The following is a 71,633-nucleotide window of genomic DNA, read 5'->3' as shown; positions in this document are numbered from 1 at the left end:
CATTAATTGTGAGTGTAAAGGAGGTTCTTCTATATCTGTTTGTGTTGGGAAATTTGGTCCTTCTTCTTCAAAATTTTCTTGATTAGCTGTATAACATGGGGAGCTTATTATAGATTCTACTTTTATACCTTTTAACTTTAAATTTTTATCTCTTCTTAAAGGTTCAATATTAACGGAGGAAGAGGCAGAATTTCTATGGCTTGTATCTTGTGGATTTCTATGGCTTGTTGGTGTATCATGGAAAGCTGTTTCTTTTATCATGAAGGGTGGTTTGCTGAGTCTTGGTCTATCAAAACTTAACCTAACAATACCATCTAAGTATTGTTGTAAACAATTTAGATCAAATGCGGTATTTTCTATTTTTGTTGGAATGTTTTCATTTTCTAATAACCATTCTAATGGAAGTTCTACTTCAGACAAAACTACTGATTTTGGTACTCTAACGTTTACATCACAAGAATGTGTCTGTATAAGTAAAGTTTTATCTTTGAGACTTTTAACAAGAGCATGCACATTAAGATTTGTTTTCATTGACTTATAATAAAATATGTAAATTAATGCTAAAGGTTGGCTTCCTTCTAACATATCGTAACCTGCTGTTTTAATGTTCAAAGTTAAAGCTTTTAAAATCTGTGGATCACTTAAACTTACAGTGAAGTCAGGGAAATAGTCAAAATGAATTGGTCCTTTATGAAGACTAGATTCAACGACTCCTAACATGCTAGTGCTATAATCTTTATGTCTTGCATCACTTAAACACAAAAGTACAGAGGCATTAATTCCTAGATGGACTAAGGGTTTTACTGCAACTTGGATTAATCCTACGTGAAGGAAATTCATTTTCTTTTCTCTAAGTTTTTTAATTACTTCTTTAGAAAGTAATTGACATGTATCATGATGTTTATTTAAAGCATAGACTTGTTCAACTGTTTTTACGCTGTAATCATTGCTAAAAGACAAGGGTGAAAAACTTGATTTATAAATTTCTTTGGTTGGGAGCTTGGGTATGTTCCAATCATGTGAATCTATATTTGCTTCAGGAATGTTATATTCTTCTTCATTAACTATATTAGGTAAAGAAGGCAAACTAGATGTAGAGCTCATAGAAGATGTGGATCTAAACAACCTAGACATAATTCAAAATATTTGTTAAGGACAAGACAACAAAATTGAAGACTTTCTACTCCCAAATGGTTCTCTTTAACGGGTCTTTAAGTGTTTTAGAATAGCTATTTGTGTGTCCTACTGTGTGTCCTCTCGACTTACAAGCCTACCCAGCCTAACTGTGCTGACGGCACAAAGCGTACATCCCATAGAACTTAAAGGTTTTGCTAAAGATAACATCTAAAAATATACTTGTTTTACAATTATGTTTTATGGAGTTAACAAATATATGAATAGACATCAAGATGAACAGATCTACACTAGGCTCTGATACCAAGAGGGGACTCGCAATTCTCCACCTTGGACAACCCTCCACCTTGGACAGATCTTCATACTTCAATTGTCCAAGAAGTCAAAAAATATGTCAAGACTTTGCCTTGTCTTGGCATTCCTGACGTAAAAGCTTTCAAAATTGTAGAAACAGACCTCCAACATTGGATATGGGGGTATTCTCAAATAGAAAATCTCTCCAGATTCTCCTGAACAAATTGTTTGTTTCCATTCAGGAATTTGGAATTCAGCACAAAGTAATTATAGTACTATTAAAAAAGAAATTTTGTCTATAGTATTATGCATCTCAAAGTTTCAAAGTGATTTGTTAAACCAAAAATTTTTAATTCGAGTCAATTGCAAAAAGTGCAAAACATGTTTTAGAAAAAGATGTTCAAAATATAGCAAGTAAACAGATTTTTGCCAAATAGCAATCAATTTTAAGTATCTTTGATTTTGATATTGAATACATCAAAGAAGATCAAAATTCTACACCTGATTTCCTCACTCATGAATTTTTGCAGGGAAAAGATGGTTGAAAAGCCACAATCTAGTAAAAACAAAAATAAAACACCTTCCATTAAGTCACAACCAAGTCACCATATAGTCCTGAGCCCAGGAAATATAAACCCCTATGACACATGTTCACCCATTAACATGTTAAACAAGTTTCAGGTTCTTGGTTCCCCAAGACCTACTTTTTCATCCACTTTAGCATCCCCAAGTCATCCGGACCCTCACCAGTTGGTAGAATGTCCTACAGCAACCGTTATCCCAACCCAACAGAACTCTTCAAAACTCATACAGCAACAAAAATTATATACCAACCAGCCAATTACCCATACCAATAAATCTAGGTTTGTCCAAAAAACCTATATAGAAAACCTGTTTTTTATAGAACATGACCAGCGTCATCTCAAGGATCCTTTGAATCTTGTAAAAAATTATTTCCCTCCTAAATGGAATTTCATTCCATTTCACCCATCTAAATCCATCAATTTCTACAGAGACATTTTACTCCAAACAGCATCAATTACCAAAGACTCTGTCCCAAACAAATTATATCCAGAACATAAAAGAATAATCTTTAGTAAAATGTATATCACAGAGATCATTTCAGCAAAAGAATAGGGTCATTCATCTAATCTCAAAGTTCTGCAGGGCCACCAAGTTCAATATAGCTACTATGATTACATTGAAGCATGGTCAAAAGTACTTATTTATCAAAACAATAATAACAGTCATTCTTGGTATCTTTGTTTTGATAACAACTTCAGCAGTCAGCTCCCTATTTGGTTCAACAGATGGTGGCAAAGTTATGGGATTATTCCTGAGATTTTACCCCCAGAACTTGCAAATGCATTACAGCAGTTCTGTGCAGCTTACAAAGTTAATGAAACAGAAAGTCAATTTCCTTCCTTACTCCATATGGCAAAGAAATATAAAATCCCATGGCTTTTCAAATGGGATTATGCCATTGATCAAGGAATTAACAGAAGAAACAAATATGTCCGCTGGTGAGACAAATTCAACATTCAGAAAATACTTTCATCAATACATAGAGAATTCCCTTCCTTCATCACTCAAAGCAAATTCTTGGCAAGTAAATCACATCTACAATGCCTAACAATTCCTACTATGAGCTCAAGAAAACAAATGACGAAAATATGATGCTGTAAAATTAGCTTGAAAAAGCTCATTGAATGAAACATTCTGTAATACATAAATGAAACTCTAACATACATATTGTGAGATGATTGCTTAGTTTGTTCTGTAACTATTTTCCTAACGTGGGTTTGCCCCATTGGCAGACCAAAAACGAAGGTGGCTCCAATGCTGGACATGAAAGCATTCAGTGTAGCAATAAATCTAACAAGAAGGTTGGCAACAAACTAAATTTGAAGTTATGGGTCATTCCTAGTGAAACACATTCTATCTTTCGTCTAACCTGTGCATGAATCGATGCTCATTTCATTGTAGAGCAGGTTGTCAATCATGGCTCCAGTTGGTTACCTAACGAACGAGAAAAAACTCCCTCTAGCCATTTAGAATCCTCCCCATCAGGTGAGGTTTCTTACCTTGCCAGACATATGCAGTCCTCATTGCTAGAACTATCAGCATTTATGTTGAATACGATTCATTCTAACTTGGTAACAATGTAAAGACTAGTCACAGTTTGTGGTTCCTCATATGCTGATCACAGTGAGCAACTATGTTCATCTCTTCCTTTCAGAATATGCTCATCACAGACATATTTCTGCCACTAATATGACTGGAACTGGCCTTTGGGCACAACCCACAGGTGTGTTATCCGACTCCCACCACAGTGGAAGGCCGCGTGGTAGTGTTTGGGATAGACTGGGCAAGCCATGCGATGGCACACCTGAAGGGAGCAAGACTGTTGATGTGAGTGGTGTTGGTCTTATGAAGCAAGATGAGCAAGTAATTACTCAGCGACCATCAGTGCTTCCTGTGCCAAATGGTGAACGTAGTAGGACTGTGACAGGGGAAGTTCCTGGGCTTGGTAACAACAACCTTGCTGAGAGTAGAAAGTTCGATCATGTCATGGGTACAATTTGTGAACCTCATGCTGTGAGTAACATCGGACGAAAGAGACACTTTGGTGAAGTTGGTGCTGGCCTTGGTTCCGGTCTAGTTCCTTTGGTGGTTAAGAGAAATGTGGGTCTTCCATGCGAAGAAAATTCTCAGGATTTCAAGAAATCCAACTTGACCAAGGATTCCAAAACTACTACTCCAAATCTGGCTTTGGTATGTTTTCTGCCTGCCAAACCATGGTCATTTAACAAGAATAAAAGCATGGTTGCTAATTGTAGCAAGCACAAATTGTGGGAAGTACCATGATATGAGGGTTAACTTGTAAAAGGAATTTATTTGTTGTTTTCCTGACGTATATGTCCTTTATTTGCATATTGGGAGAAGGTTTTACCTTATTCAATGTTTTCATGCATACAGGAAGTTTTAGATGTGAAACAAAGACTGCATCAAATTGAGATGGAAATGTCTACGCTGCGATCAAGACAGGTGACGATTGAAAAAGATGGAAAGCCCAACTTATTGTTGAATTCTAGTAAGTCCATTCCAATAAATGCATCAAGTTTCTAAAGCATTGGATTTATTTGTGGTTTTATAGTTTTTCAGTTTTCTTCAGAATTTGGAGCGGTTGTGGGAACGGGGAGGATGAAGTTACAGTCAGAGGTTCACACTTGTGACCTCTGCAGGGGAAATTTTGTTGGGGGTGTATTTTCTAATTTCTCTTGTTCTTTAACTCCTGGGCCTGGACGTAATACTTTGTTTTACTTGTAAGCTCTGTGCTGACAATGAAGCGTTTCTATAAATTGATAGTGTGTTCACATGTTGGTCTCCCTTGGGCTTTGGGTACCTGTTTGTAGGATGAGAGAATGGAATTGTATGTTTTGAGTGTAGTACCAAAATACAGCTGTTTATGTAGTGAGCTTAACTAGTTGACGGTTGAAAATCAGTGAGTTTATTGTATTGTACCAAATGGTCAAGATCATGCGGGATTTTTTTTCACTTGTCTGTTTGCAGGTCCATCGAAGCTTCCAGAAGAAGATAGTGAATCAAGAACTGTGCTTGTGACAAATGTAAACGCAGAGAAACTTTTTATATGCCCTTTTTCAGTATTAAATCCTCTTAATTGCTTCCTAGATGGTTATACATCGTAGTCTGGTTTAGCTGTCCATTTCAGTCAGACTTATTGATGCATGTTCTTTGGTAACTGTTATTTAGGCCTATCCCTGGCCTTTCGTTCCTAAGTTCAGTCTAGAAAAAACATCATGAAACTATTTGTCAAATGGAGTGGCCGAAATGTTGTTTGAGGATTTGTTGCATAACACTTTTTCTTAAATGGCTACTAAAAATCAATTGAAAACTAGCTATCTTATCCTTTACTATCCAGAGCAAGATCATATTGATTACATTCCCACACATTTAGGCCTATTTGGTGCAAATGATCAGGTAGAAGAAAGAAATAAGGCCCCTACTATGGTTTTTGTGGACAACTGCTTAACTCTTTTGTATCATAATCTGAACCAAAATTAATGATATTAATTGGAAAGGCATATTATGATTGTAGGGAAAGATCCGAAAATATTGAAACTTTCAACCATTGCCATATGAGATGTCAAGAAAGTAATTAACATTTAAGCATTGAGGAGACTAACAGGAAATCAAGAGGCCAAGTTTATAGGCTTTTCAGCTATGCTGATAAACAATGCAACAGTGTAGCCAGCTTGGCACAAAATAATTTGTTAGTAATGTTTTTGTTTTGGTCCAGTACCAGATCGGCATTGGATGGATGCTTGTTGTCTGGAGATGGCGCCAGAGTGACATAGGGCAGCAAAGGAAAATATCTGGCAGCAGCAAAATGAGAGGTTTCTTTATTTAATTTGTAAAAGAGATTAGGAAAACATTGGGGTCAAAACTTTCTGAAGGTTGGGAAAGGGAAATAGAGGAGGGTTTCATGGGTTGTAAGTTGGAAGCGAGAAGGGTTGCAGGATTTTCTTGCAGCAGGTTATTTAAGGGATCTTAGGGTGGCTAGGGATTGAAATTAATTGTTGGGAAAGGATTTGGGTTGTGGGAGAATGGTTATGAAATTCTAAAGAAATTTGTAGCTGGTCTCGAAGCCCTGTACTTTTAAGGTGGGGCAGGTAGCAAAGGCTGCCAGTTAATGGGGAGCAGGACAGAAGGAAATATTCTCTTTGATATCGCTTGATTAACAATAGGTGGAAAAGAGAAAGCTTTAGCAATTGTAGAAGTTACTACTTACACGAGCACCTAACAAGCTTCATCAACTCATAATTCAAGTCGAGTGGATCTTGTTGTTTCATAAAATTCTTAATTCATGGGGGGGGGGGGGGGGTGAAAGTCATGAGAGATAAATGACGCTATTATGCCTATTCCACTGAAGACAGTCTTCAGAGATTCCATGTGAAGATGATAGACTGGAATTTAGGTTTATGACTATTGGAGTATCGTATAGTAGGTGGGCAAATAGGTATTTCTTTCCTTGAGCATAGAACTTCAACTTGTGAGGCGTTTTCACTACACAGGGAAAAACTTGAATTAGATATTTGAAATAATTGTTATAAATGAACGGTATCAAACCTAGACTTCCTTAAGTATTATCTAGGGTTTTGTCATTATCGCACCCCATGTTCGGAATGAAAGCATTACATCAATGTAGACAGAATTTTAGAAAAATATTTTTTGGCATCATGGGTATATTTTCTAAGCATCATGCCTAAGGTTTCTTGTTATCACATCTGGTGTTAGGGGTGAAAGCAGCATTACATCAATGTAGACAGCATTCTAGTAATCCTATTTCTTTTAGGACATAAGCTCCAAGAGATTAGCCTATGGAGGATCCAGATTAGGCCTTAAATTTTTAAGTTTTATTTGTTGAGTGCATTTCAAACTAAGTGACAAGGAATTGTTTCCTTAAAATTTCAATATGAGCTGTTATTAGAAATGGGGACTTCCCAATTCCATATTTATGTTTTGCACAAGTCCCCTTCCTTGTGCATGGCTTTGTGCTTGAGCCTTTGTACAAAGGTTGTACCTGTAATCCAACTCCCTAAGGCGAAAAGGAACAGGGAAAGAGCAATAGACTGCACCAACCTACAAAAATGAAACGGTCCCTTTGAAGTAGTCATCCACAATATCAAATGAACCATCATCTTTGGTAAATTTACCAAGGGCTATAGTTATAGCAATCTGATCCTTTTGTTTCTTTTGTGCCGCTGTCATTGTCTAATAAAAAATCGACTTATTAAACATGGCTTGTTTTGGAATATCAGGTACATTTTGCAGGAGCCAATAAAAAAGCGTTATCATTGTACTTTGCCAAATGTGGGGCAGTGGTCAATGTGGTGACTTTGACTGACAAATCAACTGCACTGCAAAGAGGGTAAATGAAATTCCTTCATCTCTACTTTGATGGTCACTAAGTCGGTACATGTTCTGTTTATATATTGTATCTTTTACTGACAGGTTAATGAATTTAATTCTCTTTTAGGTCTGCTTATGTTATATTTGCCAGTAAGGAATCTGTTGACAAAGCATTGGAATTGAGTGGAGCTCGATTTTTTTCAAGGCGCATAAAGGTAAACAAGTCCTGATACCTCCTATAATCTCTATTTGGTTGATCATTGATGTGCTGAGATATGAGTAGATCAGAATTATGAACTGAGAAAAAGGCTGAACTGGAGCAGTCTTATATAGATTGACTCTTTTGTTATATAATTTTTTCTGATGACTTAATTGAGGTTGAGACATAGAAAACTAGATAGTTGTAACAAATCAAATGATGGAGGTTACTCCCAATGTCCTCTCAACTTTCTCCCATTCCTTGACCTGCATATTAAGATTTTCAAATAAAGGGACACACTGCAGCTAGCTTAAATCCCTCGTGGACCCAACGATCTACATGGATTTATGAGAAATTAAGATGCATATTTTCTTTTTCAATTATCCTTGTACTTGGTGTGTAGGTGGTAAGGAAGGCAGAACTAGCTGGTGCAACATTAGGACCAAGCCAGCTTGCTGGGAGTCCATGCAAAGCACCTTTAACTCACAACAATAGAAATTTTACACCCAACAAACTACAATGGCGAAGGGCATCCACCTCTGATCCATCAGAATCATCAGTGCCATCAACTGTTAAAGTGAATGTAGCTGCATCTTCTGCAACCCAACAACAGCTTCCTAGTTCACCTGCATCACTTGGAACCAGAGAAGTGAATTCTTTGTCTGGAGAGCACCCTGTCACTTCCTAATTTTTTAAATAATCACATTTACTAATTGGTTGCAAAGCCTTGAATCGAACAAATCTCGTCAATGGGGAAGGGATACTATTGATCTTAGTAGATGTTGCCCATAATGTGGTGGTAGTTGGATGTATGGAGTTTGATCAGCAGTAGCTTGATTTGAAAAATCTACTTATCCTTTGAAATGATTAGATTAATGAATCAGGATGCAAAATTCTTTTCTTTCATATGCACTATGTTTTGTTGACTTTGTTGGTAGTTGGGTTGGAGCAACAATTCTCTTTTTAATTTTGATGGTTTGAAGATGATTTGATAGATTTTGATTGATTCGTAAATCGTAACAGTTGCTGCCCTGTGTGCTTCATTTGAAGACAATATTATTGATAATCGGTTGATTTCTCTATCTCTCAATTGGTGGCGTTGCCTTTGTGTAGAAACCCTGTCACAATTTTTTTGGTAAGCTATCCAGTCACACTTGTAACCTTCAATCTTGACTCTGTGAAATCCCACCATGTCGGGGCTTTGCCCCACTTGTACTTCAAATCGAATATCTTTGTTGGGTGGAAACGAAAAGGCAACAATTCAACCGCACAAACTCATTTGAACATCCAAACACCTCATTAACTTCCAAGGAAGATATTTTCCTCCTTTCACTGATTTTGGATAAGATGGTGATCGTACGTACAACATGCACAAGTTGGTCTCCTTGACTTCAATAGAATACAACATCAAATTAAATACACGAAAATGGCAGTCCCTCTACACACCAATTCTCAGCCATAGCAATCATGGATTGTCCATGGACAGCTTCATGACATTAATTTCATCTAATTACCCATCTCTCTATCTCTCTCTTCCTTAGTCCAAACCATGGCTTTGCTCTCTGTTTGGTAGCTGAGAAAGTCCTTTATGTGGCCCTAGGAATCCTACAGGAAAAAACATTTATTTGACACATGCTGAAAGTTGAAGGTAAATGATGAAACTTAAAGCATAAGAAAGAGATTAAGGTCAGCAAGTGTGATAAAAAGCCAACGTTCCTGTCTTCCTAATTAAACTTTTCTGCATTCCATACACATCAAACATTTCTTTATGTATAATATATATTTTTTTTTTGATAAGTAAATATGATATAAAAGAGCCCAGAGGGGCGCAACCCACATACACGGGAAGTATACAAGAGAGCGCCTAAGAGGGAGAAAAATGAACAAGAAAATCAGAGAAGCTAATTCCTATAGGAGCTAGCCAAGCGGCCGTCCAGGAATACAAAGTAAAGAAGAAAAAATGAGTCAATTCCTCTATAGTCCTAGTGGAGTTTTCAAAGCATCTAGCATTCCTTTCATTCCAAATACACCACATAAGACACAAAGGGATCATCTTCCACACTACCGCGCTTCGAGAACTTCCTCCCGACCACCAACAATCGAACAAGCCCCTCACCTTGCAAGGCATGACCCAAAACAGCCCAAACCGATCAAAAATAGTATGCCAAAGAACACTTGCGATCTCGTAATGGAGAAGAAGATGATCAACCGACTCTCCATTCTTCTTGCACATACAACACCATTCCACTACCACTATGTTCCTCTTCCGCAGGGTGTCATGAGTCAAAATTTTGCCTAAGGCCGCGGTCCACCCGAAAAAAGCCACTCGCAATGGCACCTTTGTCCGCCAAATGCTCTTCCAAGGAAACAATTCATGATCACATTTGGACAAGGCCTTGAAGAGAGACTTAACCTCGAAATTGCCTTTCTTAGACGAAGACCATCGAATACAATCCATAGAACCTAAGGATATCTTGTACGAATACAACGGGTCAAAGAAGGAGGAAATCAAATCCATCTCCCAATCCTGAACCGACCTCACAAAAATGACATTCCATTCGACAACCCCATTCCTCCAAATAAAGTTATCCTTCACCCAAGCTTCTTTATGTCTGGCTATGCTGTACAAAGACGGGAAAGCATGCTTCAAAGAGGAGTCCCCACACCAAATATCATGCCAAAAACGAACTTTTGAACCCACCCCCACCTCATAATGAATACCTTTGGCAAAAAAACTCCAACCTTGCCTAATGTGCTTCCATAAGCCCACACCATGGGAACCCAAAACCTCCTTTGTGCACCAACCGCCCTCCTGATCTTCATATTTAGCTTTGATAACCTTATACCATAGAGCCTCACTCTCATTAGCATATCTCCAAAGCCATTTACCAAGAAGAGCTTGATTAAAATGATGCAACTTACGAATGCCAAGCCCACCATACCGAAGGGGACGACAGACTTGATCCCAATTTACAAGATGTAACTTATGCTCTTCTCCCATCCCTCCCCATAGGAAGTCTCTTTGTACTTTCTCAAGTCTTTTAGCTACACTTATAGGAATCGGAAACAGAGACAAAAAGTAAGTCGGAAGATTAGAGAGCGTACTCTTAATAAGAGTTAAACGGCCTCCTTTAGAGAGATACATTCTCTTCCAACCTGCCATCTGACGCTCCATTTTTTCGATCACATCATTCCACATAACCTTATCCTTATGCCCCGCCCCAAGAGGGAGACCCAAATACTTCATCGGCAAGTCGGCAACACTACACCCAAGAATATTAGCTAAAACCCCTATGTTCTCCACCTCACCAATAGCCACAATTTTAGATTTACCAAGATTCACTCTCAAACCCGACACAGCTTCAAAACATAAAAGAATGAGACGCACATACCGGATTTGCTCGATTGAATCTTCACAGAAAATCAAAGTGTCATCAGCAAACAAAGAGTGAGAGACCACTAACTCCGATAACCCCCTATTTCCCACCGAGAAACCAGTCAAAAAGCCTTGGTCAACCGACACATTCACCATCTTACTCAAGGCCTCCATAACCAGCACAAAAAGTAACGGAGAAAAAGGGGATCCCCTTGCCGAATTCCCCTTGAGCTATTAAAGAAGCCTTCCGGAGAACCATTCACAAGAATGGAAAATCTTACCGAAGTAATACACCACTCCATCCACGCCCTCCACCTCTCACCAAACCCACACCTACGCAGCAAATACAACACAAAGTCCCAATTCACATGATCGTAGGCCTTCTCCAAATCTAATTTGCAAAGAACACCAGGCACCCCTGACTTCATGCGACTATCCACACTTTCATTTGCAATAAGGACAGAATCTAGGATTTGGCGTCCCCCAATAAAAGCATTTTGAGAGTATGATATGATCTTACCCAACACAGTTCTCATCCTGATTGCAAGAACCTTAGAAACAATTTTGTACACCCCTCCCACCAAACTAATAGGCCGAAAGTCCTTCATCTCCACCGCATCTGCCTTTTTTGGGATCAAGGAAATAAAAGTTGCATTCAAGCTCCTCACCAACTGCCGTCTACGATGGAACTCGGCAAAAACCGCCATGACATCATGTTTGACAACACCCCAGCAGGCTTGAAAAAAAGCCATGGAGAAACCATCTGGACCCGGAGCCTTATCACCATCCATGCCTTTAACCACCTCCCAAACTTCCTTTTCCTCAAAATCTCTTTCCAACCACCTATTATCCTCCTCATCTATGGACAAAAAAGGCTGGTTGTCCATTCTAGGTCGCCACGTGCTTTGTTCCGAGTATAAGCTTTGATAATAACTCACAATGTGAGCTTTTACCTCAGCTGGATCATCGGAAAGAACACCCTTAATACGCAACTCTTCCACTCGATTGAACCTGCGGTGAGAGTTTGCCATCTTGTGAAAGAAACGAGTATTGCGGTCCCCCTCCTTGAGCCACAAAGTTCTCGATTTTTGACGCCAATGGATTTCTTCACAAAGCAAGGTGTTCTCCAATTCTTTCACCATATCCACCTTTCGGACCTTTTCCTCCTGAGCTAACCCTCTTTCCTCTGCCAAATCATCCAACTCCTGGATACCTCCCAACAACTCCTTTTTCTTTCTCCCAATGTCCCCAAACTCCTCCTCATTCCACTTTTTCAAATCCAATTTGAGAGATTTCAGTTTCTTAGCAAGCACAAAACTAGGTAAACCCTCAAATGAATAAGTTCCCCACCAAGAACTAACCTTATCAACAAAGCCTTCAGCTTTAAGCACACATATTTTGAAATTTAAAGCTCTTATTACCTCCACAAGGGGCCCCACAATCCAATAATAAAGGGAAGTGATCGGATATCAAGCGCTGAAGTCTTCTTTGTGACACTGCAGGGTAGTGATCTTCCCAATCCGAGGAAATCAAGAAGCGGTCAATTCTAGACCAGCTCTCATTTTCTTGATTATTAGACCACGTAAATTGACCCCCCATCAAGGGCATGTCCACCAAATTGTTCTCTGAGATGAAATCCGAGAAATCCATCATGCCAGTGGAATAGTAAGAAACACTGGAGCGCTCACTAGGGAACCGAACGATATTAAAATCCCCTCCAAAGCACCAAGGAACCTCCCACACATTCATCAAATCAGCCAACTCTTCCCAAAGAGCCCTTCTCTCCCCATCCTCATTCGGACCATAAACCCCCCCAAAAGCCCACTCCCAATTATCCTCCACATTTTGAAAAGAGCAAGCCAAGGAGAAATGCCCCACACACTCCTCCTTACACTCCACCACCCTCCTATCCCACATCAATAACATCCCCCCCGACAAACCATTCGATCCTTTAAACTTCCATCCTACATGTTGGCCTCCCCAAAGACTATGAACCACCTCTCGGGAAATATCCTCCATCTTCGTCTCAATCAAACATACTACATCTACTTTCCACTCTTTCAATAAACCCCTAATACGCAACCTTTTTTTGAGGGCATTCAACCCTCTCACATTCCATGCTACAATATTAAGCTTCATGATCCACCAACGTGCCCCTCTCACCATCCTTGAGCTCCTTTAATCCTGTTGGGGCTGGAACATAGGCAAAGAGGCCTCCCAAATCAGCATCGCCCTGAATCCTAGAAGCTTCAATAGAGTTGAACAACAGCTCCAACTCCCCTGTCTTCCCTTCATCTGAAATACCAATTTTAGGGCAGAATTTGAGGCAATTTTTAACTACCCAACTTGAAGACATCAAACCTGGCCCTAACTCCTCCAACCCAACAGAATCTGAGATACTTTCCTCTTCCAAGCTATAGCTAGTCCCTAAAGGCTCCATTGCCGGCATACACTCCACTCCTTTTTTTCCCCCAAATAACTGCGGACTCGTACTGCTTGCCTCCCCCCGACAGAATTCCTGGGAACAGCTCCCCTCTACTTTCCCTTTATTCCGACAAGAGGGTATCTCCACCAGGAACTGATCACTACCCACACCCGTACTTGCCCCCCCATCTCTTGTCTCCACAATACACATCGGCATGTTCTGAGTGTTTTCCCGCCGGAATTGCATCTCCGGCATCCTCTGGGCTGAAACCGGCTTCGACCCCAGTCTCCCTTGCCCCTGCCCATACGTCGCAACACTTTCCCCAGCTTCTCTGGCACTCTCTGGACAGATTCCGGTCTCCAGCAAACATATCGGCGAGCTCTGGGCATTTTCCGGCGAAAACTGCGTTTCCGGCACCCTCTGGATTGATTCCGGCCTCGACCCCAGAAGCCCTTTCCCCTGCCCATGCGTCCCAACACTTTCCCCAGTTTCTCCGGCACCCTCTGGACAGATTCCGGTCTCCACCAAACATATCGGCGAGCTCTGGGCATTTTCCGGCGAAACTTGCGTCTCCGGCACCCTCTGGGTTGATTCCGGCCTCGACCCCAGAAGCCCTTTCCCCTGCCCAGAAACCGCAATCGTGCCTACCGACACATCATTCCATGTTTTCTGCCCAAAAAGCCTTCTCCTATAAGTCAACAAACCCTTTCCCTTTCCGGTAGACTGACCCTGCACCGGCGAGGTGGAGACTCTGTTGCTTGGGTTCTCACCGACCATAAACCCAATGCCATCCCGAGCAGAGGTGCCGGCAACCTCTGTAAAGATACCCCTTTCCGCTGATCCAGCCCTTCCACCCACAGGTAGAAACTTCTCGGCCAGCAGCGACGAGTTCTCCAATTGTACCACGTGAGGTCTTAGCTCCAACGATTTCTTCTCAATCTCCTCCCTGAGTGCCATCTCAGCTGAGAGACATAAATTCAGTCCATCTCTACTGGAGCAGCCCACTCCTGATCCCAGCAGTCCTTTGGGCTTAAAAACAACTCTTTTTTTCACCTTCATCTTGCTATTGGGCTTTGAGCTCAGCCCACACTTTCCCTTTTCTTTCCAAACTGAATTTTGCTGGCCTACACCTTTCTTATCTCCCTGCCCAAGCCCACTACCCTCCAGCTGCTTGAATACTCTATCAAGTTTAAGCAATCCCACGTCACATTCTCGTTTCAGACAACTCAAAGTCTCCCTGACGTTGAGGAGCTCGAGATGTACAGCAGAGTAGGTCTGCCCAGCATGGTTCACCACTCCCTCCCGTCCCTTCAATTGCCCAGAGGCTGACGTCGACACCTTCTGCCCTGCCGGCAAAGAATTGCGACTCGCCGGAGCTCCTATCGGCGCTCCCATGCATCCTCCATTCTTCACGCTGTGCCTACCAAACCCAACCGGACCTGTATCAGACCTCGCCGGCAAAAGCAACTTCGTCGGACCCACCCCAGAAGCACCAAAGGCCGACGTCGAACCATGGGTCTCCGACAGAACCACCCCTTTGCTGCCATAAACTTGAGCTTGCTGTTTCCTGTGGTCAGAACCATCTTTCTGCCTCCTAGTCACTCTGTTCTTCGGTTCTTGGAAAGAATCGCAGCAATCCTTGGTTGACTTCAATGACATTTTCAGTGTTTCCGCATAGCTCCTTCTTTCCTTCACCTCCTTATCTCTCTTGTTTTCCCTAAACACTCGTTTCTCACTTACACCTTGAGAGTCACAGAGGGTCGAGTTTGCCACTCGTATTTCCTCGACGAAACGATCCCACCCAAAACCACGACGTCCTTCAGGGATGATGATTGAGCCGCACCTCCTTCTTCCATCAAATTCCTCCACTGTCAGAAAACATCCATGCCTGTTTGAACATTTCTGAGCTATTATCCTAGGATACCCAGCTCTAGACTGATCCCAAAAAACTTCTGAATTGTCCACAGCCACCAGCGCCTCTCCTATTCTCACCATCCACGCTAATTCGTCCTTTTTCAAGAAAATGGACCTCTTGAACCTATTACTCCTCTCTAAAATCCTTACCCCAGCTGCCCCCACCTTAATCAAAACCTCAAACTCCTTTGACTCCACGGACCACCTCCTCGAACCAGCCATGATACAACCTAAACTAGCACAAACCAACTCTCACGCGCCCCTCACGCGCCGACACAGGCAAGAGAGAGAAGAGAGCATAAAAGTGAATTAATTTCATATATCAATATAAAACAAAAGCAATTAAACAGCAATTAATGTATAATATATTCTGTATATTATATCAATAGACACATCCTAAAAAGCAATTAAACAGGAAAAACAAAATGTAGAAGATAGAGAGTATATATATGCTTACTACTACTTGGGTTCGACTTTTGCCGAAATTGTGTATCCACCACTGTAATCAAACGTATCGCTGTCATTGACATCCTTTCTTGGCAAAGAGTCATTGTAAGGATGCTTAAAAGCAGCCTTTGAAGCTCCAAAGTCTGTGGCAGATGATGATGCAGAAGTAGTAGAGTCTGTAGCCAAGCCGTCATTCTGTAAGATAGTCTCAATGGCCTTTACCACTTCACTCATTGTAGGACGGTCTGCAGCTGTATCTTCAAGGCATTGCATGGCCAGCTCCAAGAACGTTCCAAACCCTATAAGATTAGGTGTGTTTCTGATGGATGAATCCATCATGTCCTTCAAGCCGTAGTGTACTTCATTGTTCTTATCCATCGCCATTCGCACCTCCCGGACGATGTACTTTCCCTTCTCGATCGGTTGCTTTGCCGTTACCAGTTCAAGCATAACCACTCCAAAACTGTACACATCACTCTTCTCAGTTAATTGTTGAGTCAGGTAGTATTCTGGATCCAGGTAACCCTGCAAGCACAAGCCATTTTGCAAATGAAATTCAATAGAGATTCCTGTTAATGGAGAATTTACTTTGAATTTTAATAAAAGCATGCATGAAAATGAAAAATGAAAAATGAAGCTGTTGTTAATATGTGTTGGATTTGGGCCGACGAGGCTACATGGCCGACAAAACACACCTAGGCCCAAACTGGTTAGTAAGTAAAAAGCGGCTTCAAAGGCCCGGTTCCACTATGCCATGAGCAACAGGGGATCCGCTCTGATAGTAATGAAGTGCACACAAAGCCAAGTAACCACATTCAAACCCATTATGCAAAATACAATCCTAAATAAGGGATGTAGGTTGCTTAAGCCTAAGCCATCGTGGAGGAAAATCCCACGACCAGGCTCGAACATGGCATGGAAGCAGTCATACTCATAATACTATAAATGATAAGCTCCAACAAAGTAAGACGGACTTTTGGCCCTAAGCTCAAAAATCAGACTTGAGTGCATTTATATTTCTTTTTAAACACCATACTGACTTATGCATCAAAGCTATACCCGCTAGCACCAACCAGTGGGCTCTCATGCTTACATTCTCTCTTTTTACAAATGTGAATTAATCGAGCGTCTGGCACTAGGAAACTGTTCTAGTAATATGAAAATTAATCTTTGCTTGAATAGCTAGATTAATTTTGTTTGTCTCCTCTACATTTTTTAAATGCAGGAAGACAAGGTAGCTGCTCTATGAAACATATCTGATTGAAGAACTGTATAAAGCAAGAGATTCTGTGGTATTATTACTTACCAGTGTGCCTTTAACTTGAGTGGAAACATGCCCTTTGGAAGTGTCCGATACCAGTTTAGACAAGCCAAAATCTGAAACTTTTGCTGTTAAATTTTCATCCAATAGAATATTGGTGGACTTAACATCTCTGTGGATTATGGGAGGATTAGCAAGCTCATGTAGGTAAGCTAGTCCTCTAGCTGAGCCAAGTGCAACGCGGAGTCTTCTCTTCCAATCAAGATGAATGTTAGATCTCCCTACAACTCATATTTATGCAAATAGTTTCCTATTAGACTTTGAAAAGAAGTATTTGACTGTTACCAAAGAACTAAGCTCTCATAGATTGTGGATATACAGTGTAGATTATTCAAATAACCTTTTGGTTGATTGAAATAAAGTGAATTGTACCTGCCAAGCTCTGCCTAAGCGTCCCATTAGGCATATATTCATAGACTAGCATCTGCTCTCCTTGTTCAAAACAAAAGCCCACAAGGGCAACAAGATTCTTGTGATGAACTCGCGAAAGCAACTCAATTTCAGTCTTGAACTCGAGTCCACCCTGCATTGATCCTTGCTGAGCTCTTTTGATTGCCAAAACTTGTCCATCAGAGAGTATCCCTCTATAAACCTAGGTAGAACCATAAAAACATCAGCAAGCAGTGACTGGTGTTGATTAAATACTAGGATGGTCAGAAAAAATAGAAAAGAACAGATTAAATACTGGGAAATTTACCTTGCCATACCCTCCATAGCCTATCTCATTACTGTCAGAGAAATTGTTGGTGCACTTTTTGAGTTCATCATAAGAGAACCATCTTGCTCCCTTTAATTGTGGTGCACCGCCACTGTCATTGCCACTTGGTACCCAGGAAGCTGGAAGAGAGTGAAGATTAGCCACACAAGCCAACAATTTGTCTGATGTTTAATCTCCCTACAACATATAGATGCCTGAATCTTGGACTACACAACAAGAAATATTTTATGGAGTAATTACCGAATGGTCTACTCATTCCAATGGCTTTTTCTGCACGTTTCTTTTGCCGAACAGCGTATGTCCCTACCCCCAGAAGGACCAGAACCAAAATGGCACTGCCAACTGCTATCCCAACAATCAAACCAGTGCTAATGGAAGTTCCTCTGTCTGAGTCTGAAGAAAAATATAACTTTGTCAGAGAAGAAAAGAGAGAGAGAGAGAGAGAGATGAGAGTATAAGGAGATGTGATTTGAACAACCTTGAAAAACATAAGGAGATGCTATAAAATTGTAGGGTCCGAACTCTGCAGGCAGTCTGTAAGTTTGCTTACTCAGATCAAACCCAATTCTCTGAATCTCAGATCTTTTAAAATATTTTCCTTCTGCTGGAAAGAGAGCCAGCTGCACTTGAAGATAGTCAGCTTCATTGAAAAAGGGGTTTTGAAGAGAAACAGAACCGGGAGTGAGGCCCAGTTTAGTCCACATGGTCATTTCAAGTGAACGAAACCTAGTTATAGTTATAGTTACATTGGACAATTCCCTGAAATGGGGTCCTTTGAAGTATAATGTTCCTTCATATGGATAAGCACATTCACAACTCTGAGGGCTGAGCTTCTGATCAAGTGGGCAGAATTTGCTTCCACAATGAGCAAGGCTGGTAGAATATGGCTTTGTAGTTTGTTCCCGAAGCTGGCAGTATTTGCTATTCGAGATAATAGGGGAAGAACACGCTGGATTTCCAATCAATCTGAAGTATGTAAAATTTACAAATAAGGTTGATGACTAGGAGAAAATACAAATATCATTCAAGCTGAAGATTAAAGGCCATAAGCTCTCTCACTTTAATATCTTTGTGTAACCAGCGCCGCCAAACGTTACTGCGGTTATTTTGTTGTTTTGCAAATCAACAAGCTGCAATTGTGGGCTGATGTCCTTATCCATGTTCAATGTCTCATTAAATTCATTGTTCCTCAATTTCCTGAGAATGTAAAGGAATTGAATTGTCAAACTTACAGTTTCTCTTTATTGTCAAATTCTAATGCTCCCTCCTGTACAAATCAGAACTTACACTTGCTGTATATGTGGAAAGCTGAAGAGTTTTTGCGGGACAGGCCCTTGAAGTTTTACATATTCCATAACCCTGTGCCACAAATCACACATTAGCATATGCTATAAGTCAAGAAAGTTATTAGATCTTTTATTTGCATGATCTTTTTGACGGATGCAGGGAGAGTTTCGGGGCTTGTTCGCTAACGCTTTTTAGAATGTCTTTTTAGCTTTTTCATTGTGTGACATAAATATAAAAGTAGCTTTTAGTATTTTGTGCGTTGAATTGTTTGTTATGCTTTTGCTTTTTTCCTAAAAAGCAAAAAGCATTCTTAAAAAGCATTAGCAAATGAGCTCGGATCTTCGACCTACTAAAGACTTACAGAGTGGTGAGTGATGGTAAGGTTGAGAACCAAGCTGGAGCTTCGGATGGGTCAAAGGAGTTGTTACTAAGGTCCCTGTAAAAATAAGCCATCGAGTAAGGTTCTTTAGTTCATGAAAAGAACAAGTTAGAGAAATGGAAAACCACAAATGGCAACCCCATGTCAGCCACTTACACATAATTGAGGGCGGTCATATTACTCAAGTCTGGAAAAGGGCCAGTCAGATGATTTTGGGCTAAATTCCTAGGGAAGACACAACAGCATGAACAAGAAAGCTAAGTAACCTCCAATATGATTATGCTAAAACAGCATCACTACATACTGCTAAGAAGTAAATACCCACAAGTCATTGATGTGTGTAAGGTTGTTGAGATTTGATGGGACATCTCCTGTCAGAGCATTTCTGTCGAGCCGACTGTTGCAATTTGGAACAGTTTAACTCCAATGAATGTGAGGGAATTAGGACATTTAGTAAAGAAAAGGTGTAGCTGAAAAAGGTTGAATTAAGGTGGGTTTTACTCACAGAACCTCAAGAGTCTGTACAAGTCCCAATGTTGATGGGATACTTCCAGAAAGCTGGTTACTATCAAATAATCTGCCATTCAACCACAAACATTTAGAAGGAGAAAAACATAAAAACATTGAATATAAACAGATGGGTGGTATCAGCAGCTTACACGTGTCTCAGTACCATCTTAGAGCTGAAAAGTTTGGCTGGAATGGGACCTGAAAGCTGGTTCTTGTTGAAATGGCTGCAAGTTTGTAGGAGTCAAGCTATTGTTTGTGCGAAAATCAATGTTCTAAATATATTAAAAAAAAAAAAAAAACTCACTAGTGTTGAATCTTCAGAAGGAGGTCCAAGCCTGGGGTAGTGGGGGTTGATATTGGGAGGTGGCCTGTCAACTGATTAACTGCCAGGTCCAGCCAGTTGAGTTTGGAGAGATTCCCCAAAGATGGAGGTATGTTTCCAGTGAAGTTGTTTGAATTGAGAGCCCTGGGAGGGAATGTAGTGCTGAATAAAGCAGACAAAGCAAAAAAAAAAAAAAAAAAAGCACTGCCATATTCATTCAAGAAGTACTATGAGATAACTTTGGCAGATCTTACAGGAAGGACAGCTCTGCAAGCTTCCCCAACTCATCTGGAATATCACCACTGAAGCTACAGCCAGCTAGGATTCTGAAAGATGAAAAACAAAAAAGTACATGCTTGTCTCAGTGTATTGAAATATATAAATTACTTAAAAGAGTTGGATGGAGGGACGATAGGAAAATTAGCTTGCTTATTATTGGATCTTACAAGATGTTCAAATTTTGTAGATCCCCCAGCCGTGGAGACAGGGAACCTGTGAGGTCTCGGTTAAATGACAGGTCCCTGGAAATTGAATAATATCACCACTTCAATGAACAGAACAGAACAGACATGCTAATTAAGAATGAGACATGTACAAAAAAAAAACAGAGCAGAAGAATCTGTTTTGTTGTACAACTTGTTATCTGTTGGAAACTTGATGCAGGTATTTGCAATGGTTCAAAGAAGAAGAAGAAGAAGAAGAAGAATGCTCACAAGGATCTCAGTTCAGAGAGCTCTCCAATGTCACCACTGAGTCGCCCTTTGAGGCCCATGGTTGATAATCCCCTGAGAATAATTGAAAACAAAAAAATCGACAATGGACCAAAAACAGGAAAAAAAAAAAAAAACAAAAAAAAAAAGTTCAAGAAAAACTAAGAAATGGAGGCAGTAAGTAATAGAAAGATATTTACAATGCAGTCACCCGAGAATTGTTGCAAGTAACTCCTTCCCAGGGTGTTCCACAAGGATCATATGAATTTCGCCAGCTTGGTGGTGTGTGCTCCCACGACTCCTTCAGGGATTGGAGTGCAGAGACTGCACCAATATAAATTTAATCATATGCTTGATACAAGGAAACTATATGTAGGATAAATTTGACAGTAGAAAGTATAGATGGGAGTTAGCAGTACTAGCTATAGATAATACAAAATAAACACTACCACCACCATTGCCTTACGTTACAATCTTAAGTGTCTCAAATGGTTTAAGTACAATTTTAATCATATGCATATAAAGTTTTGGACATCCACTTGTTATAAATTGGTTTTCAAGGGTGATGAGTTCTATACAACGTTTATATCATTTGGCATTAGAGCCAACCATCACGTCAAGTATGAAATCAGACGCAGTTCGTCGAGTATGAAATTGAATGACTTTTACACAAAAGTTGTATCACATTACTCTCACTACTCTCTTACACTACTACCAAGTAGCTACCCCCAAATGAAAATGTCATCACCATGTAAATTTGTCATATAAGATCGTGAATTTTGACATGTGCAAAGTTCTTCCAGTTTAGCATATTCCCATTTTTTGTCAAAAAAAAAAAAAAATCGAATAAAATATTTTATTCGATTTTTTTTTTTATTTTAATTTTTTTTATTTATGACAAGGAATCCTTCAAGGTAGGGTCACTTCATGTACCAACTTATATCAGGCAAACCTTATAACTGTGCAAAGCACTCTTTTCATACGGATCAGCTAAGACTCTAACTTCACTCTAACTTCTCAAACAGCCGTAGCCCTAAAGAATAGTTTGCACCTAAAAGAATTCGAACCTTAAACCTAATATACTTGAGCCAAGCCCTTGAGGTTTATAGTTCTTCATGTATTTTCTTAACTCATTATTGTTTTGTCATATTACCAGTTATCAAAAAACTTAAACGGATAGGAATAGGTAAATTTAATTACTTAATTATTACTTTTAACACTTTTTACGATTCTAGCTATGAGATTGTTTGTCAGTAAACTCGTTAAAAATGTTGTACACAGTATAGCTATAGCAGATCATGCAATTTCTAGTAACCTTCAGCCTCTAATCGAAGAGTACCTCAACAACAATGACAAATAATATATTTTATCTTACAGAAAACATCGTGCTGGTAAGACAATTCTACAGAGAAAGAAAGGCAAACATTTTACAAATCAGGGCGACAGATCAAAATGAAAGAACATATCTCTCTCTCTCTCTCTCTCTCTCTCTATATATATATATATATATATATATAGAGAGAGAGAGAGAGAGAGAGAGAGAGAGAGAAACATAAAAAATGGTGTGCACAAAGAATACAAAAACAACAACAAACATGGTGTGTACTTACTATCACGAGCATCTGTAAGCGAGTTAATAAGGTGCATTCCAGCAGAAAAGAAAGCAAGAAAGAGCAGCAACTGGGTGCCTCCCATGGCGGCTTCTGCAAACTAATATCTCCAGGGATTACAACAAGAAGAAACAACTACAGAAGACAAGTCTTCCTTGAAAAAGATTGCATGGCAAGCATGTGCTTGACCAGCTACCTTAGGAATGCGTGTTTAGAGGATGAGGCTGAGGACGCTGACCCTTGCTATAAGAAAACCAAAAAAGAAAATATCTCATGAGCAGAAAGGGGAATACGTGTCCTTTTCTGCATTTTTTTTCTTCTTCTTTTTCTTTTTGGAAGCAATTGATTTCCCTCGTCTTTGAAGCCAATCTAGCTATTAATTCCTTCCCACTAGTCCACTTCCCATGGAGGCATGCCATTATACCGAATTCCTCTCTCTCTCTCTCTCTCTCTCTAATAATGTAGAAGGATTTGGACGTTTTGCTGAGGCAGCACTCGGCCCCCCTCTGTTGGCAACTTGGCATGCCGCCTAACCACGACCACAAACATCATCATCATTAATTGCTTAGTTAAGTAACGTACAGTCTGGGCAGTTGAGTATTAGGTGATATGGGTCCCATTTCAACATTATAGTTAAGATATGATAGTTTGCACTCACCAGGAGACCGATTTGATTTGTACGACATTTTTGCCTTTTTTTTTTTTTTTTAATAAAAAATTGTTTGTTATCTTAAATTATTATAATATTGGACATGTCATATTATATACGTGTAGTCTAATTTACATTAAATATAATTTAGGTTTGTTAATGAGATTTATGCAGAAGATTTAAGTAACGTATAATGATGATATGTCATGATTATGGAAATTGAGACTTCTTAGTGATATGTAGATATAGTTACAATGCACTAAGTGGACCACGTGAATTGTTATTTTATGAAATACTGTTAATAAGAATAAATTGAACTCACGATTACTTATAATATTAACTATTAATTCTCAAAGGAATGTGAACTCAAAATGGGAATTGTACGTAGTAGCCACTTTGATACATTTAGGAATGAGATCTTTCGTGGTCAAAGTCTTGGTATGTTAGGTAATTACATGTAGCATTATAGAAACACTAATACTTAAAATATAATTCATAATCACTTTGAGTTTAGTCAAAGAGATTGACACATCAACCTTGAACAAGAAAAGTAAATGCACAGAAAACATGGGATCTAACCTCTAAAATTCCTCATCCACACGAATTTCATTAAAAAAACCTATCTTTAAATTTTCTCTTATCGCCACTAAGAAAACTCCACCGGCACCGCCCATGCCGGCCCACACCTGCACCGCCCAAGCTAACCCCACCGCTTGGCTGTTAAAGTTCATGTGCTATGATGAACATTAAAATGTGCTCCTGGGCAATATATGGATCTTGGAGAGACTATTGTTCTTGGTTTTGTATATCAAAGTCGCATTGATCTCCTGTGCAATCCAATTGAAATTTTTCTCTGTTGACAGAATTGGTCAATTCCACTTAACATTCAGTTATTTATAAAATAATCCCCATTTGCTTTTGCCCGTGTGCAGAAAGGAGAAAGAATTAGGAAGAACAGGCTCTCTCTACTTAGAAAAATTGTAGACCTTCCAAATTAGGAGATTGTGGACCAAAAATGAGTTCACCCAATCAGTTGAAAGAAACAAAAATCAAGGCATAAAAATATAAAAAATAAAAAATAAAAAATAAAAAAAGAAAGAGAGGTTTTTCTATGAAATTGTCGTAGATGAAGGATTTTTAGAGGAAAGATCCAGTGTTTTGAGTGTATATGCATTTCTTGTTCTAGGCTAATGTGTTAACTTCTTATTCAAGGGCACAAAAGGCTTGGTTTATGCCACAACCTTATAGAAGCTAATTTTCTTCCTTTATTATTTTATACATTTCCATAATAGGCTTAGTTTTACTTTTGCTCAAAGTTTTCATATTATTATAAATACAGCGGGGCCTAACGTGTAATAAGGAGTTGAATTTTGTTATGATCAGTTATTCAATGAGAAATAATGAGAGGTTGACTTTTCTTTCATATATTTCCCTTTAATCCTAAAAATTTTGGTTTTCTAAAACAAAATTAAAAAAAAAAAAAAAAAAGTTTTTTTTTTTTTAAATAAAAATTTCCATTTAAAAAAATATATATTTGTTTAAAAAAAAATTAAGAAAAAATCCTACTTTTTAATTTAAAATTTTTTGGTTTTTTTTTTTTTTAAAATAAATAAATAAATAAATAATAATAATATTTTTATTTTATTTTTTTAATTTATAGGGGTATTTTTGTCTTATTGAGAAATATATATGAGCATTTTTATCTTTTTGCTAGACTTAGGGGGGCCATTGACAATGTTTTGATAATTTGGGAGGACATTGTCACAATTAAAAGTTTGGGGTGACATTGCCAATTTGCTGGTAGTTTGGGGGGAGTATATGGACTTTACCCTTATATTTTATATATGAAAATCTTGTTTTCACCTTTCTAGATATAACTAAATCCATTTATCAAGGACTTTCAGTTTTCATTGTACTCTATTTAAACACACATACATAATCAAAAATTTATTCAAAATTCTCTCAATTCTGTAGTCTTACGGAATCCTACTGTTTACATAATTCAGTATGCATTTCACTTTGTTTATAAAATTGTATATGCATGCTATCCAGTGATTGCCAAGAAAAGGGTATACAATTTTATAAAATCCCACTCTATTTTATGTATACAAAATCGTATAAAATCCAACAAAAGGGCATACATAATTTCAGTCTATTTATATAATAAATTAACAAAGGTAGATATTAGCAAGAAATCTTAATTGAGATATACCATATAATCCCAAAGGAGGCTTCCAAATAATGGATTTGTTTTTCTCAAAAGATAAAAAATGCAAAAACTACTAACATATATCCTTGCTTTTCCAGATAGTGTTGGGCAAATAACAGTAGAAAAAACAAAAGAAACAGCTTCCAATAAATAAGATTCCGTTAATAACATTAGCATACCATTAAAAAATAATTGATTACAATAAATAATTAAATATGCTAACAAATGGTAGTTTCCTTACAGATTTAAGCAAATAAGAGAAGAGTACGGTAGATCGAGCAAGTTCCATATTACAACATGGGAATAAAAACATAAGTACGTTTCATAAAAACAGTGGACAACACACAACAACCTGGTAGAGCAAGTTCCAAATTACAAAATAGGAATTAAAGCATAAAAACATAACTATTGTTTCAGAAAACAGTAGACAACACACAACAATCTAGCACCTCGCCTAGAGATGTGAAATCCATGCAAGCCTCCTTTCTTTCGGCATGGATATCAATGCTCTTTGTAATTCCTTGTCCCTTAGTAGTTCAACCACTCTAAAATAACGGTCATCATCAAGATCGGGCACAAATTCAGTCAACAATTCTACACACCTGGTTATAGGATCAAATATGGCTGAGCTACCAGAGTCTTGCTTACCCCTCATAGCCTCAGCTATCATCAAGTCTTTCTTTAGACGGACTGTCTCAGTGAACTCCTTTAATGCATCATTCATGTAAGAAGATGCAGGTTCTTTATCTTTTTTTGCGGGACCTACCCTCAAATCCCTTCCCAACAACCATTGAACGCTTTTCCAAACGTCTATCTCCATCTATTACAATCCCGGCATTGGGGTAGGCATGTTGATTGCCTAAATCCCTAGCAGCAGTTCCGTCGTTGGCCGGAGTGCAGTGCTTACCTACACTCCCTCCCGAGCTTAGAAGGATACCAAACCCAAGTTCCTTGTCCAGCTTGTCCTCATCAGTATTGGGCGGATCTTGTACACATGAGTGCCACAACACACCTCTAGCAGTGGAACCATTGAATAGCACTCCCAACAACACATAATTCAAGCACCCTTTTGTTAATTGCTAAAATATTCATATTTTAGCCCTCAACTTATATTTGTTAATTCCTTAGTTTTGTTAGTTTATGCTATTTTATTTCATTTTTGTATTTTCTTTGTTTTATAGGTGTTTAGAAGAAGTATAGCATTTTTGGAAGTATAGTGCTTAAAGGACAAAATTGAGAAAAAGCGAGAAGATTTGAGTTAAGCAAAAGCATTCTGGTAGTGCGATCGATTGCAGGGGACCTGCGATCAAGCACACTTCTAGAGAGGTCTAGACAAGCGAGCAAGGCGTGTGCTCTTGCGCACATGAGGAGACTCGACCACAAACGTGCGATTGTGCGCACACGGGCTGCAATCAATCGCATTCCTGAATCTTGGACTACACAATAACAAATATTTTATGGAGTAATTACCGAATGGTCTACTCATTCCAATGGCTTTTTCTGCGCCGAATAGCGTATGTCCCTACCCCCAGAAGGACCAGAACCAAAATGGCACTGCCAACTGCTATCCCAACAATCAAACCAGTGCTAATGGAAGTTCCTCTGTCTGAGTCTGAAGAAAAATGGGTTAAATTCACTTTACCCCTGAAGTTTTATGAGTTTTTCAATTCGAGCTCTAATGTTTAAAAATTGGCAATGTACCCCTCTAATGTTTCAAAAATTTTCAATTCAGACCATCCGTTACTAATTTTTGTTAATTGGATAAAAATTAAAAAAAAAAAAAAAAAAAAAAAAAAAAAAAAAAGAAGAAAAGCATTGAGGGTAATTACGTAATTTCATAGATTTCAGTCAAATTTGACTGAAATTAATAACGAAAGGTCTGAATTGAAAATTTTTGAACATTAGGGGGATACATTTCCAATTTTTAAACATTATGGTTCAAATTGAAAAATTCCTGAAATTCCAGAGGGATAAAGTGAATTTAACCCAACTTTTTAAGATAAATTGTGATTTAATATGCTATCAAAGCAATTGTTTTGAGTACAAGAGAGTTTGAACTCACACATAAGGTGAGTGTCCAATATTAATAAAATACTTAAATTTACATTTTTTTTTTTTTATTCCTATAAACTTTTAGCATAAATGGTAATTTAACATAAACATTAGGAGAAACTTCAGAAAACCCCCCTGAACTTCCAGCCGAGGCCTCCTGAACTTTGGTTTACTCTTACTTTAAACTCTTTCAACGTTAATGTCAAAAAATTTGACTTTTTATACCCATTTTACCCTCAACCAAAACTACGTCGTTTTGGACTCCAAAACCACACCGTTTTAGGCTTCAAAACTACATCACCACCCAACCCAAAAGGACGTCGTTTTGAGCATAATATTAAAAAAAAAAAAAAAGGGGGAAACTTCACTGAAGAACCCTGAACTTCCACTCGTTTTGAAATACCCCCCTAAACTTCAAAATATCTCAATTTAGTCCCCTGAACTTTCAATTGCTCTCAATTTGGACCCATCCGTCAATTTTTGCAGTTAAAAATACAAAAAAATACCAAAATATCCTTGATTTTTGTTTTTTTTTTTAAATAAAAAAATGTTTTGGAAGTTGAAATTTTATACAAAAGTCAGGGGTATAAACGTCATGTAATATTTAAAATCTGACGGAGGGGTCCAAATTGAGAGCAATTGAAAGTTCAGAAGACTAAATTGAGAGATTTTGAAGTTTAGGGAAGTATTTCAAAATGGGTGGAAGTTCGGGGGTCTTCAGTAAAGTTTCCAAAAAAAAAAAAAAAGGAAAAGGAAAATATTAAAAAAAAACACTAAATCGGGGTGGCTGAGCCACCCCCTGGCCGGTCTGGGGGTGGCCGGACCACCCTCTTGGCCGTGGGGGTGGTCCGGCCACCCCCAAATGCACCCGATCCCCCCCTTTTTTTTTTTTTTTGGCCAAGGGGGTGGCCGGACCACCCCCTAGGCCATGGGGGTGGTTCGACCACCCCCAAATCGGCCAGGAGGTGGCTCAGCCAAAAATAGGGTGGTCCGGCCACCCCATTTTGGCCAAGGGGTGGCTGGAGCCACCCTGATTTCATTTTTTTTTTCTTTTTCTTTTTTTTTTTTAATATTTTGCTTTTCTTTTTTTTTTAAAAAAAAAAAAAAACAAAAAAATTAATGCCTAAAACGACGTTGTTTTGGGCTGGGTAGGTGTTGTAGTTTTAGGACACAAAACGGTGCAGTTTTGGGGTGAGGGTAAAATGGGTATAAAAAGTCAAACTATTTGACTTTAACGTTAAAAGGGTCAAAAGTGAGAGCAAACCAAAGTTTAGGGAGCCTAAGTGAGAGTTTTGAAAATTCATGAGGTGTTTGTAAAATCAGCTGGAACTTCGGGGGGCTTAGTGAAGTTTTCCCTAAACATTATTTGTATTGACATCACAAATCGAAGAGGGTAATTGAACATAACGAGTAAATATTGATGAAAATTGCAAGAAAAAAGGGAGAGGAAGAAAGGACTATGGGTTTAAGAGAATGATTAGGATCTCCTATTATTAGGCTCTTCGAATTTTACATAAATTCAAATAGCCTAACAGATGAGATTGCAGGCCAAACTGTCCTGAACAAGTAAATCCTGCATCTTAAATTGTTCAGAGCACATGAACTCTGCATTCTCACTTTCTTAAGTTATCCGAATTTCAATAAAATTGAGGAAATCTAATAACATGATCATCATCCTAAGGGGAATGCATGAAACTGTCTTCATTATATCAAGATCAAATGGGGCATATGTGACAAATAAGGCCATAAAAAAATAAGGAACACATCAATACAAGTTTAGAAAATCTTACAAAAATCCACTTGTTGCTGGCGGGTTAGAATTCAAGATAAAATATATAATAGACATTCAGATAACATTTTCCAATTCAAAAAATAGTGATAAAGAAAAAGTTATAAAAATGGAAAATTAACTAGCACGACTGCATCCACACGTATATATAATTCTTGTCCTGCATTGGAGTAGACTCTAGTGTCCACCAAATCCCCGTGTCATGCCAAGCACCCAATCCCTCCCCTTGTCTCGTCTGCACTGGTGTAAGCCGTACAAGAACAATTCCTCAAGCACTCCTGCCTACACTCCTCCAAACTCAGATTCATGTCCGCACGTGCTACTGAAGTATCCGGTACCTTCACACGTGCCAACTTCACAAACCCTTATCCACTGTGGCACGCGGATACTCCCTGCCTCCTCACACACCAGCCCGACCCGTCTCTCAAGTACCAATCACGGGTCGAATTGGGTTCAAACCCAGGTAAGCATGTGTACTGGAACTTGTCTGGATTGTACGGGTCGCAGTAACTATTTGGACCACACTCTTTGTACATATCGCACGACTCTTTCGGAGCAGACCAAAACACAAACCATCTAGCCTCGAGCCACGTGGACCGAACAACGATTCCTGATTCATTCAACACCAGTCTAATAAAAACTTTAGGGTCAGTTACAGTATTCACAATCGTGACCTCATCTTGATTATTCACATAACTGTCTTTGAGAGTAAAATTATGATTCATTTCAGGTACACCGTTAAATCTTTGGCCAGTCCGAGGTCTGCCCCGCCACGATGGAGTTTCGCCCTTGTTTAGGAACAATTGTGGGTACCCAATTGGGTCAATCTCGAATGAGCAGTTTCCGGTTCCCGGGTCATCTTCGGACTTCCAAGATGTTAGGTATTGGCTAAACCTGGTCCGCCAGTCCAGCTCAAGTTTCATCAACGGAAGCATAGTATTGCTGGGATAGTCGAAGCTCTGCCATGTAACCCTTTGGCTGTCTCATAGAACCAAAACAAGATTCCCAGAATCTAAGAGCTGAGCCATAGAATTGTTTGTGGTTGAGATTGAAGCATTTGTAGACTAGATTGGGGTGCTTCGGGTTTGGCTATTAAGGACGAGGTTTCCATGGCCGTTGATGGAGAGGACTCCGGAGGTGTCATTGAGAGGGATGTCTCTGTTTGCCACCCACACAACGGTATGTTGAGGAACTTTGTTATACCATATTCCGACGTAGCGGCGGCCAGAGCTTCCCAGGCTGAAAAACCCAAGTGCGAAGGTTTTTCCTTTCAAAACCAGGATGTCACCGTCTTTAACGGGCTGCTTCAAGGAAATGATGTCAAGGGAAATGCAAAATCGGAAAACAAGTAGGGAGAGAAGCAACGATGTATTCAATAACTCATTAGCCGGATTCATGGTGGTTTTTCCGATGAAGATTATAGGTTGACCAACAAGATTGCTGTGTGTCGGTGGGATTGGGCTAAGATTAACGATCAAACTGAACTTGAATAGGGGTAATTAACAGAACTCAAAAGATTCAGGAGTACTAAAGTCTGGGAAGTAGGTGAGATATTTAATAAGTAAGGTGCACAATGGAGGAAATAGAAACTACCACGAGAATGGTTTTTCAAGAAGCTACTTCAACGGTTAAGGATGGAGTAATGCCACGTCTTAGAGAGTGCGAAAGAGAAAGTGCGGAAGTGATAATGTGTGTAGCATTATTCTTGAGGTTAATAATGTTTCAGTACTTATCTTTTTGTCTTGTCAATTTTACATCTTTTAAGACAATTTGGCATATTCTCGAGTGTAGCTCAATATGTTAGAGTTCACGTATCATGAAGAAGAAGTTGTTTTTAAAAAATTATTATTTTAAATATTAATTTATAATTTTAAAGACCAAAATGCAATTTTGTCAAACATTTAATTACATTTTCAAACAAACACATTTTTAAATCGCTATTTTCAAAATTGTAAACCCAATTGTACCATAAAATTAAGAGTGACTTAATAGCCTTTAGTACAAATTTCTTTACAAAATGGCATGATAGTTTATGTATCCTTAATCAATTCATCAATTATGAATTGCTACGTCAATTTGTATGAAAATTATAGTAAAACACGTGTACAATCTCAAATATTTTCCAAAAACCAACCATATGCATGAGGGTAAATAATATGTTTCATATATTCGATTACTTGTAAGATCCTTTAATTCAATAATCAATACCGCTTTAGCAAGAAACATGGTTTTCCTAATGAAGATTAGATATATGGGTCCTGGCTAATTATATGAGGTTGCGAAAAGCATTGAAATCTAGGTGGTGGTCCAAATCTCCTAAAAGAGGAAATGTGAAAAATGTCAATGCGAGCGACTTGTGTAAATGAAACTAATTAAGAAGTCCTTAGGGGTAGTTTAGCTTAAAACCATACCTCATGAAGCGGATGTTATTAGTTTGAATCTCTTTTTTACTTTTCTTTATCATGGCGGACATGTAAAAAAAAAAAAAAAATTAATAAGAAAAGGAAGTACTTTATTTTATTACACTGGCGTGGGATATGATCGGGGAAAAACTAGAAACTTGCTTCTTAGTTGTCTAGAATTGATTAATTGGTGACCCAGGAGCAGCTTTAGCCACAAATTGGAGCTGGATATTAATTGCTTTGTATATGATATGATGTATTGATGTATCAATTTCTTGCTGGAACAGGGTGTTTTCATGACTTATCTAATATTGGCCACATTAATTATTTGAACTACTCCCGCCACTATCATAACTAAAGGTGATGGGGACTTCATATTAATGCAATTTGTTGTAATCAAGAAAATGGCTTTTTGATTCTTGTGGGATATCTTAAATTTTCTTTCAAGGAGATTTTGATGTTAAATTTAGTCGCGGTTGATACAGTTGATCGCTATGTGGCCCTCGACTTGGTCCAGGGTACTTGCAAAAGAAAAAAACAAGGGGTGACTCGCTAGAGAAATCAGCAGAGACACTTTGATGCTTAGGTCAATACAATGTTTTCTATATATATAACTAGGGCAGTAGGGCTTAAAGTAATATCGAGCATACCTTTGGCCTAGGGTTTGTGGCTCTCTTAACATGACATTGGTCATTACAAGTAAGACAAGTGTGCCCAACAAAGAAAGTACATCGAACGAGAGCTTCAATGGAAAGGAAAGACATCCTCACGAATCAACCATTAGGTAGATCGGCCAAAGCTAGAGCCATGGGCCAACGGCCCAATTCGATGCTCAAATCGTGGGGCCATTAACTGATGGTTTACTTAAGGGTTGTTTCATGGTAGAACACTCATCGGCTAGTGTGTAACTTGAGAGGTCACTCAATCTTCCCTATGGATCAAGGCTTGTGGACCGAAGGTTAAAGGGGCCCGATGGCCCATGGGCCAAGAAGGCACTTGGTCGCCTTCAAAAAAGTCGATGGTATTACCCATCACCAGTTGCTGATGCCATAAGTATGAGTTTCTTTGGACTTGATCATAGTGATTTAATGGTGCAATTCAATTTGGACTAATTTACATTAACAAAAAAAAAAAATCCCATTTGCTGAAATGTGTTGTAGTGAGAACAAAAACTTGCAAATAACTAACTTTTCTATAAATCCTAACTTTTTTTAAGAATATAATTATGGGGAATAAGGGAAAAATTCTCTCAAGAATGTTTCATATTGAATAACATCGATTGGGAGGTTACACCATTCTTATTGGGAGGCCATGCCGTTTATAAAGCTATGGGCAATCTGGTCTACATTTAGGGGTGAAACCCAAATATTAATAATTAGGTGGGAAAACTAAAGCAAAAACTTTTGAAGGGGTAAAAAAAAAATTTTAGAGGATTTATTTGATAAGAACTTGTAATTATTGAAGAGATTTTTAAAATTATGGAGTCAATAGGGTTGTAGTTCTCTCCCAGTCTACATCACCACCCAATTTCCATATCCTTTAATTTTCTTCATGAACAAATACCCATATCCTTTCATGACGATGCATTTGTATCCTCATTTGTATTGGGGATAAAACTATTTAAGTACATGGGATGGTATTAATAAGTGTGAATCATTTTTATTGTTTCTACATTTACTGAAAATAAAACTCATGGTGTCTGAAAATAAATTATGAGCTTTTAAGGAAACTGAATAGTTGACTCGTTATCGACTGCCAATGTCAGTCATTAAACCAACAAAAGAAATAAGGTTGACGTGAAAGATAAAACTCAGAAGCATCATGTTACTTAACATTCATAGTTTTACAGACCAACTTTTACAAATGTAGAGATCAAATAGTTGTACACAAGTTTAACGACCTTCAGGCATGGTGACGGTCAGCTCATTTAAGGAAGCAGGTGGTCCTTTAGAGCCTGAGGAATCCAGACCAGAATTAATGGTTTTGTAACTTCTATTGATAAATGCTGGCTTGTTCGGAGATGGAACAGTTCCTTCATTTCCAAGCATGAAGACAATTTCAAGCATGGTTGGCCGATCTGTGGCTTGTTCTTGCACACATAAGAGTCCAATTTGAATGCATCTCAAAACTTCATGAGTGGAATATTCCTGACCCAATGATGGATCGACTACGTCCAAGGCTTTGCCATCCATCCATAGGTCCCATACCTACAAGAAATTTAAGAGTTTTTATCTTTAGAGTAATTGCCACCTGGGGTGAAATTCAATCAAATTTAGGCTTTTGCTTACATATCCAATCAAATTTAGGGAAGGACTTCCGATGTGATAATAATTGTTTCTCTTGCCACTGATTATCTCTAGTGTCAAGACACCATAGCTAAAGACATCTGATTTTATAGAATATAATCCTTCCATTGCATACTCTGGAGACATGTATCCACTGCAATTACACCAAAAAACAAAAAATGATGGTCGTCTAAGTTTTGTTTTAGTAGCATTGTAGGTGCATGTGTGTGTGTGAGAGAGAGAGAGAGACATACTATGTGCCAACAACTTTTCTTGTATTTGCTTCATCTTGATCATCACCAAACATTCTAGCCAACCCAAAATCTGAAATTTTTGGATTCATTGCCGCATCCAGTAGAACGTTACTTGCTTTTAGGTCTCTGTGGATGATTTTTAGCCTTGAATCTTGGTGAAGATATAAGACTCCTCGAGCAATTCCAGAAATAATGTCAAATCGCTTTCTCCAATCTAACAATTTCCTTCTTATTTCGTCTAACCCAAAACATGAAATTAAGATTCCATCGATAATACATAGTGAAAACAATACTTACATGCCAAAAAAATATAAAATTTTACTCACACATTTATATAATTGAAAATGAGTGGTGATTGAAGAGAATGCATACCGAAGATGAAAAAGTCAAGACTTTTGTTTGGCATGTATTCATAGATCAACATCTTCTCTCCTTTGTGAATGCAACAACCAAAAAGCCTCACAAGATTCCTATGTTGGAGTTTTGCTACCAGCTTAACTTCGTTCTTAAATTCTTCAATGCCCTGTTTTGAATTTTTTGAGAGTGTTTTCACTGCTATTTCCTGTCCATTGGCTAGTTGACCCTGCAATTATAATGGGAACTTACACCAATTAATTAACATTTATTATCTGTTTTTTTTTTTTTCTTTTTTTTTTTTAACATTATATATAGTATGCATGTATGATGTAGCCATGCATGTAAACCACCATGAGAATCCCTCCATCAAATATTGCTCTAGGTGCATGTTAAAGTATTATTTAAATTCAAGTAGTGGCTTGTTCGAACCTAACTTTAGACGAGACTTCAATGGAGTGCTTCTATAAAATCCTTGTTCAAACCTACCAAACAATTGTTCGAACCGGCTTCCAAACAAGTAACTCGTTCAAACGTAACTTCAAATGAGAAACACTCTCCAAAGTTTTAATCTTCTCTTTAGATCTCGTTTTGACCCAATAAACAACATTTGAATTAGCTTTTTAATGCCACCAAGCATGCTTACATCCCATGTTAGAAACTCGAGATATGATTTTTTTATAAGGCTGGTTTGATTGAAAACCGCCCTACTTGAAATGATGATTCGACAAATTTCTTTAAAAAACGTCTGCTTTAATTGTGGTTCAAGCATTGAAATTTGTGGGTCTGAACGTCTGCAACAAGAAATCCTTTGTGGGTCTGAACAAAAAAATTGTCATAATTAAAACTTCAGGATTCATTGTCAACACATATATCCATCCTTATTCCTTCGTGGGTCTGAACAAGAAATCTTTTTTGTAAAAAATTCATTGTCATTGAACATTTGTCTCCTTGGCTCAGTTTTCTTTGTTCCTCGTTGGAGCTTCGTCCCTCTTTGACTCTGTTTTCTTCTGGTTCTTCTCTTTGCTCTTTGAAATCGTCTCTGATCAGTTTTGCTTTTTAATTCTTGAATTCAAAAGAGGGGAAAATCATTTTTCTCATAACTTTTTTAGACGTTCAAGCACCCGTCGATCACTTTCTTCAAATGGATGCTTGTCACGTTCCGTAGACATTATGAGGACGAGTTTAATAGAGGCATAATACACAATCATCTTTCAACTATCTCTTTTTGCAAATCCAATAAATTAATAACTGGATTTGTGAACTTATTATGTGGGTCTCACACAAATTAAATAGTAAATTCATCAATTCACTATATGAAGATGATCGAAAGAATAAATTTTTATTATTTCTTAATCAAATATGAGAATTTTTTTTAACCGGCGTAGCTCTTGCCACGTCAACGTGTAAGCCTCAATCCCTTTGTAATTCTATGTGTACCCATAAATATCTCATATATCTTACAAATCTATGTAAGAATTCAATATATAATTAAATGCTAATTGACAATAAAATTAACTGCGGAATGAATAATTATATAAATACCTCTAGCTATGCTTTGCTTAAGCGAATTGAAGAACAGCTTCACATAAACAAAATTTGGAAAACTAAAATATTGAGAGGTTCTTCTGACATGTGCCTACCAGTGAGTGCCAATTGATGGAATACACAGGCCTTATTTATAGGTAGGTTAGGGACCCTCAATTAGAGTTGTAACCTTAATTATTCCTCCCATCAAGGAATAAAAAATCAAATAAATAATCAATACATCAAATTGATTCCACAAAATAAAATTAGTAATGAAATCAAATACTTGTTCCACAAGAATTAAATCAGCAATTTAATTCAGAATATTTGATTTCACACAATAAGCTTTAATTGGAATAAATTACTGAACACCGTAATTACATATATTTTATAATTACAATAATATATGTGACATAAGGGACATACTTTAAATGAAATTTCTTACATTCTCCCACTTGGCCCTTATGACACATAAATTCCTTATGGTGTTCAGTTCTATGATATGGCCAATACTTTATTTATTCTAACCATTCATGGAATCCTTTCACTCACTTAAGGAATACTACACACGAATCATAGCGGTAAAGCTTTTATTATGATAAGCCGTCCCTTCCATGTATCACGATGTGTAATACATCCCTAAATGAGTACTTTATGGATAGTGTACTTTATAAATGAACTTCCTATAAGTCATTCGGGTCCAACTTTAATTTCATCCCCACGGATAAGAATAATATATATGCGCGCAAAAATCTTTATAACATTACCTTTATGTCTATAGACCAGTTAAAGAGAAACTAAGTACAAATGAATTAATGAATCTCATATATTCCACACGACTTTATACTTTCTTTACCGGTAAACCTTTAGTCATGGGATCCGCAATCATTAATTCAATACTTATATGCTCAATAGACACTTATTGTCACTTAATGTTCTCTTTCATAGTGATACTTTATGTCGATATACATACTTCTGCTTTTACTCAGTTTATTCTTATAAAAGATAACTGTAGTAGAATTAACTTAGAAGATCTTTATGGGTTTAACTATAAAATCGACAATCTTGAGACCTTTAACAAAAATGTCTCAACCATAATGCCTGTGTAATTAATTCATAGCATGTAATGACTTTTGCTTTCATGGTAGATGTAGCAACTGTAGTCTGCTTACTGCATATTCAGTACATATATACTGAAGTTGATTCTCTACTATCTACACATTTAGCAAAATCAAACCTGAATAAACACTACCAAATGGTAAGTGTATCCTTAGGTTAAACTGTAGTTCTTGGTTCATTGCATATTCCACAATACTATATTGACCCAATAGTCTAATTGCTATTTCAATGTCAGGTCTAATGTAGACCTGTGCATACATATGGAATATTTTTCATCTGCCTTTGTTCCAATACATTTTGGGACATTATCTCCTTTAATAATAGGTGCTACTGAAAATTCATAGTTCTTCATTCTGAATCTTTCCCAAAACTTTAGTGAGAGAAACTTTATGTAGCAAACCTAAATTAGTGCTTGCAAGTAAAATATTATCTATATACAGGATTAAAAGAAATGTAACTTTACTTCCACTGACCTTAAGGTATATTCAATGATTAACAAGGTTCTCAATAAACCCATGTGAGGTAATAACCTTGTAAAATTTTTGTATACCATTGATGAGAGACATATCTTAGTCCATTAATAGATTTCCTTAATTTGCAAACTTTCTGACTGTTATCAATAAAACCCTTAAGTTGTCTTATGTACACCTCCTCCTTAAGTTCTCATTCAGAAAAATTGTTTTTCACATCCTTTTGATATAGCTTTAAACCAAAATGAGCTACTCATACCATGATAATCAATGCCTTCCTTTTGAGTAAGATCATTGGCTACAAGTCTAGCTTATATCGTTCAACATTACCCGGAAGCATCCTTTTAGGTTTTGTAAACCCATTTGCAGCCTATGGCTACAACTCCCTTTGGTAAGTCAACAAGATTGCAGACTTGAATTTTAGCCAAGGATTTCATCTCCTCCTTCATGGCATTGAAACACAATGTGAAGTTATCTCCACCCAAAATGATGTGAAAACAAATTTTAGATCGTCCTTAGGTCTGACATAAAAATCAGACTCCTGGAAGTATACAACATAATCAATAGGGATTGTTGGTCACCTTATTCTAGAGAATCTTTTTAATCCTACTTCATTTACTTTTGACAAAGTCTGAGTAAGTTCATTATGAACTTGTTCCTTATGAGTTGACTGTTCTGAAACCGATTCTGGTTCAAACATCTTTCATATGAAGGGGCTTCAGTCAACTCTTGTACTTCCTTTAATTCAATCCCTTGAGGATAAGCACTCCCACTAAGTTCAGCGTCTTCTAGAAATTTTGAATATCTAGACTCAACAATTCTAGGACTAAATGAAGAACAGTAAAGCCAAAACTCCTTGGAGTTTACTTGATAATCTATAAAATTCCGCTAGTTGTCCTTGAATCTAATTACCTTAGGTGTGGATTATAAATCCTCTCTATAGCAAGACAACCCCATATGTGTAAACAATTTGAACTTGGTTCCATTCATTCCTTAATTTAGGTGTCTTATGGACAACCCTTAATGAAACCCAATTAAATGTATACACAGCGGCTTTCAAGGCTTGACTCCATTAGGAGAATAGAATATTAGTATTACCTTTCATGTCCCCCTTTCATGTACCTACCATAATACTATCTGCCTCTATCAAATCTTACGATCTTGACTTCCTTTTGTTTTGTTTCTCTACTTCTACTTTATAGGTACTTGAAGCATTTAATGCCCAAACTCTATAATTTAGAAGATAGAGACACATAAACGTTATATGGTTATTACCGAAAGAGATATGATATCTCTAACCATTTAGGCAAAAAGTATGGAAAAGGTCTACATTTGTATATGATCTCAAGAATCTCAAAAACCCTTTTGTTGGCATATTTAGTGGTATAGTTGGTCTACTTTTCCTTAATGAAGTCCACATAAATACCAAAGATATTAAATTTCAAGAGTTGTAAAAACTCTATGATTTATCAACATTTTATTCTTTATAGAGATATTTTTCAATCTCCAATGCCATAACATAGAGGATTTTCTCATTCATAAGACTCTGCTTTATGTCAACATTTATATGCATGGATTAATTTTTCAAAAATTGGGATCTAGATCAATTAATATTCCACTCAAAATTTTTTAATAATGTTCAAACTTGATTTTAACAAACTAAAATAGAAATTAAATTTCTAAAAGAATTGTGGAATATATAAAAACATTATTAAGGTCAAAATGACATAACTGAAATTTTTAAATTAATCTATAGATCCCAACAACCTCTAATTGTAAACAAATATTATTTAGAAAACCCTACATTATGTTGACAACGTGGACCGCTAAACCAAATTCAATCCACACAGTATTTAGGAGAGTTAATAAAAGAGATTCATAACTGACATTAAATTTCTAAAAGAAGTGTGGAATATATAAAAACATTATTAAGGTCAAAATGACATAACTGAAATTTTAAAATTAATCTATAGATCCCAACAACCTCCAATTGTAAACAAATATTATTTAGAAAACCCTACATTATGTTGACAACGTGGACCGCTAAACCAAATTCAATCCACACAGTATTTAGGAGAGTTAATAAAAGAGATTCATGACACAATAAATATATGAGATTACCTTTATTTCAAGTCATTTATGATACTTTATGCAATCATTCTTTATATGCCCATAATTTTCCTTAGTGTAGGAAAAACAAGTATCTTAATTGCCATAACACTTTGTTGGCAACTTGTTCTCATTCATCAACTATTGCACATGATTGCCTATCAAGGTCTTTTCTGTAACATGAGTAACTCATGTCTTAATCTCTCATCTTCTTGAACACACATGATCAGAAGTTTCTTTATTGATCAGTTATCCTTATGTGTGCCACAAGATATTTGGAAAAATACCATATTTAGATGAGAGAATTTAAAATAAAAATGACTCAAAAACTCAACCTTTAGGAACTTTATAATGAGCTGTAATGTCCTCTATTTCCATAATGTGCTCACGCACATTTTGAAACTGTAAAAGGTTTTACTTTAAAGCTTTTCTATTAGGGTGCAGGCCAAAGCCTTATTGGAACTCACTAAATGTTCCTCAATGACCTTTCTTTGGCCCCAAAACATTAAGGAATAAAACCCTAATGCTTTACTTAATATGAGATTTCATGAACGTTGAAACTTAAGCGATTTAAATCACTACAATTGTTCATGTTTAATAATCTCATGTGGCGTACTTGATTTCGTCCATACGAAATGCCAATTTAGTCTCCAAATACTCCAAAGTGAAAAGCACATTTTCTTTTCAGTCAGGAAAAATTACCACTAGGAATTATTGGAACATAAAATACTAATAATTAAAGCAGTAGGAGTACATCCAATAACCAAGAAAAATAATATACTTTAATGCCATGAAATAACCTTATTTAAATTAACCAATATTAATTTAATAGCAAATTTCAACCTATCTGTGGGCAAAGGTGCATCACGCATGAAATTTACTCTTTATTAATAAGACTAATAAATTTAGCATTAATAAATAAAATTTTCCGTACCTGTGGGCCTAAGAGAAATTTTATTTTTAATGTTAAATTTGCTATCTTATTCTAATTAAGTCATAAAAATAAAAACGTCCTTGTGGGGATTGGCAAATTAAATTTATGAATTAATTACAACACGATGTTAATTTTCTTTATGAAGTTCATATATATAATCTTGATGCAATTATCATTATAAAATCAGGATGTTGTGGCTCGCCCAAAATTATTATGACAATTATGACTTCATTAACATCTAATTTATTTAAATTAACCAATGCTAATGTAATAGTAAATTTCAACCTACCTGTGGGCAAATGTTGCGTCACGCATGAAATTTACTCTTTAATAGGACTAATAAATTTAACATTAATAAATAAAATTCTCCGTACCTGTGGGCCTAAGAGAAATTTTATTTTTAAAGTTAAATTTATTATCTTATTCTAATTAAGTCATAAAAATAATAACGTCCCTGTGGGGATTAGTAATTAAATTTATGAATTAATTCCAACAGGATGTTAATTTTCTTTATGAAGTTCACATATATGATCTTGATGCAATTATCATTATAAAATCGGGATGTTGTGGCTGTCCCAAAATTATTATGATAATCACGACTTCATTAACATCCAATAACTGTATAGATGCCAAAACTAAAGTTCCCAAGAATAAAAGACAAAACCAACATGTCAGTGGGTAAACAATATTTTTCTAAAGTACAACCAGACAGTGTCCCAGGTAAGTGAAGGGGCGCACAGCGGCACACTTAAGTCCCAAGACTTGCCTTACTAGAGCTTTCTGATTGCAATTTTGGATAGTACCATAAACATTTACCAACATATGTGGCCTGGTTAATTATTCTCAAGTCCAGGCATCAACCAATTTATATTGAAACAATTAAAAGAATAAATATATCCTTAACTTCATGCATTAAATAAACAATAATTTAATACTGAACAATTTAAATCATAAGATAAATAAAAATGTAACATTTAAGCATGATAAACTGAATAGCCTAATGGTCTCGAACTGTGATGGGTTGCCGACTTCATGCGGCAATCAATCAGGACCACCGCACAGTAGCCCAGATGACACTGACCGGCGGGGATCAGTGGCCCCGTCCAAACCCACAGGCAACCCGTGCAGGGCTGCCATTGCTTTGAGTCATATGCGGCCCGATGCAGGCTGCTGCTCACTTTATGCGGCCAACGCCGCTGCAGGTGGGAAAAAAACGGTCCTTTATGTGGCGAAACGCCGCTTGTAGAGGCCAGGGCAGTGGGCCACAGTGCATGGGCGTGGATTTCATTTTTGGGTCAACAGCTAGTTTCCTGTACTCATTAGCTTGCATTTTATTTTAGGAAAATTATATATAAACTCCTTAGGTCAACGCGCTTTTATTAAAAACTCCCTAAGTGTTTTTTTTTTTTTTTCTGAAATTAACTCCTTGGGTTAATCGAAACTACAATAAATCTCTACTGTCAAAAATTTTTAACAGTCGTTAGGCCACTCAAAACTCCCCGTTTTATCTAATTAAAATATTAATTTTTTATTAATTTAATTTCAAAAATTAAATCTTAAAAAAAAAAAAAAAATTGAAGGGTGGCCAGGGGGTGGCGGTGCCACCCCTGGCCATCCCCAACCCCTATGGGGTGGCCGTAAGCCACCTCGGGGGTGGGAAAACCACCCCTAGGATCTCCACCCATGGGGTGGCACGCGGCCACCCCATTGGTGGAAAGGGGTGGCCGCGAGCCACCCCAAACCACCCAAGGGGTGGCTTGAGCCACCCCATGGATGGTTTGGGGTGGCCCGCAGGCCACCCCAAACCACCTAGGGGTGGCCACAAGCCACCCCAAGGGTGGGCAAACCACCCCATAGGGGTTGGGGGCGGCCAAGGGTGGCACCTCCACCCCTTGGCCACCCTTCAAATTTTTATTTTTATTTTTAAGATTTAATTTTTTAAATTAAATTAATAAAAAATTAATATTTTAATTAGATAAAACGGGGAGTTTTGAGTGGCCTAACGGCTATAAAAAAAATTTTGACGGTAGGGAGGTTATTGTAGTTTCAATTAACCCAGGGAGTTAATTTCCGAAAAAAAAAACACTTAAGGAGTATTTAATAAAAACGCGTTAACCTAAGGAATTTATATATAATTTCCCTTTATTTTATGTCAACATAAACAAGTATCAACATGACCGTGCAACAAAGAAAAAAATATCTTGGGTTTCAGCTTGTTTCAAGCTAATTTTGTTTCAATAATTAATTAAACAAAATGAATATTATTGAAACAAAAATAAAAAATTTACATCAAGCATATCTAAAAATTAGACTGAGCAAATATGGCATAGAGGAGGCTCTGATACCACATGTAAGAATTCAATAAAATTAGCAGCGAAATGAATAATTATATAAATACCTCTACCCATGCTTTGCTCAAGCCAATTGAAGAACAGCTTCACAGAAACAAAATTTGGAAAACTAAAATATTGAGAGGTTCTTCTGACATATGCCTACTAGCGAGTGCCAATTGATGGAATATACATGTCTTATTTATAGATAGGTCATCAATTAGAGCTGTTATCTTAATTATTCCTCCCATCAAGGAATAAAAAATCAAATAAATAATCGATACAGCTAATTGATTCCACAAAATAAAATCAATAATGAAATCAAATACTTGTTCCACAAGAATTAAATCAGCAATTTAATTCAGAATATTTGATTTCATACAATAAGCTTTAATTGGAATAAATTACTGAAAACCGTAATTACATATATTTTATAATTACAATAATATATGTGACATAAATGACATACTTTAAATCAAATTTCTTACAATCTAATGATTGATTTTTGATTTTTTGATTTTATTTTATTTTAAATGTATGAAAAAAAATAAAAAAAGGATGGGATAGATGCTCTCAACTTGTACTGAAATAGGAATAGTAATATTTGTTAGTGTTTACATTTAATGTGTACGTGCAAGAAACTAACCTTATAGACCGGGCCAAAACCACCTTGTCCAAGCCTCTTAGACGAGGAGAAATCGTCTGTGGCAGCAACTATGTTGCTCAGATCGAAATATTGCACATCTGGTTTTCTTCTAGTTTCATCAAGGTTCACAGAATCTCGAAGAAAGGATTGTGCGCCATTTGTACCGTCATTAAACAATGGGACTTGTCTTCTGCTCCCTGTCCAATTATGCAAGCACATCGTTACAAATGATTGTTTTTGCAATTATGAATTCCAACACAAAAAGAAATACATTAAAAGAAAATAATGAAACAGAGGAACAGAGCAAGCTGCAGAATTCTACCTTATAATTTTCCATTTTATCATTGGTAGGATGAAATGTGTTTGGTTTATAGTTCTTCTGGTAATTGATTGATTATGGAAGTAAAAATTCTGACTTCCTTTCTTGCCTCCGCAGTTACCAAACTAATTATTTTTTAATATCTGATTATTGGTTTACAGCATAAAGTCACCTTGACAGCATTCATTAATTACCAGCCTTGGAAATAAAGAAATAGATGAATAGAAAAAAGAAATAAAAACTGGTTCAAATAAAGTAGTGAAAATACTTTACTTACCGCTTTTGTTCTTCATTACCAGCCAATATCCAATGGAGACCAAAAGAAGCAACATTACAGCAACAGAAACTATAAGAACTGCCAACATCTTCTTGCTCATAATACGGCCTTTTTTCTTTGAATATTGAGCTAAAATGAAAAGAAAAGAAAAGAAAGAAACTGTTAAAATATTATTAAATTTACATTTTTTTATCGATTTAAGTTTTTTTGGGTTAAATTTACTTTACCCCTGAAGTTTCAGGAGTTTTTCAATTCGAACTTCAATGTTTAAAAATTGGCAATCTACCCCCTAATTTTCAAAAATTTTCAATTCAGACCATCCATTTGTAATTTCTGTCTAATTGGACAATTTTTTTTTTTTAAAAAAAAAAAAAAGCATTGAGGGTAATTACGTAATTTCATAGATTTTCGTCCAATTTGACGGAAATTAATAACGGAAGGTCTAAATTGAAAATTTTTGAAACATTGCCAATTTTTAAACATTGGGGTTCGAATTGAAAAATTCCTGAAACTCTAGGGGATAAAGTGAATTTAACCCATGAAAAATATAATGTTGGTAGAGAAGAAGAGAGAGAGAGAGAGAGAGATTAGAGTATAAGGAGATGTGATTTGAACAACCTTGAAAAACATAAAGAGATGCTATAAAATAGTAGGGTCCGAACTCTTTAGGCGGTTTGTAAGTTTGATTACTCAGATCAAACCCAATTCTCTGAATCTCTAATCTATTAAAATATTTTCCTTCTGCTGGAAAGAGAGCCAGCTGCACTTGAAGATAGTCTTCACTATTGAAGAAGAGATTTTGAAGAGAAACAGAACCGGGAGTGAGGCCCAGTTTAATCCACATGTCCCTTTCAAGTGACTGAAACATAGTTGCATTGGACAATTCCCTGAAAAAGGGTCCTCTGAAGTATAATATTCCTTCATATGGATAAGCACATTCACAACTCTGAGGGCTAAGCTTCTGAGATGGGCATAATTTGCTCCCACAATTAGCAAGGCTGGTAGAATAGGGCTTTGTAGTTTGTTCCCGAAGCTGGCAGGATTTGGAATTCGAGATAGTAGGGGAAGAACACGCTGGATTTCCAATCAATCTGAAGTATGTAAAATTTACAAATAAGGTTGATGACTAGGAGAAAATACAAATATCATTCAAGCTGAAGATTAAAGGCCATAAGCTCTCTCACATTACTCCCTTTGTGTTTTTAGCGCTGCCAAGCGTTACTGCGGCTATTTGGTTGTTTCGCAAATCAACAAGCTGTAATTGTGGGCTGATTTCCTTATCCATGTTCAATGTGTCATTAAATTCATTGTTCCTCAATTTCCTGAGAATGTAAAGGAATTGAATTGTCAAACTTACAGTTTCTCTTTATTGTCAAATTCTAATGCTCCCTCCTGTACAAATCAGAACTTACACTTGCTGTATATGTGGAGAGCTGAAGAGTTTTTGCGGGACAGGCCCTTGAAGGTTTCCATATTCCATAACCCTGTGCCACAAATCACAAATCACACATTAGCATATGCTATAAGTCAAGAAAGTTATTGGATCTATTATTTGCATGTTCTTTTTGAGAGATGCAGGGAGAGTTTCAGGGCTTGTTCGCTAACGCTTTTTAGAATGTCTTTATAGCTTTTTCATTGTGTGACATAAATATAAAAGTAGTTTTTAGTATTTTGTGTGTTAAATTGTTTGTTATGCTTTTGCTTTTTTCCTAAAAAGCAAAAAGCAGTCTTAAAAAGCATTAGCAAACGAGCTTTGGATCTTCGACCTACTAAAGACTTACAGAGTGGTGAGTGATGGTAAGATTGAGAACCAAGCTGGAGCTTCGGATGGGTAAAAGTAGTTGTTACTAAGGTCCCTGTAAAAATAAGCCATCGAGTAAGGTTCTTCAGTTCATGAAAAGAACAAGTTAGAGAAATGGAAAACCACAAATGGCAACCCCATGTCATCCACTTACACATAATAGAGGGCGGTCATTTTACTCAAGTCTGGAAAAGGGCCAGTCAGACCATTTTGGGCTAAATTCCTAAGGAAGACACAAATGCATGAACAAGAAAGCTAAGTAACCTCCAATATGATAATGCTAAAACAGCATCACTACATACGCTAAGAAGTAAATACCCACAATTCGTTGATGTTTGTCAGGTTGTTCAGATTTGCTGGGACATCTCCTGTCAGAGCATTTCTGTCGAGCCGACTGTTGCAATTTGGAATAGTTTAACTCCAATGAATGTGAGGGAATTAGGACATTTAGTGAAGAAAAGGTGTAGCTGAAAAAGGTTGAATTAAGGTGGCTTTTACTCACAGAACCTCAAGAGTCTGTACAAGTCCCAATGTTGATGGGATACTTCCAGAAAGTTGGTTACTATCAAGTAATCTGCCATTCAACCACAAACATTTAGAAGGAGAAAAACATCAAAACATTGAATATAAACAGATGGGTGGTATCAGCAGCTTACACTTGTATCAGTACCATCTTAGAGCTGAAAAGTTCGGCTGGAATGGAACCTGAAAGCCGGTTCTTGTTGACATGGCTGCAAGTTTGTAGGAATCAAGCTATTGTTTGTGCCCAAATCAATGTTCTAAATATATTAAAAAAAAAAAAAAATACAAGTGTTTAATCTTCAGAAGGAGGTCCAAGCCTGGGGTAGTGGGGGTTGATATTGGGAGGTCTCCTGTCAACTGATTATCTGCCAGGTCCAGCCAGTAGAGTTTGGAGAGATTCCCCAAAGATGGAGGTATGTTTCCAATGAAGTTGTTTGAATTGAGAGCCCTGGGAGGGAGTGTCAGTGCTGGATAAAGCCGACAAAGGAAAAATAAAAAATAAAAAAATACTGCCATATTCATTCATGAAGTACTATGAGATAACTTTGGCAGATCTTACAGGAAGGACAGCTCTTCAAGCTTCCCCAACTCATCTGGAATATCACCACTGAAGCCACAGCCAGCTAGGATTCTGAAAGATGAAAAACAAAAAAGTACATGCTTGTCTCGGTGTATTGAAATATATAAATTACTTAAAAGAGTTGGATGGAGGGGCGATAGGAAAATTAGCTTGCTTATTATTGGATCTTACAAGATGTTCAAATTTTGTAGATCTCCCAGCCGTGGAGACAGGGAACCTGTGAGGTCTCGGTTAAATGACAGGTCCCTGGAAATTGAATAATATCACCACTTCAATGAACAGAACAGAACAGACATGCTAATTTAAGAATGAGACATGTCCAAAAAAACAGAGCAGAAGAATCTGTTTTGTTGTACAACTTGTTATCTGTTGGAAACTGATGCAGGTATTTGCAATGTTCAAAGAAGAAGAAGAAGAAGAATGCTCACAAGGATCTCAGTTCAGAGAGCTCTCCAATGTCACCACTGAGTTGCCCTTTGAGGCCCATGGTTGATAATCCCCTAAGAATAATTGAAATAAAAAAAATCGACAATGGACCCGAAAAAAAAAAAAAAAAAAAAAAAAAGGTTCAAGAAAAACTAAGAAATGGAGGCAGTAAGTAATAGAAAGATATTTACAATGCAGTCACCCGAGAATTGTTGCAAGTAACTCCTTCCCAGGGTGTTCCACAAGGATCATGTGAATTTCCCCAGCTTGATGGTGTGTCCTCCCACGACTCCTTCAGGGATTGGAGTGCAGAGGCTGCACCAATATAAATTTAATCATAAGCTTGATACAAGGAAACTATATGTAGGATAAATTTGACAGTAGAAAGTATAGATGGGAGTTAGCAGTACTAGCTATACATAATACAAAATAAACATTACCGCCACCATTGCCTTACGTTACAATCATTAAGTGTCTCAAATGGTTTAATTACAATTTTAATCATATGCATATAAAGTTTTGGACATCCACTTGTTATAAATCGGTTTTCAAGGGTGATGAGTTCTATACAACGCTTATATCATTTGGCATTAGAGCCAGCCATCACGTTATGTACGGAATCAAACGCAGTTCGTCGAGTATGAAGTTGAATGACTTTTACACAAAATTTGTATCACATTACTCTCCCTACTCTCTTACACTACTACCAAGTAGCTACCCCCAAATGAAAATATCATCACCATGTAAATTTGTCATATAAGATCGTGAATTTTGACATGTGCAAAGTTCTTCCAGTTTAGCATATTCCCATTTTTCGTCAAAAAAAAAAAAAAAAAATTCAATCTTAAAATGCATTTTATTCGATTTTTTTTTTAATTTTTTTTATGACAAGGAATCCTTCAAGGTAGGGTCACTTCATGTTCCCACTCATATTGGGCAAACCTTATACCTATGCAAAGCACTCTTTTCATATAGATCAGCTAAGACTCTAACTTCTCAAACAGGCGTAGCCCTACAGATAGTTTGCACCTAAAAGAATTCGAACCTTAAACCTAATATACTTGAGCCAACCCCTTGAGGTTTACAGTTCATCATGTATTTTCTTAACTCATTATCATTTTGTCAAATTACCAGTTATCCCAAAAACTTAAATAGATAGGAATAGGTAAATTTAGTTACTTAATCATCACTTTTAACACTTTTTACAAAAACAACAACAAACATGGTGTGTACTTACTATCACGAGGATCTGTAAGCGAGTTAATAAGGTGCATTCCAGCAGAAAAGAAAGCAAGAAAGAGCAGCAACTGGGTGCCTCCCATGGCGGCTTCTGCAAACTAATATCTCCAGGGATTACAACAAGAAGAAACAACTACAGAAGACAATTCTTCCTCGTAAAAGATGGCATGGCTAGCAAGTGCTTGACCAGCTACCTTAGGAATGCGTGATTAGCGAATGAGGCTGAGGACGCTGACACTTGCTATAAGAAAACGAAAAAGGAAAATATCTCATGAGCAGAAAGGAGAATACGTGTCCGTTTCTGTATTTTTTTTCTTCTTCTTCTTCTTTTTGGAAGCAATTGATTTCCCTTGTCTTTAATTGCTTATTTGATTTCCCAATCTAGCTATTAATTCCTTCCCACTAGTCCACTGCCCATGGAACCATGCCATTATACAGAATTCCTCTCTCTCTCTCTCTTTCTAATAATGAAGAAGAATTTGGACGTTTTGCTGAGGCAGCACTCCGCCCGCCTCTGTTGAGAACTTGGCATGCCGCCTAACCTCGACCACAAACATCATCATCATTAAGTAACGTATAGTCTGGGCAGTTGAATGTTGGGTGATATATAATGGGTCCCATTTCCACATTATAGTTAAGATATGATCGTTTGCACTCACCAGGAGACCGATTAATTGATTTGTACGACATTTTTGTGTTTTTTTTTTTTTTTTTTAATAAAAAATTGTTTGTTATCTTAAATTATTATAATATTGGACATGTCATATTATATACGTGTAGTCTGATTTACATTAAATATAATTTAGGTTTGTTAATGAGATTTATGCAGAAGATTAAAGTCACGTATAATGATGATATGTCATGGTTATGGAAATTGAGACTTCGTAGTGATATGTTGATGTAGTTACAATGCAATGAAGTGGACCACATGAATTGTTATTTTATGAAATACTGTTAATAAGAATAAATTGAACTCACGATTACTTATAATATTAACTATTAATTCTCAAAGGAATGTGAACTCAAAATGGGAATTGTACGTAGTAGCCACTTTGATACATTTAGGAATGAGATCTTTCGTGGTCAAAGTCTTGGTATGTTAGGTAATTACATGTAGCATTGTAGAAACACTAATACTTAAAATATAATTCATAATCACTTTGAGTTTAGTCAAAGAGATTGACACATCAACCTTGAACAAGAAAAGTAAATGCATTGAAAACATGCATGGGATCTAACCTCTAAAATTCCTCATCCACACGAATTTCATTAAAAAAAAAAAAACTATCTTCAAATTTTCTCTTATCGCCACTAAGAAAACTCCACCGGCAATGCCCAGGCTGGCCCACACTAGCACCGACCAGGCTAACCCTACCACTTGGCCATCAAAGTTCATGTGCTATGATGAACATTAAAATGTGCTCCTTGGCAATATGTGGATCTTGGAGAGATTATTGTCCTTGGTTTTGTATATCAAGTCACATTGTTTTCCTGTGCAATCCAATTGAAAATTTTCTCTGTTGATAGAATTGGTCAATTCCACTTAACATTCAGTTATTTATAAAATAATCCGCATTTACTTTTGCCCGTGTGCAGGAAGAAGAAAGAATTAGGAAGAACATGCTCTCTTTGCTCAGAAAAATTGCAGACCTTCCAAATTAGGAGATTGTGGACCAAAATTGAGTTCACCCAATCAGTTAAAAGAAACAAAAATCAAGGCATAAAAAAATAAAAATTAAAAAAAAAATAAAAAGAAGAAAGAGAGGTTTTTCTATGAAATTGTCGTAGATGAAGGATTTTTAGAGGAAAGATGTCTTAACTTCTTATTCAAGGGCACAAAAGGCTTAGTTTATGCCACGACCTTATAAAAGCTATTATTTTCCTTTATTATTTTATAAATTTCCATAATAGGCTTAGTCTTACTTTTGCTCAAGGTTTTCTTATTATTATAAATACAAAGGCCTAACGTGTAAAAGGAAGTTGAATTTTGTTATGATCAGTTTATCAATGAGAAATAATGAGAGGTTGACTTTTTCTTTCATGTTTTTCTCTTGAATCCTTGATAGAATCTAGGTTTTGAGAAAAAATTCTGATTTTCTTCTTGTTGTCTTTGCGACACATGACACCACGCTGCATCACTAGTTATTATAACTAGCACATAACCTGTGCTATGTGCGAGATTCTTCATTATAATTTAATTTCAAAACTTAAACGCATCTCATCTTATTTTTCATTATAAGTTAAAATAGGTGTGTGAACATACTTACTAAAGGTTATACACCAGTAAATTATTGAACATGTATTGTTTTTTTTTTTTTTTGGAAATGTACCAAACATCTACTTAAAAAAAAAAAAAGAAGAAGCAAGAATGACACTTGAATTCTGATGATCAAAATATTAATAGAAAATTAATAGGAAACTTTGATATTGTTGATGTGATACTTATTATATTGTAATACAAATAAAACTCATAAAGTTCTAATAATTTCAGAAAAAATACAGAGTAAAATAAACAAAATCTTCTCTCTTCTTTTTAATACAAAATAAAATACATAGTTCACTCAATATTTAATGCAATCAAATAAATTTCTTCAACACTTCCAAAAAAATCCTAGAAAATTCGAGTAAATCGCAAAAAAAAAAAAAAAAAAAAAATCTAATAAAATATTCAAATGAATTAAAACATAAAATCTTATTGGTGTGATACCTATTATACTTCAATACAATGAAACTTTCTAGAGAAACAAACATAAAAATAATTAATTTATAGTCGTGAAAAATTTATACATAGATACACAAAGATAAATCCAAAAATGATATGATAAGCGTTCTACAAAAATGAAGAAGTATCTATGTATCTATTTATACATAGATACCCTAGCATAAAACTCGCGCTATGCGCATGATTCTTTATTATATTTGATTTTAAAATTTAAATGCATCTTCATTTGTTTTTTTTATTAATTACAAGCTAAAACAGTCATGTTAAAAAATCAATCATCACTCTTTCAATAAAAAGACATGCTAAAGTAAAGGTTATTTAAATACAAATAAAATTCACATAATTCTGAACGTTTGAGAAAAAAAAAATTATGAATACAAAATAAAACAAAAACTTTCAATCAAGATTTAATGCAATCAAATAAATCATCTATCTTATTTTAATACAAATAAAACCTATATAATTCTGAATATTAAAAAAAAAAAAAAGCAAAATAATATTGCTTTCAAAAGTAGAGAAAAAAAAAAAAACCCTTAAAAATATGCTTGAAAACCCGAGTAAATTACAAAAAAATAAAATAAAATCCATAAACATTCAAATGAATTAAAACATAAGACCTTTAATTTTAGTTTAATTTATATAAATTAGAATATGTTAAAACATTGTTGGTTTGAAAAAAAAAAAAAAAAAAAAAAAGGTTAAGAAGAATAATTACCTCCAAGTTGAATTTTTAGGCCAATAGATAATGTTTTTGTTAATGTTGGAGAGTGGCCGGAGAAAGAGAAAGATAGAGATGGAGAGAAAAAAGATGAGAGATATTAAAGTTGGAGAGTGGAGGGAGAGAGATGTTGAATGAGAGTGAAAGACTTGGGGAGAAAAAAGCAAGAGAGATGTAGAGAGAGAGAGAGATGTGGAATGAGAGTGAATGACTTAGAAAAAAAAAAAAAAAAAAAAAAAAGAGAGAGAGAGAAAGACGTTGAGAGCGAGGAAAAAAAAAAAGAGATAGAGAGAGAACAAAAATATAAACCGTTCAATTTTTAACTGTTCAATTTTTAAAACAATGAGTTAAAAAATCAATTTAGTCTTTAAAAAAATTGGTCTTTCAATCAAGATCTAATGCAATCAAATAAATCATCTATCTTATTTCAATACAAATAAAACCTATATAATTCCGAATATTTAAAAAAAAAAAAAAAAAATCCACAAACATTCAAATGAATTAAAACATAAGACCTTTAATTTTAGTTTAATTTATATAAATTAGAATATGTTAAAACATTGTTGGTCTGGAAAAAAAAAAACAAAAAAAAAAAAAAAAAAGCTAAGAAGAATGATTACCTCCAAGTTGAATTTTTAGGCCAATAGATTATGTTTTTGTTAATGTTGGAGAAAGGGAAAGATAGAGATGGAGAGAAAAAAGATGAGAGATATTAATGTTGGAGAGTGAAGGGAGAGAGATGTTTTTTTCTTTTGAAATTAAGAGAGAGATGTTGAATGAGAGTGAAAGACTTGGAGAGAAAAAAGAGAGAGAGACGTGGAGAGAGAGGAAAAAAAAGGAGAGAGAGAGATATGAACTGGTTCAAGAGAGAGAGAGAAGTTGAATGAGAGTGAATGACTTCGAAAAAAAAAAAAAAAAAAAAAGAGAGAGAGACGTTGAGAGAGAGGAAAAAGAGAGAGAGAGAGAACAAAAATATGAACCGTTCAATTTTTAACCGTTCAATTTTTAAAATAATGAGTTAAAAAATCGGTTTAATCTTTGAAAAAAATTGGTTCAAGTCACATGTCGCGATTTGAAGGCACTTCAAAAGAAGGTTTCGGCTATTATATATAATATAATGATATGATATGATTTGATTTGTATTATTTGTTTCCTTATTTGATTTGGACATTGATAATACTTAATTTATTAAATAATTTATATATGGAAAACTCTTGAAATATAATTAAATGTCATTAATTACGCTAATTTAATGATGGGTTTTTTTAACTAAGAACAAGTTCACTCTTAAAAAACCGGTTCACAAATTATGTCTTAAAAAACCGGTTTAGCATTAAAAGCATTAAAATAAAAAGGGGAGAAAGAGAAAGATAGAGATGGAGAGAAAAAGAGAATATCTTCAATGTGGACTTTGCACAAAGTTCACCTTTTGTGCAACCCACTCAATGAATGCCAAATAAGCATGTTGCAAATTAGAAGATAGGTTTGGATACACTGGATTATAATCTCATCATAAATCAAAACAAACAAACCGGCTTGACTGTTTCTGTTCCAACACGCCTTCTCTACTTAGCCCATGCCGCCCAACTTGCGCTGCTCTTCCCCGCACAGTTGGCTTCTAGAATCTCGCGTCCAGCCTACGCCACCCAGCCCCATTAGAGAATATCTTCATCTGTAAGCCCCAATGTGGATGTTTCTTGTATCCCGCCCAGACCCATTGTTTTCAATGGCTCACTATCACTTTTCCTTAAATATTAGTTGAAAATATTATGGGTGTTTGTTTATTTGTTTACATGAAAAATCTTAGAAATTTTGATGGCAAAAAAATAATGATGGATAAAAAATTTTGAGACCACAATTTCAAACCAAAATTCCACAATTTCAAGGGCGTGGTGCCGGTGGGCTAGGCGTTTGAAGCCACTGGATTTTTGAAGCCGGTTGTGGCGTTCTGGTGTGGGTTGCGGTGAGCCGGCGTGGGTTGGGCGTTAAATCATCTTGCCGGTGGATTGGGCGTGGTGCCGGTGGCTGGGTGGGCTGGGTGTGGGCTGGGAGGGGTACCGGCGGGGGATGGTAGCCGGCTGTGCGCTGTGGGTCACCAATGGGTTGGGCGTGGTGCCGGTTGGGGGTGAAGGACGGTGAGCTGGGGTTGGGTGTGAAGGATTGTATTAATCTTTGTTGGTTTTGATTTATGATGAGAGTATAATCAAATGTAGCCATACCTATTTTCTAACTTACAAAATGCTGAGGTGTCTTTCATTGTGTGGGTTGCACAAAAGGTCAATTTTGTGCAAAATCCACACAAAAGACGTACTCAGAGAAAAAAGAGGAGAGATAGTAGAGAATAATTTCTATAAGGTTATGGCATAAATCAAGCCTTTTGTGCTCTTCAATAAGAAGTTGACACATCAACCTTGAACAAGAAAAGTAAATGCACCGAAAACACGGGATCTAACCTCTAAAATTCCTCATCAACACGAATTTCATTAAAAAAACCTATCTTCAAATTTTCTCTTATCGCCACTGAGAAAACTCCACCGGCACCACCCAGGCCGGCCAACACCAGCATCGCCTAGGCTAACCCCACTGCTTGGCCGTTAAAGTTCATGTGCAATGATGAACATTAAAATGTGCTCCTGGGCAATATGTGGATCTTGGAGAGATTATCGTTCTTGGTTTTGTATATCAAGTCACATTGTTCTCCTGTGCAATCCAATTGAAAATTTTCTCTGTTGACAGAATTGGTCAATTCCACTTAACATTCAGTTATTTATAAAATAATTCGCATTTGCTTTTGCCCGTGTGCAGGAAGAAGAATGAATTAGGAAGAACAGGCTCTCTCTGCTCAGAAAAATTGCAGACCTTCCAAATTAGGAGATTGTGGACCAAAAATGCGTTCACCCAATCAGTTGAAAGAAACAAAAATCAAGGCATAAAAAAAAATAATAAAAAAAAAAAAAAAAAAAAAGGTTTTTCTATGAAATTGTTGTAGATGAAGGATTTTTAGAGGAAAGATCCAGTGTTTTGAGTGTATATGCATTTTTTGTTCTAGGCTAATGTGTTAACTTCTTATTCAAGGGCACAAAAGGCTTGATTTATGCCACAACCTTATCTAATTCTCTTCCTTTATTATTTTATAAATTTCCATAATAGGCTTAGTTTTACTTTTGCTCAAAGTTTTCATATTATTATAAATACAGCAGGCCTAACGTATAATAGGCAGTTGAATTTTGTTATGATCAGTTATTCAATGAGAAATAATGAGAGGTTGACTTTTCTTTCATGTATTTCCCTTTAATCCTAAAAATTTTGGTTTTCTAAAACAAAATTAAAAAAAAAAAATTTTTTTTTTTTTTTTAAATAAAAATTTCCATTTAAAAAAATATATATTAGTTTAAAAAAATTTAAGAAAAAATCCTACTTTTTAATTTAAAATTTTTTGGTTTTTTTATTTTTATTTTATTTTTTTAATTTATAGGGGTATTTTTGTCTTATTGAGATGTTATTCTTGTTTGTGATAAAACATTCTAAATCAATTCCAGGGCGCCAAGCAAGGACCAGACCACCACTTGAACCGATAGGGGGAACTTGAGACATTAAGAAGAAACCAAGAAGATTGAGAGAAGCTGAGACCAGAGAGGGGGAGGATTTGGTTTCTGAGAGGAAGAGAATGTCAGGGCTGTTTTCGCGGATAAGCATCCGTAGGGACCAAACTGCAGCTGGCCTGGAAAGCCCCCTGCAGTTCCAAGAGAGGATCTTCATATGTTCTTTGGGGACATATCATTGTCCCCTAAGAGAGAGATATTTCTGAGAATAGGAGAGGGAGGAACAGCTGCCTGTTTGTTCTTGCGGGTGGTTTGGATGATATTTCGAAGGTGAGGGGGGGTGAAAAGACTGGTGGGATTAGCCAAGGTGTCCATTTGGTAAGTAGTGTCCATATCTTCGGGTAGGACTCCATGGAGGTTGGAGTCAGGGCTTTTTTTGAGAGAGCCAGAGGCACCAAGACTACACTTCCTTTTTCTGGTAAGCTGAGTGGTTATGGAGGTGGGGTTGACATTTGAGGGTTCTTTCTCGTTGTGGAGAGGTTTAAACGGTTTGGGATGTCTAGAGGGGTAGGGAGAGGACCTGTTGTGGGCTGTTTTTTTGAGTGAGGTTTTGGCGGGGGAATCTGGTATTTTTTTGAAAATCAGTTGGTGGCGTGGAGTTAGTTGGGCTTTTTAGAGGGGTGGGGTGGTTTTTAGTATGGGTTACATGGGAATTTTTTTGGGCTTTTTCTGCAGCTGATTTGTGGGGCCCAGGATGGAATAGTTGGAGATCAATGGAGAGAGAGCCAGGAACTAGATTGGTTGGGGTTTCAGGAGAGGGATAGTTAGCTATAGTAGTGGTTTGTAGGATGGGATGATTGATGAGAAGGGGTTCAAGTAAAGAGGAGGGGTCAGATCTCTTAGCGGTGGGAGAGTTTCCCAAATGAGCATTTAATGAGGTGAGGGGTGCGCTAGGGTTGCTTTTTTGGGTAAGGAGAGCAGTGGGAGGTGTAGTGGGCTGCACGTTCTGATTTCTGATGGAGTAAGAGAGGGAAGGGGTTAGGTGGGTGAGATTGACCGGGTTGAGGTGATTGGGACTCGGCCTTTTGCCTGAGATGACTCAGCACCTTGGTTGAGGTCAGTGGGAGCTGGAGCGCCATCTGAATAGCCCCAAGCTCCGGCACGCATGGGATGCAAATTTGAGAATAAATTGACTTTGAGAGAAATGGAGTACTTATCAGGGAAGCTTTCTTCTGGAGGTGCACAACAGTTTAGATTAGAATGCCCAATTCTGCCACAATAGACACAGTAGATGTCCAATCTCTCATACTTCAGGGAGATCCAAGTTGGCTCTCCATGCTCTCTCCGGAGCTGGAATCCAGGGTTCAAAGGAGTGAAGACATCGATCTCAACCAGCAGCCTAAGATAGCTCCTGAAGGCCCCTTTATCACCACTGTTTTCTTCAACCTTAAGGAGGTTTCCCAGGCCCTTCCCAATAGCAATGGCATTTTTTAGAGACATGTGAACCAGAGGTAGCCCATGTAACTGAATCCAGAAGGGAAAAAATTTGTTTGTCAACTCTCCCAACGTTGCCTGCGGATGCCAGTGTTGAAGAGTGAGCAGAGAGCCATTTACATTCCAAGTGACAAGCCTATGGATTCTATCAATATATTCTTGTTTACTGAACTTGAACATAAACTTGTTTGGGCCAAGAGCTGTAAAAGAGAAAGGGCAGGCAAAGTCCCAAGCTCTTTGAAGGGCTGCATTAACGGAGTGGTTGTTGTGGGTTTTTTGGGAGATGATATGTCCTACTAACGGGAGGATTTCAGCAGGATTAGTATTATGGGGAAGAGTTTCTATTTGAGATGTGGGGTCTTCCCAGGAGAGGGCGGCTGTCTGAGCAATGAGAGCTTCAATATCCATGAGGGAGATAGGAGGGAGGAGGAAGAGAGGGGTGGGGGGGAAGGGGAGGAGGAGGGAGAGACTAGGGGGGAGACTAGGTCTCAGGGGGGAAGGTTCTTCCAGGGAGAGCTCTTTCAGAGGGAGAGAGCGAGACAAATTTAGGATTTTCATGTATGTATTTCCCTTTAATCCTAAAAATTTTGGTTTTCTAAAACAAAATTAAAAAAAAAAAAAAATGTTTTTTTTTTTTTTTTTTTTTTTTAAATAAAAATTTCCATTTAAAAAAATATATATTTGTTTTAAAAAAAATTAAGAAAAAATCCTACTTTTTAATTTAAAATTTTTTGGTTTTTTTTTTTTAATTTTTTTTTTTTAATTTATAGGGGTATTTTTGTCTTATTGAGAAATATATATGGGCATTTTTATCTTTTTGCTAGACTTAGGGGAGCCATTGACAATGTTTTGGTAATTTGAGGGGACATTGTTATAATTAAAAGTTTGGGGTGGACATTGTCAATTTGCTGATAGTTTGGGGGGAGTATATGGACTTTACCTTTATATTTTATATATGAAAATCTTGTTTTCACCTTTCTAGATATAACTAAATCCATTTATCAAGGACTTTCAGTTTTCATTGTACTCTATTTAAACACACATACATAATCAAAATTTATTCAAAATTCTCTCAATTCTGTAGTCTTACGGAATCCTACTGTTTATATAATTCAGTATGCATTTCACTTTGTTTATAAAATTGTATATGCTATCCAGTGATTGCCAAGAAAAGGGTATACAATTTTATAAAATCCCACTCTATTTTATTTATACAAAATCGTATAAAATCCAACAAAAGGGTATACATAATTTCAGTCTATTTATATAATAAATTAACAAAGTTAGCGAGAAATCTTAATTGAGATATACCATATGATCCCAAAGGAGGCTTCCAAATAATGGATTTGTTTTTCTCAAAAGATAAAAAATGCAAAAACTACTAACATATATCCTTGCTTTTCCAGATAGTGTTGGGCAAATAACAGTAGAAAAAACAAAAGAAACAGCTTCCAATAAATAAGATTCCGTTAATAACATTAGCATACCATTAAAAAAAAATTGATTACAATAAATAATTAAATATGCTAACAAATGGTAGTTTCCTTACAGATTTAAGCAAATAAGATAAGAGTACGGTAGATCGAGCAAGTTCCATATTACAACATGGGAATAAAAACATAAGTACGTTTCATAAAAACAGTGGACAACACACAACAACCTGGTAGAGCAAGTTCCAAATTACAAAATAGGAATTAAAGCATAAAAACATAACTATTGTTTCAGAAAACAGTAGACAACACACAACAATCTAGCACCTGGCCCAGAGATGTGAAATCCATGCAAGCCTCCTTTCTTTCGGCATGGATATCAATGCTCTTTGTAATTCCTTGTCCCTTAGTAGTTCAACCACTCTAAAATAACGGTCATCATCAAGATCGGGCACAAATTCAGTCAACAATTCTACACATCTGGTTATAGGATCAAATATGGCTGAGCCACCAGAGTCTTGATTACCCCTCATAGCCTCAGCTATCATCAAGTCTTTCTTTAGACATACTGTCTCAGTGAACTCCTTTAATGCATCATTCATGTAAGAAGATGTAGGTTCTTTATCTTTTTTTGCGGGACCTACCCCCAAATCCCTCCCCAACAACCATTGGACGCTTTTCCAAATGTCTATCTCCATCTATTACAATCCCGGCATAGGGGGAGGCATGTTGATTGCGTAAATTCCTAGCAGCAGTACCGCCGTTGGCCCGGAGTGCAGTGCCCACCTACACTCCCTCCCGAGCTTAGAAGGATACCAAACCCAAGTTCCTTGTCCAGCTCGTCCTCATCAGTATTGGGCGGATCCTGTACACATGAGTGCAACAACACAGAATTTAAGCACCCTTTTGTTAAGTGCCAAAATATTTATATTTTAACCCTTAACTTATATTTGTTAATTCCATAGTTTTGTTAGTTCATGCTATTTTATTTCCTTCTTATATTTTCTTTGTTTTATAAGTTTTTGGAAGAAACAAAGCATTTCTAGAAGCATAGGGCTTAAAGATCAAAATTGGAAAAAGGCGAGAAGATTTGAGTCAAGCAAAAGCATTTTGGTAATGCGATCGATCACAGGGGACACTTCCTGAGAGGTCCAGACGAGCGAGCAAGGCGTGCGCTCGTGCGCCCACGAGGAGACTCGATCGCAGACGTGCGATCGAGCACACATGGTCTGCGATCGATCGCACCTGTGAGCTCAAGAATTTCAAAAGCTGCGGCCAAACTTCTTTTGCTTTCCATATTACGGTTTTTCTAGTCCTAGTTGCACTAGGACTAAACCCTACGAGTTTACTAGGGTTTCTAAAATTTTTAGAGCATTCCTAAGCCTATAAATAGACCTCTAAGCCTCACAATCCAGGGGACCAACTTTAGACACAACTTTTGGGGAGAGGAATTGGAGGTTACTTCAAGGAGTCATTTTTTGTTCTTTTTTTCCCTTTTCTGTTTAGTTTTCTTTTAATTATTTGTAACTAATACTTTAGTAGGGCTAGATTGAAGCCTTAATTATGATTCAATATTGGCGCCTTTGTGATAATCATATTGTGATGCTTAACTTGATTAATTCCTGCATTACTGAATTCCTCATATGTGTGTGATTGATCATTATATGCATGTGGTATGGATTAGTTATTTAAGTCAATTTAGATGATCTACTCTTGGGCTTAATAAAGTAACAAAAGAACCTCACTACGGGTTCTTGGGTTAATTAACATGGAGAATCGGGAGTAAACACTCATGTTCTAGGCCTCATGTGTTTGTCAATTTCCATAGATTTATGCTTTTTTAAAGAACAACTTAGTAGACACCCATGCTAAATCCTTTAAGAAAGAAAAGAATTGGAGTAGACACACATGCCTAATTTGTTGCTTAGGGAAATCAATAGCTTAAGGAGTAGACTCTCATACCTTTAGGTTAGCAAACATTAGGTATTCATAATATGATTAGAGCACTGGCATATTGTTTTATTATTTGAGCATGATTAGTGATGGATAACAAAGCCATCTTTATTTCCTTTCAATATATCAATATCAATTTCGTGGCAAAGTTGATATTTTAATCAATTCTACGCGAAATCAACAATCTCCGTTGGAACGATCTCGTACTTGCTGCACTATACTACTGTTTTGATCTTGTGCACTTGCAAGTTAAAATATACCAATTATTATCTATTAATTTAGGTAGTATTTGATACAACAAGTTTTTGGCACCGTTGCCAGGGATTGTTTAATTTTGTATGAAATTTTTTTTTTCCTAGGTTATTTTTGTTTTAATTTTTTTTTTTTTTTTCTGTTTTTTTTCTTCTAGTCTTCCGCAGTTCCTGTTCTGCCTCCGGAGGTGCGCTCGAGCGCCCATTCCAGGGCAATCGAGCGCACCAGTACGATCGAGCACACTAGCAAGTGCGATCGATTGCACATCTGGACAATAGCAAAAAAACTGTTTTAATTATAGGTCTCATTTTTTTTTTCTTTTCGTTCTATGTAGGGTCATTCGAGTCTGCATCTTCATAAGTTTTATTTTTAATTTTTTTTTATTTCCCTTTTAATTTTAACTTCTTTTTGTTAATTTATTGTTGTTTTCACACATGTGGGGAGGCATTCCGACAACCCATGGACCATGTTCATTTTGCCATGACCCTTATCACCATTCAATAAGACAAATTTCTAACAATTCTTATGGGCATATGAACACATCGGTCTCTAGACTGGGGAACGACCACTATTTTGATTCCTATAACCCAGCATGGAGCTAATAGTCCAATTTCTCATGGCAAGCTCAAGCACCACAACTTCATGAACTGCACCATCAATCATATCCGCAGTCTTATGATCATTCATATTCCTCCCAATCAGCTCCACAACAGCAATATTAGGTTGAACCACCTTCTCCTGAGGTATCGAAAGAGTTGTTAGATGTGATGAATGTATTGACTAAGAGAACACGACAAGACATTGAGGAGATGAGGGCCCACTGCAAATAGAAAGGCAATATTCTCAAAAAAGAAGAAGAAGCATACCAAGAGAAGCCATCTTCCACCTATTAGCCTCCACAATACCAAGAAGAGGAGCCATCTCCACAATTCTATGGTCAATCATATTCATGTCTTAGTCCCAGCCTGGGCATTCCATTTTCAAGATAGTAGCTCATGAAGAGGAACCATCTCTCATATATGATCATTCAGATTCCTTTTCATATCAACAATACCAAGAAGAACCACCCCTTCTAAAGAGTTCTGCCTTAGAAGAAGCGCATGCTAACTTAGAAGAAACAATGACAGCTTTTCTTAGCCACAGTAAGGCTTATAATCAACAGTTGCAATACACCATGGCCAAGACAGAGGTTCACTTCAAGCAAATATCAGAGACCCTCAAAGAAGAAGCGCTCCATGATCAATAGGTGGCCAATTACAATGGACACTACATGGAGGATGAGTGCACTTTCTATTATGAGCAAGCTATCACCACATTGAGGAGCGAAGAAGTGGTTGAATATCAAGTGGAAGAGAGGAAGGAGGAGCAAACTATAATTCCACAAAAACCACATCGGGAAAAAGTAGAGAGCACTGAATCTTCTTCAACATCAACTCCTATTCCCGAATTACCAAGAGACCAAGAGAGAAGTCTGTTAGAATTATGTGATGAGAAAATTGAGGACATCAAGATAGAAAAGCTCCCTGAGTATTCTTCTTATTTTATTCTAGTTCATGATTTCCTTCCATATGAGAAACTGTTTGAGAAGACTCAGAATGGTCTACCCTGATCTACAAACAATTGGAATCCCCCTGCAATAGGAAAAATTCATTATCTGTGGTGCAAGAGAAGAAAAGATTGGTGCTTCAAGTTTAAAGTGTCACAGTTTGACTGAAGACGTTAAACTTAGCGCTCATGGGAGGCACCCCACAGCATATCCTTTTTATTTTTTGTTTATTCTATTTTATTTTTATTTTATTTTATTTTTATTTTGTTTTGTTTTCTTTTGTTACTTTAGTGTTTTATTTTTCAGGACAAGTATGCTTCAATTCAAGTTTGGGGGTGTGCTATGAGTCATGCTACTCCATACAATTTCGTCCATCTCCCGGGTAAGATCTTTCCATATTATACACACATTGGGGACAATGTGTAATTTAAGTTTGGGGTATGAGAGACATTTTACACACACTTTGTCCCATTTTTGAAAAATATGCATGTTCATGATTGTCTTAAAATTTTGGTTGATCTGAAAAAAATTATAATTTAATTTCATTAGTGAGCTTAAAATTTTGAACACATGATCGTTGATAGAGTTTTTCAGTTTGGTTATTTGCTTTAGGCAGTTGAGAATTCACATGTTTGATCTGATCTTACACAAGCACATTAGCACATAATTTGTGGGGTATGACATGAAAGTCTGATGTGTATGCTTTGATGTCTTGGGAAAAAACTGGATGACTTATTAGATAGATACTTTGGCATATATATATATATATAAAGAAAAAATGGTCATTGATAAGCTTTTCACTAAGTAACTGAACCTCTTGCCTCAAAGCATTGAGTGTTCATGTCAAATGGTGAAGAATTTTGATTTGGTTAATGTCATGGTTAGTTGGTTTCGTAGCCTTTTTGACTCGAGTTAGTAAGTCTTTAGAGGTGTCTTTACACCTAATGCCTAAAACCATCTGGTTTGGGAGTCATTGGCTTAACACTTGCTGCATGGATCAATTAGAAAGCTTAAGGGAATCAAACATTGCACAGCCTGACCAAAAAAAAAAAAAAAAATGCCATTGTTGTTCATTCTGATGGGAATTTCAGTGAACTTTTAGATATTGAAACATTGCACCATGTAATTACTTGAAAGCTTCATATTTTTGTGCTAGTTCACTTTACACTATTTCAAATTTGTGATGCCTTAGCCTGTCTTTTGTAAGTGATTAGACTTTAAAATTCCAATTCATTGTGAAGATGAAGTTTATCTTTTTAAGCTTGCTAATGAATGAAAATCATGGTTTTAAATGATACTTGAGTTTTGGATAACATGAATTTGTGCATAATGTTTGTGGGTAACATTCCTGGAAAACCCTTACGAGACTTTACTCGTCCTCTAAAGAATTCCTAGGGGTTTAAAAGGCTTGTTGCATATGCTAAATGCAATCGTACATCCCACGAAAGATGGATTTATCTTTTAGTTTTTCATTTTGTTTTTAGTTTTGTATTGCTAAGGGACTAGCAATATGTAAGTTTGGGGTGATTCATACAAAAATGTCCGGCCTTTTGTTAACCTATGAGGAGAAATACTTGAATAGTTATTTACTTTTCACAAAAACTAAAAAAATCCTATGTAAGTAAAGAGGATAGTTGTGTATACACTTACCCTCATGTATTGCTGCCATTGGGTCTCAGTCTCAGTAACAGTGTTTGAAATTGGGTCTCATCCGAACCCTGTCTCGCTCAAGAGGAGGTAAAAAAACTCGTGGCGCTTCATCCGTAGTCGTTTATACTTTTCACGACACTATCTTGTAGTGTAAGTCGTCCCAAACATGTCACACAATTGGGAAGCAATGGGTAATCATTGATTTGGGTGCACATGGCCACTCATTTAATATGAAGTGTTCAACGGACGAGATTGCATTTTTTTTAACTGTGCGACCATCGTAGCCATCAAAATAATCTATTAGGAGAGGTGTTAAATTCTCGTTCGATCCATAGATAACCAGCTATTTCGCATGTTTCCAACAAAGTAAACGGTTAGTCATTGGACGAAAAAGCAAAAAGGAAATTATTAAACCCGAAATCTAATGGCTTGGGGACATTTCATAAATTGAGAAGCGTGATTTATGTATTATTTTCAAAACTCACATGGGCTACTATAAGATGTGGACGGTACAAAGATGCATCACTTTTTATGAGCCACGAGTAGACCTATAAGGCCAACCAATCTCTCATTAGCGCTTTGTTGGTATCCACGTTTTAGACCTTCAAAATTTGCATCACACGTGATCATAGCATTAATAAACTTTATTGGATATCTAAATCAACATAAATGCAGCACCATCTACTTTTATTGGGCAAAAATTTTAAAATCTCGGTAGCGTCGTACTTTTTTCTTGCACATGCCTCTTTCCCTTCCTAATGCAGCTCCCAAAATCGAAAATACAGCTCCTAACGTGATTATATTCGTTGGATAGTTGAGGGGATTGAGGGCGGTAAGTGCATGCATCAAGATAGGCGTTCTCAATAAATGGAATAAAGGAAAAAAAGAAAAGAAAAGGGACTTTTGTGCAGAAAAACATTGCACTCTCCCCACCCACAATAATGGATAAGACCAAACTTCAATTCACACCTTTGAATGGTTGCTCGTAGTTCTCCATGTAGTGCTTGTTCCTCTCCCCAACACATCATTGTCAAAGTACCCATATTTCACCATATATGGGATTATGGCCGTTAGATAGAACTTGTTTATGCTTCGAGATGCACGTGACTAGGCCTGGGTATCAGTCAAAACGGTCCGGTTTTGGCTCTTATCGGTTATTAACCGATAATTTTTCGGTTAAACAGTTTATTAACCGATACCGAACCAATAAGAATTTTAACCGAAATTATCGGTTATAACGGTACACGGTTAAACCGGTTAACCGATTTAACCGTGGGCTTTATATTGATTTATTTTGTTAGGTAAAAAATGAGTTTTTTTTTTTACTTTTGAGAGCCCAAATACTTTTTGTTGGGCTAAAATAACTTATTAAAAATGAGTTATTTTAGGGCCTAAATATTTTTGTTGGGACCCAAATATTTGTTTTTTGGGCTAAAAATTGAAGTTTTTTTATATTGATCTACCACAACTTTTTTTTTTTTTTTTTTTTTTTATATATTATAAAATACATTTTTCCAAAGCAAATGGACTAGTTAACATAATGAATGCTAATTAGACTAACAAAACTAGTTAATGAAAAATGCTTTCACGAAAGGCAAATAAATTTCATCCAATGCCATCCTAAAACTATGTCGTTTTGGCATCCTACTTAACGGTTTATATCGGTTAAACGGTTAACCGATATGAAATTTCTAACCGAACCGAACCGAACCGATAAGCATACCGGAATAAAAAATTTAACCAATAAGCATATCGGTATATCGGTTACGGTTAATATCGGTTTGGTCGAAACCGGTACACGGCCGGTAATCAGTAACCGGTTAATCTGCCCACCCCTACACGTGACTAAGGATTACCCATCCTAACTTGAACGATGCAGCAGAGTAATTAATGTGCATATTGATTTCATTAATGGGCCGACAAAGTCATTACTTTCGAGCCATACACCCGAATGGCTGAAATCCTATACCAAAACTAGGGGTTGTTTATTAAACAACACCGCACAACACCCCCTTCCCAAATACTATTCACTTCATTCCTCAAAAAAATCAACATCAAAACATTCTCACTTTTATATCATATCATTCACTTTTTATATCACATCATTTACTTTTTACTACTATTTAAATAAAAAAATCACTACAAAACAAAACTTTTTTACTTTTCTATATTAATTATTACACTTTTTTTTTCCTTACCAAACATGAACAGTGCCGTGGCAATGGATGTTGTTTGCCAAACACACACTAGATCTCAAGCCCAATAAAACTGTTTGAAACCAAGCCCAAAATTAAACCAATTTTGGTGGCCCAAAAATGACATAGTACATTGGGCTTCGCACATTTGAAACCAAGACCAAAATTGAATCAAAATGAGACTGCTTCCAAACAAGGACTTTGTGTTTTCATGTATGTTTTGCTGTACAAATTCATAACTACACTGCCCATAATGGGTTTACAACTTACAAGGGTTTTAGTGAAAGATCATGGTTTTTATCATATAGTTAGTGTGATGCCCCAAAAATACCAAAAAGAATTTATTAAAAGCGACCGTTCACTTGAACTTATATAACATTTTTTTGTAACCTTCAAAGAAGTGTCTTATCCCTTATCAAACTCTCATTAGAAATTAGCCCTAAAAACCCAACCAAAACTATTTGGTCGAACGTTCAGTAGGGGGACCACCCCTAACGTTCATTGACTAATTTTGACCCATTGGGTATTAACTAAACGTTCCACTTGCAAACCTAGAACCACTATGTAATAGTATACCGAACATTCACACCATAGTACTAGATGTTCGATTATAGTCTGAAAAGCAATTTTAACATATTCTCCACCTTTGTAGAGGCTAACAAGCCCCCTAACCCTATAAATACCCAACCTTTTCTCTAAGGCTACCCTTACACCAGAAACACTAACCCTAGAGTGAGAGGAGATTTTCTCGAGAGAGAATGGGAAGGTTTAAGGGTAGTTTGCCATCTTCAAGTTAAAATCGTGTCCATTCACCTAGCTTTCATGTTATTGTTGTTGTTTTTATGTTCCTTGCAAGTTTTAAAGATGCCATGTTGGGCTTGTGTATCATTGCTTGTAATACCCTGACTTTTTCAATCGTTTTAAAAAGAGTTATAACTCCTTAAGTTATTAGCCTTCTAAACCACAGTAAACCCTAGACCTTCCTTAATGGGCCCAAGCCCTTAGGGCCTTTTTGCAACCAAAAGCCCAAGACCACCTTCACTAGACGAGCACTCGTTCAGAGGACCACACTGAGCGCTCGTCCGAGCCTCACGCTACCCTCGTGAAATCGTACTCTGAACACTTTTGGCCTTTTGTGAATAGTACATGAGCGCTCGACTGGGGACCACACAAGCACTCGTTGACCATTTTTAGACCGCTGGTTTTTACCCGCGACTCTGATCCCTCTGAGCTACACTACACGAGCACTCACCCCTTTTCAGAAGTTTTCCCATTTTACCCCCAGCTTCTTCCCCTATAAATACCCCATACCCCCATTCGACCCAGCCGCCAATATGCCCTTTGGAGCCTTGGGGAAACCCTGCTACTTTGATATTTGAGAGTGTGTGAGCTTTGTGAGTGACTTGGGAGAAGGGAGGAGCACTCTTGAGAGACTTACTTGTTGAGGTAATCTCTACACCTTCTTGTTATTGTGTTGTAAATTTTCTTGTTTTACAATAGCCTAAACGTTTTCTTGAAGTGATGATTTCTCCTTTCAATGTTTTAAGCATTTTAGTACTAAGGCAAGCCTTTGCACCATTTCTTTGTTTAACAAAACTTGTTTCAAAAGGTGTTTTCAAGAGACGCTCTATTAGGAACACTTGTAAAATGTTTTGGTGCTTAAAACGAACCTATTTCTTAAGAATGATTTCAAAAGGGTTTTCCAAACCACCTTTGTATCCTTTTAAAATTGCGTGATAATATGTTTTGCACTTAGATGTGCCTATTTCTTAAAAAGAAAGATAAGTGTTTTCAAAAGGCTTTTAAGCACCTCCTTGATTCTTTGTGTTGTTTTTTTCCTGTGATGCATGTGTTATTTTGAGCCTAGATACCAACCCATTGCTTTAGATAGAGGCCTAGAAGCATTTTAGGGGCTTCTGGCCAAAACCCTAGCCCCTAGCCGAACGCTCGCCCTAGGGAACGAGCGCTCGACCAAACGTTGGCTCTTGTGCTCCTTAGCCACTTAAATGTCTCAAAGTCTTAGCATCCCTTTTTAGTTAGTTGGAACCTCGTAGAGTTCTCTAGTACTGCTTATAACGATAGGTCTTGTTTCGTTATAGTAGGGATTCGTGATGTCGGAGGACTCGAGCGAGCATACGAGGTAAGTAACCACTCATGAACACTTTCCTTAAAAACGTGGTATATGTCAGTTGACTGACCATGCGTATGATATGAGCATGTATACATTTTTGTAATAACTTTGTAACTGCTTTAAGAATTGGTTGATAAGATGCATCGTATAACATGGTACACCGGTACATGCGGAATAATGGTCATGGGCTTAGTATATAGACTTCATTCTATGGTCAAATGTGTGTGTTGTTGTATGGGCTTTGGAACCAATAGTTTTCGTGACCAGCGCAGCGATTCCCTAATTGTCGGTCACTACAAGATGGACATCATTAGCAGTATAGGCCACCCGAGGTCGGACTCAATCATGCCACTAGTGGTGGATGGTAGCGTACAATGGTCGGGGCACTGGCATTGTATTATAGGTCCCTCAGGACAACGCCAACCCTGCTGAGAAGGGATAATATCTCGAGTAGACTATACATGAGAGTTATGACCTATAAACCATTAGTTTTTATGCATTAAAATACGTAAGCGCTTGCCATCGGGAGTACAACACTTTTTATCAAACCAAACAATATTTTCAAGGTGTGTTAACAGAGACAACACCTCTTTTAAATGTTTACCAAAACTGTAGGTTTACTTTTACTTATTAATGAGCTCATGTTATGCCTAATTGTGAGGTTTACTTACTAAGTCGTTAGACTTATGCTGTTATTACCCTTTTAGGAGCTTGTCACTGGGATCCAGGAGTAGCGCGATTGCCACCATGGCTTTTATATTAAGATTCTTTATACTGTTCTCAAGTTTGCCTTTTAATGTTGATTAGTTGCTCCATGTCTTTATTTAAGGAATATACTTGTATTGTAATGTTTATAGTTTTTCTCAGATTTATTTCACCTTCCTATACATTAACTTTGATATGCTTAAATTGGCGATTTCCTCATTTAGCCACTAGTTGGTTTAAGTGGCATAATTGGTTTAAGTGGCATAATTGCCAGTAACCCTGCTAGGTTAGTCAAGGCTAATTTTGGGGGCGTTACATTTCTCCTTAGAAAGAAAAATGGTTTTTAAAACGTTTTAGAAACACTCATTGTTTTCCTTAATTTTCAATATATATCATGTTAAACTATATTTGCATGAAATTATTTAGAGCCTAAGATGTAGTTTGTTGTGTGGTGACTTGAGGTTAGAAGCCCAAGCATGCATTTCAGTCTCTGATCGAACGTTCTCTCTATTCTGGTCCAACATTTGCCCATAAGCTCAAACGTTTGCTCCTTGGACAAAACTTTCGACCAGAGCCTAGAATGTGTAGAAGTAGGGTTTTGTGATCTTTTAGCTAGTTGTATTCGATTAAGACTTTATGTGTCTTTAGTAAATCCTCTAGTACTGTGTATAACGATAACCATGTTTCATTATAATAGATATTCAAAATGTCAGAGGATTCGAGCGAGCATACGAAGTAAGTAAATACTTACGACTGCTTTTCTTAAAAACATGCAATATGTCAGTTGACTGAACATGCGTATGATATGAGCATAGTTACCTCATACACAACTTGGTAATTGTCTTTTCTCCTTTTCCCTCTCTCCCACTTTGATTAGAAAAAAAAAACTTGGTAATTGTCTTAATAATCGACTAATTAGATGCATCGTATGACATGACACACCAGTACGTGCGGTATAACAGCCATAGGCTTGCTATATATACTTATTTTTATGGTCAAATGTGTGCGGGTGTGTTATATGAGCCTTAGATCCAATGGTTGTTTCATGACTGGCGCAGCCATGTTTAATTGGTGGGTCACTACATGATGTATATTATTAGAAGCGTGGCCACTCGAGGTCGGACTCGATCAGGCAACTAGTTATGGACGATAGCATATAATGACCGGTGCATTGGCATTGTATTAAAGGTCCCTCAGGACAACGCCAATTGATGTAGACTACAATGCCTGGGAGTATATGAGGAAGACCCGAATGGATGATTATGTGAAGACGCCCCGAAAGATGGTGACACGATCCCAGACTTGCGCAGCAACGAAGGTAGTCCTTGTAACTGCAATTGAGCGTAGTGCATTTGATATAGAGAAGGTTGTCTCTAGAACTGCGATCGATCCACCCCTGCATCTGCGATCAAGCTCCTGATCGAGCTCACAAGTCCTTAGAAGTGCGACCGAGCCTGCGAACGAGCGCACGGTCGAGTGCACAAGTCCCTGGTAGTGCGATCGATCGCACTATACCTGCGATCGAGCGCACTCAGGGAATTCTATGTTAATTTTCCGCTGTTATTTGCTTTAAAACCGACTTTGTTTACTTGTTTTGCTAGGATTAGGGTTGTGGGAGCCCTATTTTCATCCTTTATTAGTATTAGGGGTCTTGGGGCTATAAATACATGATTATAGCCTCTTGAAAAGATAGTTTATGTTATTTGATCAGTTTTCTCTCAATAGAAATTACTCAGAGGAGTTTTATTCATAATTTTTATTGAAACCTTAGATAGACTCTATAGTTTTGAGAAGAATTCTCAGATCATTAATAGACTCAAGATCTAAGAATTATTTATCCTTCTTCTTGTATTGTTTTATTCGCTTCCACTTAGTCAGACTACATCAGTTGGTATCAAAGCCCAGTCACTTTGTATGGCTCCAAACACAAGAGGAAGGAAGGGCAATTGCTTTGTAAGCTTGCATGACATGTATGAACGCGATGATACAGTTTATGAAGAATAAAAGGTGACAACGGGAAGGCGCAAGGATGGGTAGATTGTGGGTAATGAGGGATTAGATTGAATACCACACCACCCAACTGGCCGACGCACGCCTCCATGACTAGCGTTGACGTCGACCCCCACCACACGTGCTGGAGGAGGAAGATGAAGGTGACGACGAGAATGGATCTGCAAACCCTTTTGCGGAGCACCGAATGCAGGGCCGTCAACCCCCTGCGCAAGCTCATGCTAATTGGTGGGAGAGTAGATTCAAACTTGAGATTCCAAAATTCCAAAAGGATCTTCAACCCGAGGAATTCCTGGATTGGGTTGCAGTAGTTGAAGAGATTCTCGACTTCAAAGTGGTATCGGAAGATCATCAAGTTTCTTTGGTCGCAACCAAGTTTCGGGGAAGGGCTGCGGCATGGTGGCAGCAATTG

The 71,633-nt window shown here is 37.0% G+C and overlaps 4 protein-coding genes and 2 pseudogenes across 5 annotated transcripts; 1 reads left to right on the top strand and 5 right to left on the bottom strand.

Moving 5' to 3' along the window:
- Positions 1 to 3,053: 3,053 nt before the first annotated feature.
- On the top strand, positions 3,054 to 8,249 carry LOC132185202 (uncharacterized). Its single transcript, XM_088518501.1, has 9 exons — positions 3,054 to 3,109; positions 3,200 to 3,314; positions 3,420 to 3,498; positions 3,668 to 4,203; positions 4,408 to 4,522; positions 5,002 to 5,057; positions 7,272 to 7,381; positions 7,490 to 7,577; positions 7,965 to 8,249. Exons 1-9 carry the CDS (start codon positions 3,054 to 3,056, stop codon positions 8,247 to 8,249), a joined length of 1,440 nt encoding a protein of 479 aa, XP_088374627.1.
- A 7,427-nt stretch (positions 8,250 to 15,676) lies between these two features.
- Positions 15,677 to 22,919, bottom strand: LOC148584554 (leucine-rich repeat receptor protein kinase HPCA1-like; annotated as a pseudogene). Its single transcript, XR_015912791.1, has 18 exons — positions 22,581 to 22,919; positions 21,171 to 21,294; positions 20,974 to 21,045; positions 20,707 to 20,781; positions 20,515 to 20,586; positions 20,243 to 20,404; positions 20,088 to 20,162; positions 19,934 to 20,005; positions 19,754 to 19,825; positions 19,585 to 19,653; positions 19,411 to 19,485; positions 19,050 to 19,121; positions 18,241 to 18,959; positions 18,003 to 18,155; positions 17,742 to 17,881; positions 17,417 to 17,636; positions 17,030 to 17,265; positions 15,677 to 16,248 (listed from the first exon to the last, which is right to left on the bottom strand). The product of XR_015912791.1 is annotated as a leucine-rich repeat receptor protein kinase HPCA1-like (transcript).
- A 2,973-nt stretch (positions 22,920 to 25,892) lies between these two features.
- Positions 25,893 to 49,048, bottom strand: LOC148584553 (leucine-rich repeat receptor protein kinase HPCA1-like). The gene is made up of 17 exons (XM_088518500.1): positions 48,872 to 49,048; positions 47,826 to 47,949; positions 47,637 to 47,708; positions 47,380 to 47,454; positions 47,188 to 47,259; positions 46,915 to 47,076; positions 46,763 to 46,837; positions 46,609 to 46,680; positions 46,429 to 46,500; positions 46,261 to 46,329; positions 46,087 to 46,161; positions 45,718 to 45,789; positions 45,490 to 45,627; positions 44,924 to 45,396; positions 26,921 to 27,050; positions 26,227 to 26,452; positions 25,893 to 26,144 (listed from the first exon to the last, which is right to left on the bottom strand). Exons 1-17 carry the CDS (start codon positions 48,954 to 48,956, stop codon positions 25,893 to 25,895), a joined length of 2,244 nt encoding a protein of 747 aa, XP_088374626.1. The 5' UTR covers positions 48,957 to 49,048.
- Positions 29,645 to 30,758, bottom strand: LOC132169990 (G-type lectin S-receptor-like serine/threonine-protein kinase RKS1 pseudogene; annotated as a pseudogene).
- On the bottom strand, positions 33,494 to 44,405 carry LOC132169988 (receptor-like serine/threonine-protein kinase SD1-6). The gene is made up of 6 exons (XM_088518114.1): positions 44,306 to 44,405; positions 43,710 to 43,906; positions 34,593 to 34,803; positions 34,221 to 34,458; positions 33,970 to 34,120; positions 33,494 to 33,888 (listed from the first exon to the last, which is right to left on the bottom strand). The coding sequence occupies exons 1-6, from the start codon at positions 44,403 to 44,405 to the stop codon at positions 33,574 to 33,576; spliced, it is 1,212 nt and encodes a 403-aa protein (XP_088374240.1). The 3' UTR covers positions 33,494 to 33,573.
- Positions 49,049 to 56,893: 7,845 nt separating the features above from the next.
- Positions 56,894 to 57,757, bottom strand: LOC148584552 (uncharacterized). The gene has a single exon (XM_088518499.1). The coding sequence runs from the start codon at positions 57,755 to 57,757 to the stop codon at positions 56,894 to 56,896; it is 864 nt and encodes a 287-aa protein (XP_088374625.1).
- Between the last annotated feature and the right edge of the window lie 13,876 nt (positions 57,758 to 71,633).

Source organism: Corylus avellana, chromosome 7, assembly GCF_965113065.1.
Source record: "Corylus avellana chromosome 7, dhCorAvel1.hap1.2, whole genome shotgun sequence".
NCBI classification, from domain to species: domain Eukaryota; kingdom Viridiplantae; phylum Streptophyta; class Magnoliopsida; order Fagales; family Betulaceae; genus Corylus; species Corylus avellana.
The sequence above is the reverse complement of the archived record's forward strand: the minus strand, read 5'-3'. Positions and strand labels throughout refer to the sequence as shown.

What these genes read in the sequence shown, in the direction of transcription:
- LOC132185202 (XM_088518501.1), top strand. Translation starts at nt 3,054, where the DNA reads ATGCCTAACAATTCCTACTATGAGCTCAAGAAAACAAATGACGAAAAT. An exon ending in GAACTGTGCTTGTGACAAAT is followed by an intron (nt 5,058 to 7,271) that starts GTAAACGCAGAG and finishes TTGGAATATCAG; the next exon opens with GTACATTTTGCAGGAGCCAA. An exon ending in TCAACTGCACTGCAAAGAGG is followed by an intron (nt 7,382 to 7,489) that starts GTAAATGAAATT and finishes ATTCTCTTTTAG; the next exon opens with GTCTGCTTATGTTATATTTG.
- LOC148584553 (XM_088518500.1), bottom strand. Translation starts at nt 48,956, where the DNA reads ATGGGAGGCACCCAGTTGCTGCTCTTTCTTGCTTTCTTTTCTGCTGGA. An exon ending in CTTGAAGAGCTGTCCTTCCT is followed by an intron (nt 47,077 to 47,187) that starts GTAAGATCTGCC and finishes ACTCCCTCCCAG; the next exon opens with GGCTCTCAATTCAAACAACT. An exon ending in TTACCATCACTCACCACTCT is followed by an intron (nt 45,790 to 46,086) that starts GTAAGTCTTTAG and finishes TTTGTGGCACAG; the next exon opens with GGTTATGGAATATGGAAACC.
- LOC148584552 (XM_088518499.1), bottom strand. Translation starts at nt 57,757, where the DNA reads ATGGATATTGAAGCTCTCATTGCTCAGACAGCCGCCCTCTCCTGGGAA.
- LOC132169988 (XM_088518114.1), bottom strand. Translation starts at nt 44,405, where the DNA reads ATGAGCAAGAAGATGTTGGCAGTTCTTATAGTTTCTGTTGCTGTAATG. An exon ending in GTTTTGGCCCGGTCTATAAG is followed by an intron (nt 34,804 to 43,709) that starts GTTAGTTTCTTG and finishes TTATAATTGCAG; the next exon opens with GGTCAACTAGCCAATGGACA. An exon ending in AGAAAAGTTGTTGGCACATA is followed by an intron (nt 34,121 to 34,220) that starts GTATGTCTCTCT and finishes GTGTAATTGCAG; the next exon opens with TGGATACATGTCTCCAGAGT.